The following is a 72089-nucleotide window of genomic DNA, read 5'->3' as shown; positions in this document are numbered from 1 at the left end:
TGCACTAGCAGGAGAAGCAGAACATGTAAGCTAGCTCTGACGACACTACACTCTGAATTAAATTGAAACAACAAAAAGGGGGGGTCTGCGGGGAATCGAACCCCAGACCTGAGGCGACGAGCCAACGCGCTAAACCAGTCGGGCTACGAACAAACGCTTGACAAGGAGGGGGAGTTGCTCTTTTGAGCAGACCCCTCGATGCTACCTGCAACTACGCTGACCGAAATAGAGGCGGCCACCGGCGAGCACACGGGGACTCATCGGCGGGGCTGGTCACCGGCGAGGGATGGGGGGAGCACGGGGGATCCATTCCCGAAGCTAGCGCGGGAAAAGCCCCTACTTTTTACTGCTACTAACGCGAGGGACTACCGCGGCATCTTCTGCTCGAGCTCCTACGATGCTACTCCGGCAGGGCATCTACTCGAGCTCTACACCTACGCTGACAGAGAGGGGGAGCGGAGGAGAACGGTGTGCGGCTCACCTAGCGTCTAGGCGAGGATCCCCCATAGGAGAGGAGAGAGGGCGACGAGTAGGAGCAGAGGAGCTCGCTGGAAACACAGGAAGTAGCCGAAGTCGTGGATGTCTTGGAAGGAGACGTCGTCGTCCGGTTGCTGTGGGAACGGGGTCTCCTCGGCCACCGCGTGCTTCTGGCGCTAACGAAGAGGCGGAGGAGCACGATCTGTTGACTGATGCGAAGCTCACCGGAGCCCTTCCATGGCATCGGTGTTGAAGGGCTCCCCTGACGGCGCGAGGGAGAGAGGAGGGAGGAAATGAAACGGGCTAGGGATGGAGAGGGGGACGAGCCGCTTATATGGCCTCGGGATGCGCGTTTCAAGCTGCAAGATCGAGGGAGGAGGAGATCGGCGGCTGGCCTTCGGTCGTACAGGGGTGAAGACAGCGAGAGGAAGGAGACGTTCATGGGGTGGGCTGTGCTGGCGAAAGAAGTGATGCGGCCCAGGTAAGAAGGCGGGAGCTGATACATCTTTAACGTATCTATAATTTTTGATGGTTTCATGCTATTATCTTGTCAAACTTTGGATGTTTTGCATGCCTTTTATATATTTTTTTGGGACTAACTTATTAACTCAGTGCCAAGTGCCAGTTCCTGTTTTTTCCATGTTTTTGACCCCTTTCAGAGGAGATTTTGAAACGGAGTGCAAACGGAAGAAAATCCCCGAAAAGACTTTTTCCGCAACGGAAGAAGATTGGGAAGCTTGAGAGCCAACGTAGGGGAGCCTCAGGGGCCCCACAAGCCCCCACCCCACGGCCAGGGGGGTAGGCTGCGGCCCACAGGCTTGTGGGCCTCCTGAGCGCCCCCTAACCTAGGGGTTGCGCCTATAAATTCCCTAAAAATCCCAAAAAAATGAGGAGATCATCGAAATTACTTTTCCGCCGTCGCAAGCTTCTGTCTCCGCAAGATCCCATCTGGGGCATGTTCTGGTGCCCTACCGGAGGGGGGGATTCGGATACGAAGGGCGTCTTCATCAACACCATGACCTCTCCGATGATGCGTGAGTAGTTCACTATAGACCTACGGGTCCATAGCTAGTAACTAGATGGCTTCTTCTCTCTCTTGGATCTTCAATACAAAGTTCTCCATGATCTTCATGGAGATCTATCCGATGTAAGCTTCTTTTGCGGTGTGTTTGTCGAGGTCGGATGAATTGTGGATTTATGATCAGATTATCTATGAATCTTATTTGAGTTTCTTCTGATCTCTCTTATGCATGATTTCATATCCTTGTAATTCTCTTCGAGTTGTGGGTTTTGTCTGGCCAACTAGATCTATGATTCGTGCAATGGGAGAAGTGCTTGGTTTTGGGTTCAAAACGTGCGGTGACCTCACCCAGTGACATAAGGGGTAGCGAGGCACGCATCGTGTTGTTGCCATCAAGGGTAAAAAGATGGGGTTTTCATCATTTGTTTGAGATTATCCCTCTACATCATATCATCTTGCTTAAGGCATTACTCTGTTCGTCATGAACTCAATACACTAGATGCATGCTGGATAGCGGTCGATGTGTGGAGTAATAGTAGTAGATGCAGAAAGTATCGGTCTACTTGTCTCGAACCTGATGCCTATATGTATGATCATTGCCTTAGATATCGTCATGACTTTGCGCGGTTCTATCAATTGCTCGACAGTAATTTTTTTCACCCACCGTGATATTTGCTATTATGAGAGAAGCCTCTAGTGAACACTATGGCCCCCAGGGTCTACTCCACACCATATTTTCAGGCTTACACTTTTCACTTTGTTGCACTTTCCGCCTTCAGATCTCACTTTACAAACAATCTTGAAGGGATTGACAACCCCTTTGAAGCGTTGGGTGCAAGCTTGTTTGTGTTTGCGCAAGTACTCTTGACTTGACAAGGCCCTCCTTCTAGATCGATACCTTGGTTCTCAAACTGAGGGAAATACTTACTGCTCCTGTGCTGCATCACCCTTTCCTCTTCAAGGGAAAAACCGACGCAAACCAGAGAAGTAACAAGACGAATTCCTAGCGCCAAGGAAGGACTTTTGTTGCCGTAGCAGAAGAATTTCTAGCGCCGTTGCCGGGGAGGAAGTTCAAGGCAAGGACTCATACAAGTAGGTGTCGCAAACTCATCTCTTGCATTTACTTTGTTTGCCAGTTGCCTCCCGTTTTCCACTCCCCCACTTCACAATTTTCCTTTTTCGTTTGCCTTTTCCGTTTGCCTTTTCGTTTGCCGTTTTCTCTTGCTTGCTTTCTGTTTGCTTGTGTTGCCATGTGCCTTCATTATGCTTGCATCTTCGCTTGCTGAAAATCTTGTGATATGGATCCTCATCCACTTGCTAATCTCTTTAAGAGATCAAATTATGTTGATCCAATTGCTAGTGAGTTGAGTGCACTTGACTTTCTCTGTGGAGTTTTGCTTGAGATGCGTGAATCTGAGAATCGTGATGCAGAAATACATGAAGTGATTCACGAGGGCTCCTTGAATGAAAAGATTGATTGGAATGGTTTCACTATAAATCCTATTATTGTCAATCATGCTAAAAATATGCAAAACCCTAAGCTTGGGGATGCTTGTTTTTCTATGTCCACTACTTGTTGCAATGATCATGAGTGGGGCGATGATTTTTCTTATGATCTTGAAAATTTGTTTAAGCCTCATGATGAATATGATGTTTGCAATAATATTGGAAGTGGTTTTGGAGAAGTCATGACTTTAGGTGACGATAATCCCAATATTTTTGAAGAGAGTCAACTTTGCATGCATGTGGATCATGAAAAGAATATCCTATGTGATAGTTACATTGTTGAATGCGAATATGATCCCACATGTAATTATTATGAGAGTGGAAAATATGGTGGTAGAAATTTCATATCACTAAATCACCTCTCGTTATGTTGAGATTGCTATTGTCTTTTTCTTCTTCCTTGCATATGGTAACTATTGGTTGTCTTGACAATCTGTTTTCCTATAAAATGCCTATGCATAGGAAGTATGTTAGACTTAGATGTGATTTTCACATGCTTTATGATGCTCTTGTTGTGCTTCAATTCTTGTCTTTTGTGCGAGCATCATTTAATTTTCAATGCCTAGCTAAGGGCGTTAAACAATAGCGCTTGTTGGGAGGCAACCCAATGAATTTATCTTTTTCTTTCTGTTTTTTTGCGTCCACACCATCATAATTTTGTTGTGATTGTGTTTTTTGTGTTTCTTTTTGTGTTTGAGCCAAGCAAAACCTTTATGACTAGTCTTGGTAATGGTTGTTTTAATCTGCTGGAAAAAGACAGAAACATTTTACTCACGAGATGATTTTTCATTTTTATTCAGAAATAGCTTTTGAGTTGATTATTTTTGATGCTGTTTGATATGATTTTTGCCCAGGCCGTCATAATTTTTCAGATTTTCTGAGGTACCAGAAGCATACGAAGTATACAGATTGCTACAGAGTGGTCTGTTTTTGACAGATTCTGTTTTTGTTGAGTTGGTTGCTTGTTTTGATGAAACTATGGTTAGTATCGGGGGGTACTAGCCATGGAAAAGTGAGAATACAGTAGCCCATCATCAATATAGATAGAATTCAAGTTTTCTACAGTACCAAAAGAAGTGGTAGTTTATTTTCTTGTGCTAATGTTATCACGAGTTTGTGTTTAAGTTTTGTGTTGTGAAGTTTTCATGTTTTGGGTGATGTTCTCATGGACAAACAGATAAGGAGTGGAAAGAGCTCAAGCTTGGGGATGCGCAAGGCATCCCAAGCCAAATTCAAGGACACCAAAAATCCTAAGTTTGGGGATGCCCCGGGAAGGCATCCCCTCTTTCGTCTTCAATCCATCGGTAACATTACTTGGAGCTATATTTTTATTCACCACATGATATGTGTTTTTGCTTGGAGTGTCTTGTATCGTAGGAGTTTTTTTCCTTTTGTTGTGTCACAATCATCCTTGCTGCACACCTGTTTTTTGAGAGAGAGAGAGAGACAGGCACTCATCTTGATTTTGCTAGAATGCTCATAGTGCTTCACTTATATCTTTTGAGCTAGATACTTTTGCTCTATGTGCTTCACTTATATCTTTTAGAGCACGACGGTGCGTGATTTGGTAGCTGGCTTATGCTATGAAAGTAGTCCCAAAAGTGATAGATACCCAAAGAGGATGCAAAAACCTCCATCTTCATGTGCATTGAGTAGAAAGAGAAGTTTTGATTCCGCTCAAATAGTTTTGAGACATAGATTTGGTAATATAAAGAGTTATGTTAGTAGGGTGTTGTGAATCTAGAAATACTTGTGTTGAAGTTAGTGATTCCCGTAGCATGCACCTATGGTGAACCGCTATGTTAGGAAGTCGGAGCATAATTGATCTATTGATTGTCATCCTTTGTGTTGAGGTCGGGATCGCGCGATGGTTTACACCTACCAACCCTTCCCCTCGGAATATGCGTTTAGCACTTTGTTTCGATTACTAATAAAAACTTTCGCAACAAGTATGTGAGTTCTTCATAACTAATGTGAGCCCATTGTATAGATGCACTTTGACCTTCCACCATTTCTAGCCTCTCTAGTGCAGTGCAATTCTCGCCGGTGCACAAACCCACCAAATTCCTTCCTCAAAACAGCCACCATATCTACCTACTATGGCATTCTCATAGCCATTCCGAGATATATTGCCATGCAACTCCCACCATTCTGTCTCATGACTTGTGCCGTCACTTTCATATTGCCATTGCATGATCGTAAGATAGCTAGCGAGATGTTTCAACATCATACGCCATGCTAGATCGTTGCACATCCCGGTACACTGCCGGAGGCATTTCCTATGGAGTCATCATCATTGTGATCTTTCAGCTGTGAGTAAATAATAGTGTGATGACCATCATTATTAGAGCATTGTCCCATGTGAGGTAATAAAAAAAAGAGGCCAAAGAGCCCAAAAAGAAAAAAAAGAAAATAAAAAAAGAGAGGCCTAAGAGCCCAAATGAAAAAAGAGAGAAAAAGAGAGAAGGGACAATGCTACTATCTTTTTCCACACTTGTGCTTCATGATAACACCATGTTCTTCATGATTGAAAGCTTCTTGCTTTGTCACTACCATATGCTAGTGGGAATCTTCATTATATAACTTGGCTTGTATATTCCAATGATGGGCTTCCTCAAAATTGCCCTAGGTCTTCGTGAGCAAGCAAGTTGGATGCACACCCACTAATTCTCCTTTTGAGCTTTCACGTACTTATAGCTCTAGTGCATCTCTTGTATGGCAATCCCTACTCATTCACATTGATATCTATTAATGGGCATCTCCATAGCCTATTGATACGCCGAGTCAATGTGACTATCTCCTCCCATTTTGTCTCACAACCACCAGCACACTCTATTCCACCTATAGTGCTATATCCATGGCTCGCGCTCATGTATTGCATGATAGTTATAAAAAGTTTGAGAAAGTAAGAGTGCGAAAACAATTACTTGGCCAATACCGGGGTTGTGCATGATTTACATTAGTTGTGTGAGGATGATGGAGCATAGCCAGACTATATGATTTTGTAGGCATAACTTTCTTTGGCCTTGTTATTTTGAAAGTTCATGATTACTTTGCTAGTTTGCTTGAAGTATTGTTGTTTTCATGTCAATAGCAAACTATTGTTTCGAATCTTATAGATCTAAACATGCATGTCACGTGAAAGAAGTTGCAAAGGACAACTATGCTAGGTAGCATTCCACATCAAAAATTCGTTCTTTATCACTTCCCTACTCGAGGACGGGCAGGAGTTCAGCTTGGGGATGCTTGATACGTCTCCAACGTATCTATAATTTTTGATGGTTTCATGCTATTATCTTGTCAAACTTTGGATGTTTTGCATGCCTTTTATATATTTTTTGGGACTAACTTATTAACTCAGTGCCAAGTGTCAATTCCTGTTTTCTCCATGTTTTTGACCCCTTTTAGAGGAGATTTTGAAACGGAGTCCAAACGGAAGAAAATCCCCAAAAAGATTTTTTCCGGAATGGTAGAAGATCGGGAAGCTTGAGAGCCAAGGTAGGGGAGCCTCAGGGGCCCACAAGCCCCCACCCCGCGGCCAGGGGGTAGGTCGCGGCCCACAAGCTTGTGGGGCCCCTGAGCGCCCCCTGACCTAGGGGTTGCACCTATAAATTCCCTAAAAATCCCAAAAAAATGAGGAGATCATCGAAATTACTTCTCCACTGCCACAAGCTTCTGTCTCCGCAAGATCCCATCTGGGCACGTTCTGGTGCCCTGCCGGAGGGGGGATTCGGATACGGAGAGCTTCTTCATCAACACCATGACCTCTCCGATGATGCGTGAGTAGTTCACCATAGACCTACGGGTCCATAGCTAGTAAATAGATGGCTTCTTCTCTCTCTTCGATCTTCAATACAAAGTTCTCCATGATCTTCATGGAGATCTATCCAATGTAATCTTCTTTTGCGGTGTGTTTGTCGAGATCCAATTAATTGTGGATTTATGATCAGATTTTTTATGAATCTTATTTGAGTTTCTTCTGATCTCCCTTATGCATGATTTCATATCCTTGTAATTCTCTTCGAGTTGTGGGTTTTGTCTGGCCAATTAGATCTATGATTCAGACCGTGCGGTGACCTCACCAAGTGACAGAAGGGGTAGCGAGGCACGCATCGTGTTGTTGCCATCAAGGGTAAAAAGATGGGGTTTTCATCATTGGTTTGAGATTATCCCTCTACATCATGTCATCTTGCTTAAGGCGTTACACTGTTCGTCATGAACTCAATAAACTAGATGCATCCTGGATAGCAGTCGATGTGTGGAGTAATAGTAGTAGATGCAGAAAGTATCGGTCTACTTGTCTCGGACGTGATGCCTATATGTATGATCATTGCCTTAGATATCGTCATGACTTTGCGCGGTTCTATCAATTGCTCGACAGTAATTTTTTCACCCACCGTGATATTTGCTATTATGAGAGAAGCCTCTAGTGGACACTATGGCCCCCAGGGTCTACTCCACAACATATTTTCAGCCTTACAGTTTTTACTTCGTTGCACTTTCCGCCTTCAGATCTCACTTTGCAAACAATCTTGAAGGGATTGACAACCCCTTTGAAGCGTTGGGCGCAAGCTTGTTTGTGTTTGCGAAGGTACTCTGGACTTGACGAGGCCCTCCTTCTAGATTGAGACCTTGGTTCTCAAACAAAGGGAAATACTTACTACTCCTGTGCTGCATCACCCTTTCCTCTTCAAGGGAAAAACCGACGCAAACTAGAGAAGTAAGAAGAAGAATTCCTAGCGCCAAGGAAGGACTTTTGTTGCCGTAGTAGGAGCCACTCCACCTGGGCCTCACTGAATAAAACAAAAGGTTTTCTCATTTTGAAAATAACAACCCTCAAACAAAAATGCACATAGCCACACAGGGGTTTGAAGGGAAAAATAAAAATACCTAGGGCATAAGGGAATTATGCCCTATTTAACAAAACTAAAAACCAGATGTTTGGAGTAATTAAATTATATTCAAAAACAGAATTTAATATGCTCTTTTGTTGGAAAAAAAACCCTATATGTCTTAGGTTTAAATCCCCTAGACAACACCCCTTCAGACACAAGATAAATCAACAAATGAACAACATTTTTAAAACAGGTTTTAAACAAGTTAATTCATGAGCTCAAGTAATAATGGAGAAGGGGTTTTGCAGCCTTGTTTGAAAACACCATTGTTTGGAAAACATCATCACATCAACACAACACACTAGCACTCATAATGGGTCAAGTAATAACAACATCACAATGGAATGCCATGCAGGCAAGTGAATGCCATGATGCAAGATGGAGGCACAAAACAAAGCCACATGAAATGATAACTCTTATAGCCTAGAGAACATGGTTCCAAAATAGGTAAGTTTCCAAATATGGCAAGGGTTACATCTGGGGCATTACAATTTAACTGGTCCAGTATATGTTGGCGTGTAAACGCATGTGGTGCCGAGTTCTTGATAACTTTACCTTTGATAAAGTTCTTCTTGTCTTTTCTGAACTGATGGCGAGGATCCAAGAACTGTCTATGCAAGTCGAAGAAAGAATACTTTCGACCTGCCTGCAGCCAATGAAAATGAAGAGATGCCTTGCATGTGGGGCACGAGAACCTTCCATGCACACACCAGCCAGCGAATAGCGCATACACTGGCAAGTCATGCATCGAGTACATGTACGGACATGCATTTTGAAGTTTTCTTTTCTAGCATCGTCGTATGTCTTTAACCTATTATCCCAAGCTTCTTGCAAGTCTTCCTTAAGCAGTTGCATGTACACATTCATATTCTTCCCCGGATAGTTGGGCCCTGGAATTACCAACGTGAGGAATATGTTTTTTCTTTGCATAACATGTCCGGGGGGAGATTGAGTGGAATGACAAATACAGGCCAACTACTGTATTGGGTTGTCGTCATACCAAAGGGATTCAACCCATCCATGGCAACACAAACTCGAGGATGCCTTGGATCTTCCGCTTTATCCGGATGTAATGCATCAAAGTGCTTCCATGCAAAAGCATTCGATATTTGTACCAACATCTTGTTCCCATCTGCATCTAGTTTGGTTCTTTTGCCCAATTTGTGGCATGTCCTTTATCTGGCTGTCTCTTCGACAATGAAAAGTTGTTGAAATCTTGGTATGAATGGCATATACCAAAGAACATTAACGGGGATTTTGGTCCGCCTCGTCTCACCCATACTGTTGTCTACCACAACATACGTGGAAGACTTGCAAATGGGACAATAGTTCCAGTCCGTATACTCAAGCCTAAATAAGGCACATCCTTTCTCACATGCATCTATCTTCTCATAGGGCATCTTAAGTACAAGAGTATTTGTCATACTGGTACAGGTTTGCACGCATGACATGGCCTTTGGGTAGAAAGCATCCAAATATTGTCATCATCGTGTTGTAGCATTCTCTCCCCAAGTTGAATTTGGCGTTCAGATCCATTACTTGTGCGATAGCATCGAGCTCACATAGCTCAGTGTGCTCGTGGAGAGCACGTTTCAACGACTCCAACATTTCATAGAAGGCCTTTCCATATTCGTCCATCTCATCACCCAAATCACGATCATCATCAAATTTTTGCACCATGTCTTTGATCTCGGTACCATGCTCCTCGGTGTGACAGCGAACAACCTCATCTCTGGTACGTTGGGCAGACTCACCATGAATTGTCCACACCGTATAATCAGGCGTAAAAGCCCTCTTCTATAGGTGTTTACCCATTTCATCCTATGCCATCTTTTTAAAGTTGTCGCACCCACGACAGGGCACCAAGTTTTTATCTCGCCATTTGCAAATGTGCCTTTCACAAACCCCTTGGTTTTCCTTAACCATTCTTTTGTCATCTCTTTCTGACTAGTGTGACCAATGTACATCCACGCACGATCACCCATGATGGTACTTGCGCTCACAGTAAGTTGTGTAGAATGTAATTGCGACTAGATACAAAACTAGTTAGTTTTGTTATATTTTTTATGCCACATTTTTATTTTTTACCATACAAAAGGGAAACTGGAATTCATGGATTGAATCTATATCTAATAGGCAAAGACGGGTCCTAATCCCACCCGGGTACGTGTAGATCGGGTTCGTTTCCCACGCCCTCCTCCGGATCGAACGCAAACTTTTGGCAGCACCACCAAGCTATTCTCCTAATAGACGTCTTGGAAACAAGCCGAGAGAATGTGTACCCGGAGAACAACGGGGTGGTGCTGACGAAATTTTGCCTCAGACCAATGTAGAGCACGGGAAACGAAACTCAATCTACACGTACTCGGGCTGTCCATGGATTACGTGAACAATTTGAAAGGATGACAATTATAAATATGCAAAGACATGCATATTTATAGATCCCACCTTTTCGCATGGTAGATGCCTAGGTCATGAGACTTGACATGAAAATAGAATGAAGTGACATCGGCATGACAATGGGAACGAAACAAATAGGGTATAGTCAGGGAGGACACGATAGTAGTTCTCACCACTAGACCGCTTAGGAGAGGTAGTCGCACGAGGAGGTCGTCAAACACTAAACCCTCAAAGCGATGAAACAACTGCACATTTAAATCCACACGATAAACAAGAATATTCAACCCCGATAGAAAAATCTTTCTATATATAACTACTTCTCCACTTCTATTTTCATTCTTTTCTCCTCTATTTTTTCTTATTCTCCTCTTCTTCTTCCTTTTATTTTCTTCTTATTCTTCTTCTTCTTTTCTTCTCCTCTTTTTCTTCTTCTTTCTCCTCTTCTTCTGTTTTCCCTCTTCTTCTTCACCTATTTTTGTTGTTGTTGTTGTTCTTCTTCTTCATCATCCTCCTCTTCTTTTCTTCTCTTCTTCTTCTTCTTCTTCTTCTTCTTCTTCTTCTTCTTCTTCTTCTTCTTCTTCTTCTTCTTCCTCTTCTTCCTCTTCCTTCTTTTCCTTTTTCCTATTCTTCTCCTCGTCTCCTCTTTTCTTCTTCTTCTTCTTCTTCATCTTCTTCTTCTTCTTCTTCTTCTTCTTCTTCTTCTTCTTCTTCTTCTTTTCTTCTTCTCCTCTTCTTCTTCTTCTTCTTCTTCTTCTTCTTCTTCTTCTTCTTCTTCTTGTTTTCTTCTCCTCCTCCGCCTCTTCTTCTTCTTCTTCTTCTTGTTTTCTTCTCCTCCTCCGCCTCTTCTTCTTCTTCTTCTTCTTCTTCTTCTTCTTCTTCCTCTTCTTCCTTTTTTCCTTTATCCTCTTCTTCTACTTCTTCTTCTTTTCTTCTTTTTTGCACTAACCTAATTAACCTAAACTAATAGTAACCTAAGTAACACGAACAGTAGCCTAAACTAATAGTAACCTAAACTAAGAGATGCAATGAAATGAAAAAAGAAGAAGATGAATTCACCGGAGGAGGGCTGGTGCAGGAGGGCCAGCGCAGGGAGGACGCTGCGATGGTGGAGGGGGGTAGTGGGGAGAGGGCGCGGTGGTGGGGGATGTCCGTGGGGAGGGGCGTGGTGGTGGAGGAGGGCCCGTAGGAAGGTGGAGGGGTGCCACGGAGAGGGGGTTGGCGCCGCGGGCTGAGTCCGGCGGTGGGGTGCCGCCAAAGTGGGTTTTGGGTGTGAGTGGGAGGAGGTGTGGTGGTGTGTAACGTCAAAGATGCGACACTATCCATATTTGGGACGATGCCTTAATATGGATAGAGGCACGTCTTAGCGTTTCACAAGTACATAAATCATCACAATACATTTAGGAAGAGATGAGTATATGGAATGTCTTACCCTAGACACAAATTAAGTTACAAGTCACACAACATTATTCAGGAATCTGTTTCAGCAAAAAAAAACAAAACGTAAAATAACAACACATGGCTAAGAGATATTTTAAAATACCTTGCAGATTATTAGGTGGAAGTTCAACATTTTATAAAATTGATTAGGGCAAGTAAAATCACCCCATCCATAGGATTTGAATAAAAGAGAGAGATGGTGGCATAGTCTAAAGAATTGTGGGGAGGGTTACACATACTACCACTTGGTTGCAAGCACACACTAACCACAATGACACCATTCAAAATATCACTTCAAACAAAGCCTGATGCAACTTAAGAAACGATGATATGATGCCATGATGCAAAAATGATGTGAAGCAAAATATTGTTACTCAAAACACATGATGGTATACATTGAAAGTTCACACATGGTATATATTACAAGGCGACAAGGGAATGCACTTGGGCTGTTACAACTCTCCCACACTATAAGAGGATCTCGACATGAGATCTAGGATTGAAAGAACTCAGAAAATTCGGAGCGGAGAAGGTCCTCGCGTTCCCAAGTGGCTTCTTTATTGTAATGGTGTGACCATTTCACTTTGAGGAATTTGAGAGACTTGTTGCGGGTCTTGCACTTGGTCTCTTCAAGAATTGCAACTGTATGCTCATGATAGGAAATGTTTGGTTGGAGACCAATGTCTTGGAAGTCAGCTGTGCGCTCGGGAGTCTTGAAACACCTCTAGAGTCGAGAGACGTGAAACACATCATGCACATTGGAGAAATTGGGTGGAAGATCTAGGTGATAACCAAGGCCACCACTTTTTCCAACAATCTTTAAAGGACCCACAAACCATGGAGCAAGATTTCCTTTGATGCCAAAGTGTTGAGTTCTCTTCATTGGAGACACTCTGAGATAGACAATATCATTGATCTAAAAAGTCATGTCACAATGCTTGCTATCATAATAGCTCTTCTGTAGGGATTGAGATGCTTTGAGATTATCCTAAATGACGCGGCACAATCTTCTACTTTAGTGATCATGTCATTCCCAAGAATTTGATGCTCACCAGTTTGAGACCAATTGAGCGGGGTACAACACTTACTGCCATAGAAAATCTTGAGGTTCCTTGCGTGAACTTGCTTGATAACTGTTGTTCTATGAGAACTCAACAAACGGGGGGCAATCTTCCCACTTCATGCCAAAATAAATCACACAAGCTCTGAGCATATCTTCAATAATTTGATTGACTCTCTCCAATTGACCACTAGTCTCAGGGTGGAAGGCAGTACTGAAACGAACCTTGGTGCCCATTGCAGTCTGAAAGGAATCACATAACTTGGAAGTGAAGATGCTTCCACGATCTGAAGAAATGAGGACAGGAACACCGTGCAAATAAACTATCCTTGAAGTGTACATCTCTGCGAGCTGAGTTGCCGAGATATTTTCTTTGGTCGAAAGGAACTGGGCAACTTTAGTCAACTTGTCGATGACCACAAAGATGGCATCGTTGCCCCTCTTGGACTTAGGAAACCCATTTAAGAAATCCATCTCCACATGACCAAATTTGCACTCAGGAATAGGCAAAGAATGAAGAAGACCTGCTGGACGTTGATGTTCCGCCTTCACGTCGCGACACACATCACACTCGTTCACAAACTAAGCAATCTCACGTTTCATGCAAGTCCACCAGAAGGTTTTCTTTAGATCCTGATACATCTTAGAGCTGCCTGGATGTATCGAGAGGAGAGAGTTGTGGGCTTCATCCATGATAACTTTCATGGGCTCTCCTTTCGGAACCACAAGGCAGTCCTCAAAGAACAAAGTATATTTGTCATCAACACGGAAGCACTTATACTTTGGAATGCTCTTTGCCAATCCTATCTTCACTTTCTTCACCATAACATCAAGAAGTTGAGCTTGGCAGACTTGGTCTTCCAAGGTAGGACAAATCTGGAGGTTGGCAAGAAACCCATGAGGAACTACTTGAAGGTTGAGCTTCCTGAAAGACTCACAAAGATCAGACTAGAATGGCTTGAGGATGAGACTATTGCAGTAAGCCTTTCTACTCAACTTGTTTAATAAATGCTTGGATTATAATCTTGGATCATCCTCACCCAACTTGTTTGACAAAGATTGAGATTCGGTTGAGTGAAGATATATTTCAAAACCTTGTGATCTGTGTAGACATCAACCTTTCTTCCCAGCAAGAGGTCTCTCCAAGTCACCAAAGCATGGAAAACTGCCTCCAACTCAAGATCGTGAGTGGGGTAGTTTTTCTCACTAGGCTTCAACTGCATAGAGGTATAATATACCACATTCTTCTCTTGCAGCAGAACAACACCAAGACCTTGCAGAGATGCATCAAAGAAAACTTGGAAGGGCTTGGAATCATCAGGGAGTCAGAACCGAAGCTGAGGTGAGCTTCTCCTTTAGTGTATTTAACGACAAATCACACTCTCAAGTCTAGACATATTTTACGCTCTTATGAATAAGGTTGGACAGAGACTTAGCAATCTCCAGGAAGTGTTCAACGAATCTTTTGCAATAGCTTGCAAGCCCGAGAAAGCTTCGAAGCTGCTACACGTTTTGAGGAGGTTCCCATTGAACAATGGCTTGAACCTTTTCATGATCCACTTCGATGCCCTCGGTAGAGATGATGTGCCCAAGGTACACCACTTTATTGAGTCAAAACTCACATTTTGAGAAGACACCATAGAACTTATACTCTCTTAGCTTATCAAGCACAAGCCTGAGATGTTCTGCATGTTCTTCCTTAGTCTCTGAGAAGACTAGAATGTCATCAAAATACACCAAGACAAACTCATTCTTGAAGGGAGAGAACACATAATTCATCAGACGAGAGGAAGTCGGAGGAGCATTGGCAAGACCAAAAGACATCATTGTCTACTCATGAGAGCCAAAGCTTGTCCTGAAAGCAGTCTTGGGAATATCTTCTTCACGAGTGTGGATCTGATGATAGCCCATCCGAAGATCAAGCTTAGAGAAAATCTTGGCCCCTTTCAATTGCTCAAACAATTCATTGATGTTGGGAAGTGGACACTTGTTTCTGATTGTCTTCTTCTTCAATGAACGATAATCGACACAAAGGCGGTTCGTGGCATCTTTCTTCTTGACCAAAAGAACACCACAACCGCAAGGAGAAGAACTTGGTCTGATCTGACCCACACGTTCTTGTTCATCTAGCTGTTTCTTCAACTCTTTTAGCTCTTCAGGACCAACATTATAAGGACGCTTGCAAACCGATTCAGTTCCAGGCTGAAGTTAAATCACAAACTCTACTGCCCGGTGCAGAGACATTCCTATAATTCTTTTGTAAAGACATCTTCATACACACAAACAACAAACACTTGAGAAATGGCTGAGATTTCAGCCTTCTCATTCAGAGACAACACACGAATCGTGTCATCGCGAGTAGCGAAAATGATCACGTCTTCTGAAGGATGAGTCAATTTTACTTCTTTGGCTTCACGATCAGTGAATTCCTTGTTCATCGCCAGAAAATCCATGCCAAGAATAAGATCAATATCAGAATTGCTAAGAATAATTGGACAGGCTACAAAGGAATAACTGTCCATCTTGACAGAAACATCCGGAACGATACAATTTTAATTCATCATCAGACCAGGGGAAGGAAGAGATAATGATCTAGGCAAGGCTTGTTAATCGAACTCATGCTTGATGAAAAATAGACGAGGCATGAAACAATGTGATGCACCTGAATCGAACAAAACTCTTGCTCGAATATAATTAACCAATAGATTACCCATTATCACATCTAAGGAGTCCTCTGCTTCAGCTGCAATGATCATGTTCACTCTTGCTGACTTGGGATTATGCTTCACCATTGCATTGCCTGCGGGCTTTATTGGAGGAGGAGGCGAAAGACGCCGCTGGCTGGTACACTTGTTGGAGTAGTGGCCCTTCTGACCACACTTGTGACAAGTCACCTCTAACAGAAGACGGAAGTGAGCTGGAGGAGCTCCTGACTTAGGCAGCTAAGACTTCTACTAGAAACCTGGGTTGGGTAGGTGGGAAGATCCACGACCACCAGACTGCTTGAACTGTTGAGGCTGACAAAGTAGAGGAGGAATCCAGAACTTGTGCTGCTTTGGAACAATTTGAGCTGAGGACAAAGAGGAATGAGAGTCCCTGAAGCGCTTCCTTGAGTTCTCGACCCTGAGAAAAGCTGACTCGGCCCTGAGAGCTAAGTTATTGAACTGATCAAACTCAGGAGGGTCATGTAGAGTAAGAGAAACTGCAAAACTTCCTCGGCATAACGAGCAAGGTTCTCGAAGTCAATGTTGTAATGATAAACAAATGAGCTTCCTCGCTTCAGACTCCTGAACTAGTCACACATGCCCTCAACATAGATTGCCGGAATATGATGGGCTCTGAAATCACAACAGAAGTCATCCCAACTAATCATACGGTCACCTATGGAATCCTTAAGCTGCTGCCACCACTCAGTTGCCTAACCCTTCGGCTATAAAGTAGCAAATCTGACAAAGTCCTGAGGCCTGACATTGCTGCACTCAAACTACTTACTCATGTCACGTAGCCAATCATATTCATCAAACGGCTCTTCACTACAAGTGAAATACTTGGGTTTATTTGCTAGGAATTGATTGAGAGATGCAAATTGTTGCTGGTTGTTTAAATTCCCTTGCCGTTCTTGGTTCCTCCCTTGCATCATTTGAAGCAGCATCTCAGTGTTTGCATTGGTCGCAGCCATCAAAGCTTGCCATGCCTCTTGAGGAGGAGGAGGGGTTGGTGGACGGTCAGCCTGCTCTCCATCATGACCTGGATTCTCGCAAGTTGTTGGAGCCATCCTGGGGACGGACAACAACATTACACCACAGATGAAAGATGAAGCTAGTAAGCTGAATAAAAGGCTTGAAATATTGCAACATAAAATCTTAGAAATTTGCATTCGAACTAGAGTTAGTAAGAATGCTTCCTCAAAATTAGTGACAACAACATATGATTTGAAAGCCACTTGCAATTGTCAAGTTTGAGCTAGAATTGCTCGAAACAAATGTATATCCCAACATACATCCGATGAAATAATTTCCTAGGTGACTAATGGAATTCGCACATGAGAACTTTCAAAAAATAATTTGGTTAAACTATCAAGTTGCGGATCCGGGGATGTACTCAATCTAATCAGCTAGACCTTTCCCGCAACTATCAACACACATCCAAGAAGTTCCGAAAATTCATCTAACTCAGACCTTCGAACACACAATGATACCAAAGTCGGTAAATCATTCGCGCTATCTCCACTAGTACTGTGGAAAAGTCATGGCACTATTTGCCACCAAGAAAAGTATATATGTGTTTCGATGTCCGCGTCGTGAGATACTAAGAAATCTGAATGATAATGATGTGCTCAAGAATCCCGTGGATCTCAACTAACTGGATGAAATCAAGCAAGACAAGAGGCACCAAGTCAGAACTCCGTCACATCGGGTTTCATATAGATTCCAAAATATCCGCGTGATCCTAAAAAAATTGAGCGAGAAGAGCATTATAATTAAAATTCCTAAGTCATGAACCTCACGAGAGCAGGGAAAAGGTGTAAAAAGAATCCAACTCTCTGATATAACTAGAGTCAAAATAGTTTTTCACTAGACTCGGCTCGGCCAAGTTCGATCAATCAAAGGCTCCTATGGTTGTATTTCTCCGATTACCATCTTGTAACGTCCAAGATGCGGCACTATCCATATTTGGGGACGAGGCCTTTATATGTATAGAGGCGCATCTTAGCATTTTGCAAGTACAAAAATCATCGCAATACATTTAGGAAGAGATGAGTATATGGATTGGCTTACACCCGCCATAAATTAAGTTACAAGTCACACAACATTATTTGGGAATCTGTTTTAGCAAAAAAAGGGTAAAATAACAACAAATGGCTAAGATTTACTTTCAAATACCTTGGAGATTATTTGGTGGAAGTGTAACATTTTATTAAATTGATTAGGGCAAGTAAAATCACCACATCCATAGGATTTGAATAAAAGAGCAAGATGGGGTATTAGTATAAAGAATTTGTGTGCGGGGGGGGGGGGGGTGGTGGTGGTGGTTACACATACTAGCACTTGGTTGCAAGCACACACTCACCACAATCACACCATTCAACATATCACTTCACACAAAGCACAGTGCAAATTATGAAACGATGATATGATGCGATGATGCAAAAATAATATGAAGCAAAATATTATTACTCAAAACACATCATGGCATACATTCAAGGTTCACACATGAGATATATTACAAGGTGGCAAGGAAATGCACTTGGGCTGTTACATGGTAGGGGGAGAGAGAGGTGGGGATAGGGGGAGAGATGGGGTGGGGTTGGGGACACGACCTTTATGTTGCCATCCCCTTTGTCGTCTGCTAGCAGACGACAAAGGGACTAAAGGCAGACGATAAAGATGTTGCGGACGACATCCATGCCGTCCAGTTCGCCCACGGTCTAGTGGGGCCCACCTGGTCTCTTTTTCGTGTGTCATTGGTATCTTTGTTGTTTGCTAGTAGACGGCAAAGAACTGACTCATGGCCAACAATATCTTTGCCATCAATTAGTTCTTTTCTGTTAGTTTTTTGGAAAATGTCTTTGCCATTAGCTCGCAGACGGCAAAGAACTGAGTGATGGCAAATTATCTCATTCTTGTAGTAGTAGGGGACGATGAAACTCATGGTGCATGGGAACGCTAATTGGGTCCAAGTGTAACCTTCAATAGGGAACAACCCTCTGGTTTGATGGTTATGAGGACAGTGTTATCCCTAGCCCACAAGGGTTTAGATCCTAGACTTGACACCGATGAATGTATTTTCCTGAATTTAGTTTAGGATTTCCGGCGACGTGCATTTAGCGGGAGGAGACGTTTCCGTCAACTACAAAGGCATTTGTGGTGACTCCATCATTCTCAAGATGGTATGCTGGCTCGGTCTTTGAGAGGTTCACATGGAGATAGGTTGTGCATGCATGCATCCATAGTGAAGAGTGTATATGCGTATATATGAAGGTTTGTGTCTATACCGTGTTACAAATGTTCAACCTTCAATGAAAAACCCTATCAAATTTATTTTAGCTCCTAAAAATATAACCATGTCTCAAACAAGGCCTATGTGTACATCATTTTTCCAGTTCAGCAATCGGTTTTGTGCACAATATGCAATTGATACATATATTTCATAAACATGTGTGCCAAATTAACGTAGATTCTTGACCGATAAAAGATTTAATCTTCTCCTCGGCTACGACCTAGAAGTCGAATGCGAGCGCCTTGTGGCGAGTAATATCGTGGAGGTATGTCCTTGGTGTAGGCGATTCATAGTCGTCTATTTCATGTAGCTCTGTCGTGTTTGCCCTCTCGTGCCCCATAATTTGGTGATGGGTTTTTTGGTCTCCTTGGAGGATTCTTGCAACCTGTACATTAATTTGGAAGCTTTAACACTTGGTAGCCTTACAAAATTCTTGTGAAATTTTTCATAACACAACTTTTTTGTTGGGTTATTTTCCTCACACAACTAAAAGCTTCAAGTAGAAATTAATACATGACTATGCCTACATAATAAAGGTCCTTCATTTCATAAGGCCTATGCACATTTGTAGGCCCATAACTATATTTGAGATGGAGGAAAAAGATTTCCTCATTCCTTAACTAAGCAGAAGATAATTGTAAAAAAACTAGGCAAAAAACATCACAACCTACCGAACATCACACACAAGATACCACAAACACACCTCTACAGAGAGAGCTTGTAGATATAACACATTGACATAATCTTCATCACCTCTCCTTAGACATGCATCATCATCGTCCCTTCTCCCTAAGAATGAACTCTTACTTCATCACTCATGAACATCGACCTAACCTGCTCCAAAGAGGTTATGTGGAGCCACATGAAGATCATGCCAAGGCCCAACACCCACAACGAGGATAACACAACTTTGATTTTGAAGGAGGGCCATGTAGGACAACTATGCAAGGATCGCGTCGTGAATGACCACCGAACGGACCAACTATTGCATGTAATCATCGCCACCAGGACCTCGTCGTCGCAACAACAAACAACCTGGCACGGGCAAATCCCATGGACCCGCCAAAGAAGAGCATACTACGCAACAATTATCGTGCCTCCGTAATAGCTCACAACCATTATCATTGCCACAGAAGATGTATTGCCATCGCCATCGTATTCATCGGTCCCGCTGGGCAATGCCAAAATCCAAAGACAAAGCCCCTAATAAGGGATATGATTCCAAAGTGCCTCCAACGTCCAATTTAATGTATGTTGGGTTACCCGAGATGCTGGGAAATTTGGGGCTAAGAATATGGACTCGATGATTCCAACATGAAGAAAGCTAATTGGGAGTGAAATCATCGTCGCCTCTAGCCACGGTCGAAGACAAGACTTTCTTCTTGGCCAACCTCCTCATCCTGCACACTATCCATCACCAAGCGCTCTAATGACTGTTGGGGCATAGTTTATGCCTAAGTAATTTTGGTGATTGATGACAGTACCGCAAAGGACTAACCATGTGTGTTAAGATTTCAGATAACACACGTCAACGGCACAAGACGACTCGCCCCCCTCTTTCGTGGAACAGAAGCACGGCGTTCTCTACGATTCTCTTTATTTGATTCATAGGAAAGCCGTACTATTAAGAGGGGAACCGTAGTGGAAAGATTTGGCTGGAATCAATCTTGCACACGCACACTTCACCTCTTTTCCCCCTTGCCGGCAACTTTGGAGTGGCTCCCGCCTTGGTGTTTATTTCTTCTTTGCAAATGGTCCCCCAGCGGTAGTACCGCTGGGCCTAGCGGTAGTACTGCTAGCCCTAGCGGTAGTACCGCTGGAGTGCTAGTGGTAGTACCGCCAACGGTAGTACCGCTAGCTCGCGGTAGTACCGCCCCTGGTCAGCGGTAGTACCGCTCCAGGAGCTTAGTACCGCCTACCTAGCGGTTGTACGTGGACGGACCTTTTTGCGAAGAACTTCTTGGCGGTGGTAGTGCTTATGCACTACCAGGGGCCCAGCGGTAGTACCGCTGGAGTGCCAGCGGTAGTACCGCTACAGCCACCGGTAGTACCGCTGCATCCAGCGGTAGTACCGGTAGGCACGGGCTGTGAGTGGGAAAACGGTTGGATTCCCCCCCCCCACTATATAAAGGGCTCTTCTAGCTGTGGAACCCTATCTCTTACCCTCCCAAGCTCCATTGTTGCTCCCTAAGCTCAAAAGTGCCCGATCTCTCTCCCTAGCCAATCAAACTTGTTGATTCTTTAGGGATTGGTTGAGAAGGCCTAGATCCACACTTCCACCAAGAGAAAAGTTGATTCCCCCAACAATCCCTTGCGGATCTTGTTACTCTTGGGTGTTTGAGCATCCTAGACGGTTGAGGTCACCTCGAAGCCACATTCCATTGTGGTGAAGCTTCGTGGTCGTGTTGGGAGCCTCCAAGCTTTGTGTGGAGTTTGCCCCAACCTTGTTTGTAAAGGTTCGGTCGTCGCCTTCAAGGGCACCTATAGTGGAATCACGGTACCTTGCATCGTGCGAGGGCGTGAGGAGAATACGGTGGCCTTAGTGGCTTATTGGGGAGCATTGTGCCTCCACACCACTCCAACGGAGACGTACTTCCTGTCAAAGGGAAGGAACTTCGGTAACACATCCTCGTCTTCATCGGTTCCACTTGTGGTTATCTCTAACCTTTACTTTGTGTATGCTTATGTTGTTGTCTTGTTCTTACTTGTCTTAGTAGTTCTCGTTGTTAGCTTCATTACGGTTCGACCCATTGTTGTTATATTTGTGAACCCGTATGTTGTTTACCCTAACTTGCTAAGACTAATTAAAAAGTGGTCGTTGCCTATTCACCCCCCCCCCTCTAGTCAACCATATCGATCCTTTCAATTTGTATCAGAGCCACGTCTCTTTATTAAGGGTTTCACCACCCGAAGAGTATGGAAGGCGAAGAGGGAATTAACCATGGGCAACCCGAGGCCATGGACTTGACTTTGGTCACAAGAGACGACTTGAATACGGCTATGGACGCCCTCAAGACGTCCTTGACGAACGAAGTCAAGACCATGCTTAAAGAGTTAATTGAGGGATTTAAAAGTCCACCCGAACCGGCGTTAGTGGTTAAACCCACCATCACTGATTCAGAGGCCAATTCCTCTAAGGAAGAGGCTAAAGGTATGCGACCTTCCTCATCTCACGAAAAGGATGGGACTGGAACATATGCCTCAGTTCCACCCCCATGGTCTATGGAGGATCTGTTCCCACACCGCGTCTTAATCCTGTTGGTCCTCCTCCTACGCTTGTGAAAGGTGACTTTGCTAACTGGGTATTTTCTATTAAGTCTCATTTGAATCACAATTCAACAAACTTGTGGAGAGTCATCGAGCAAGGATATTATCCCCATGATCCAAGCAACCTCACTCCAAGAGAAGATGCAGACAATCAATACAATCACTCCGCCTTGTTTATTCTCCAGTCTGCAGTGCCACCTGAAGATCTTCCTCACTTGCGTCCTTTAACTTTGGCCAAGGATTGTTGGGAGCATATTATCGTGTTGTACAAGGGAAGCTCAAGCATTCAACGATCCAACTATGAAGTGATCCTTGATAAGGCCAATGAGTTTGTGATGAAGGAAGACGAGGACCCTCGTGATCTCTATCGGAGGGTGACTGCTATTGCTGTGGCACTCAAGGATCATGGGAGCAAGGATGGGTCAAGCGCAAGTTTCTCAAAGCCATCATGCCTTTCAACAAAGCCATGTCATCTGTCATTCATCAGCGGCCAGACTTCCACTCCATGTCTTCCAGTGAGGTGTTGGATGAATTCATTGCAATGTCAATCATGAACGAAACAGCCGACAATGCACTTGCTCATGTTCGCTCAAAGACAACTTCACCCAACCTTGCACTAAAAGCAAAAGCAATGTTTGAAGAAGAAGAAGAGGATGAGGAAGAGGAGAGCTGCCCTGAAGACACAAAGTATGCCTATCATGAGCACATGGCTCTTGCGTCAAGGCAATTCTGGGGCAACAAGAGGAACTCAAGACCCACCTTCACCAAGAACAACTCGAGTGGATTCAAACCCAAGCAATGAGTGAGGACATGTTATAACTGTGGTAACGTGAGCCACTTCCTGGCCGAATGTCCCTATGAGAAAAGGGAAGACAACGGGGGAAAGCTCATTCGCAAAGACAAAACCAAATCATTTCCAATCAAGAACAACTTTGTGAAGAAACCCCACCCAAAAGGGATGGTGGCCCTTGAAGAGTACCCTTCCGATGATGATGATGATGATGATGATGCAGTGGCAACGGCAACTGTTGCTATTGCCACTACCTCTCCCCAGAAAGTGTCTCTCTTCAACGCCCCCAACGAGAACCACATCACCAAGTGCCTCATGGCAAAAGGTATCAATCAGGTAACTCCCATCATTAAGACCAACATCGCTACTGCTCCTTCATTGCTAAATTGTGTTGATGATAGTGATGTTGGGGAACTTAATGAGCATGATCTTGACAAGTTTTTGTGCACTATTAAGGGAGAATCCAAGAAGCACTTTGTTGCTCTCTTGGAACAACTGGGTGAGGCCACTGACCTCATTGAGTCTCATGAGGAGACCATCTCCGAGCTTCAGGGACACAGTCGTGACTATGCCGATGAAATTGCTGAATTATCTATTGCTCTAGAAAAGGAGCGCACTCTTCGTTTGGCTCTTGAGGAGTCATATAACGATGACTGCACTAAAATGCAAAAGAAACTAGATCATGATGTCGTTCTTACTCGTATGCTTAAGTCTGAAAAGTATTCTCTTGGGGTTGGCCATGACAGACTCAAAGTGGAGTTTGACACACTTGACAAGGCCCACAAGGTCTTGAAAGGTGTTCATTTCTCTCTGAAAGAGTCTCATGATCAACTCCAAGCAAAGCTTACCAAGGAGATCTCTACTTGTCCTCCCTTTGTGTTAATTGATAATGCTTGTGCACCTAATCCCTGTTGTGAGCATGTACATCTTGTGGAGGAAAATGCCAAGTTAAAGGAGAAACTTGAGAAGGGCCTTGTGGCATGCATACAAGGTGAGAAGAGCCTGAACGATATCTTGAGCACTCAAAAAGGTGTTGTAGGAAAGGAGGGACTTGGACTTACCTCCAAGTCAAAAGGTAAAAGGAGGAACAGGAACAAACGATCTCCTACCCTCATGGACGTCTTTGTCAAAGAGGGTGAGGGGACTCAGAAGGTGAACAGGAACAAGGTGGACTATGGAAACCACAAGAAGGGAAAAACCATTCCTACTAACACAGCCGACAAACTCAATTCTTCTTATGTCTTATGTCGTGCTAGTGATGGGCATGTTTATGCCAGATTTGTTGGTTCCTACGATGAGTACATTGAATGGGCTATCTGGGTTCCTAAGACCCTTGTCTCTAACATGAAAGGACCCATTAAAAAAAGGGTACCTAAAACCAAGCCTTGATCTATTGCAGGAGTTTGCTTCCAGTGGGGTGTCATGGTTGCTCGATAGTGGAGCAACAAATCATATGGCCGGAAGCAAGGACTTAGTGGTGGATGTGCATCCTTCTCCATCTATGCCCACCCATGTCCAATTCGCTGATGCATCCTCGTCAAAGGTATTGGGATTTGGTAAGGTGGTCGTCTCTCAAGATTTATCTATTGAGAAGGTCATGCTTGTTGAGTCACTTGCCTACATTTACTTTTGGTTCGTCAACTTGCAATTATGGGTTTTTCCACATTCTTTAATCTTGATACTGTGGTCCTCCTGTGGAGCAAGACTCTTAAAGTAGCCCATGTTGGATATGTCGAAAATGGTCTTTATGTGGTGAACTTCTCAAAGCGACCCACTAAGACCGCGACGTGTTTAATGGCTAAAGTTGATGTGGGCTGGCTTTGGCATCGTCGTTTAGCTCATGTCAATATGAGATCTTTGCAAAGTCTTCTAACACGGGACCATATTCGTGGACTAACAAATGTGAGTTTTGCTAAAGATCGTGTTTGCAGTGCCTGCATTAAAGGAAAGATTCATGAAACTGCTCATCGTCCAACGACTCTCATCTACACTAAGAGGCCATTGGATCTCCTCCATATGGATCTGTTTGGCCCTCCATCATTTGATAGTCTTGGAGGCAGAAAGTACTGCTTGGTGATTGTTGACGATTACTCAAGATACACCTGGGTATATTTCTTCAAAAGGAAGAGTGAAACTCAACAAACTGTCATCAACTTTGCTAATGAAGTTCAACGTCAACATGAAGCAAAGATCTTGATGATTAGAAGTGACAACGGCACCGAGTTCAAGAACTACACCTTGGATGAGTTTCTAGGTGATGAGGGAAGAGAACATCAATATTCAGCACCATATACCCCTCAACAAAATGGCGTGGCAGAAAGGAAGAACCGGACCTTGATAGACGCTGCAAGAACAATGATTGCGGAATTCAAATCTCCATATAACTTTTGGGCAGAGGCCATCAACATAGCTCTATATCCGCAAAGGCTTGAACAAGACTCCTTATGAGATTCTAATTGGAAACAAACCCAATCTCAAGTACTTCCGGGTATTCGGTTGTAAGTGTTTCATTCTCAAGAAAGGTGCACGTTTAGCTAAATTTGATTCTAGAGCACATGAGGGCATCTTTGTTGGTTATGCTACAAACTCTCATGCTTACCGTGTCCTCAACAAGTCCACCGGACTCATTGAGGAGACGTGTAACGTGGAGTTTGATGAAAATAATGGCTCCCAAGTGGAGTAAAGTGGTCTTTGTGATGTAGGTGATGAAATTCCTCCCCAAGCCATAAGAAGAATGGGGATTGGTCAAATACTCCCCATTGAGGAACCCCTTGTGGCTGAAGGAGAAGGAAAATGCTCTACTCAAATGGATCCATCACCTCCACAAGCCCCACACGCTTCCGATGAACAAAGAGAAGACTCACAACAAAATGAACAAGCTCATGGTCAAGATAAATTGCCCAACAATGATGATGTGTGCCATTGTGTTCAAGTTCTCACCCAAGGCTCCGAACCTACTCAGGATCAAGATCAAGTGCAACCGCGAGATCCAGACCAAGTAGAAGCACAAGATCAAGATCAAGAGCAACCACAAATACAAGAACAAACAAGTGAACCTGCTCAAGTCGAAAGTCAAGATGATCAGGATACTGTCTCACAATTCCCTTCTGCAGCACCAACAGCTGGTGCCAAGGGAGGCTCAAGACGCAAGGGCAAGCAAAGTAAACAAGTCGATGCTCCCCTGTTATTCAATGAAGAACTCTTGGAGCATCGAGCAGCCAAGATTGCGAACAAGCTGAGAGTCAAGTCACATCTTATGAAGAATGTACTTGGCAGTTTAAAAAGGGGAGTATCCACCCGTCAACAGATTTGGAATTATTGTGAGCATCACACGTTTGTTTCGTATTGTGAACCTCAATAGGTACAAGAAGCGCTCGATGATGAGGATTGGCTTATGGCCATGCATGAAGAACTTAACAACTTCGAGTGCAATCAAGTCTGGGATGTAGTGCCAAGGCCAACAGAGGAACATAATGTCATCAGGACCAAATGGATATTCAAGAACAAGAAAGATGCCAATGCGATTGTGATTCGAAACAAGCCAAGATTGGTGGCTCAAGGCTACTCCCAAGTCGAGGGTATCGACTACGGTGAAACCTTTGCCCCTGTTGCTCGTCTAGAATCTATTCACATGTTGCTTGCATTCGCTTCTCATCATAACTTCAAATTACAACAAATGGATGTGAAAAGTTCCTTTCTTAATGGTCCTTTAAATGAGTTGGTCTATGTCAAACAACCCCCGGGATTCGAACATCCCAAGCTCCCCAATCATGTGTACAAACTTAATAAGGCACTCTATGGCCTTAAACAAGCCCCACGTGCGTGGTATGAATATCTTACTGAGTTGTTACAAGATCATGGATTTGAAATTGGGAAGATAGATCCCATTCTTTTTACTAAAAGGGTTAAAGGGGATTTGTTCATATGCCAACTATATGTTGATGATATTATCTTTGGCTCTCTTAACATTTCCTTCAATGAAGAATTTGCCGCACTAATGACTGAGAAATTTGAGATGTCCATGATGGGAGAGTTGAAGTTCTTCCTCGGGTTCGAGATTAAACAAGGCCTAGAAGGGACCTTCATCAAACAAGCCAAGTACACACAAGACATGCTCAAACGGTTCGAGCTTGAAGATGTCAAACCGGTCAAGTTCCCCATGCCAACAAGATGCAAGCTTGACAGTGATCCCAATGGTAAAGCACTGGATCAAAAGGTATATCGCTCCATGATTGGATCCCTCCTTTACCTTTGTGCATCTAGACCAGATATTATGTTGAGTGTAGGGATATGTGCACGGTTTCAATACGCACCAAAAGAAAGTCATTATATGGCTGTTAAGCGAATCTTTCGATATTTGGCTCATACCCCAAACTTTGGCCTATGGTATCCCAAAGGAGCAAACTTCAACCTTGTTGGCTATTCTGACTCAGATTGGGCAGGAGATTGTGTGGAGAGGAAGTCAACTTCTGGAGGATGCCAATTCCTTGGTCGCTCACTGGTAAGTTGGTCTTCAAAGAAGCAGAATTGCGTCTCTCTATCATCCACCGAAGCTGAGTATGTGGCAGCTGCAAGTTGTTGTGCACAATTGCTATGGATGAGGCAAACTTTAAAGGATTACGGTGTCACTTGTGACAAAGTGCCTCTTCTATGTGACAATCAAAGTGCCATCAAGATTTCCCTCAACCCAGTGCAACATAGCAAAACCAAGCATATTGACATTCGCCATCACTTCATTCGTGAACATATCAACCTAGGTGATATTGAGGTTCACTTCATCCACACTGAAGAGCAACTTGCACATATTTTCACTAAGCCCCTAGATGAAGCAAGGTTCCGGGAGTTAAGGCATGAGCTAAATATCATTGATTCAAGTAATGTGGATTGAAGCTAGGCACGTTGCACCTTACTATGCATTCTATCTTGTTCTAGATGTAGGCATGGACATAGGGGGAGTGTTGTTCTCTCAATGAACTTTTCCTCCCCCCATTATGCATAAATCAATCTAGTCTTTCACTTTAGCCATTGTCAAATGGCACTTGTGCTTCAAAGACGAGCGTTGGTCATGAACCCAAGGATAATTCTTCGCGGTGTCATACCTTTGTCTCAAACATAGGTGGCCTCGGCCACCGCCCCCCCCCCACCTTTCTCTCATATAGAAGAAAGGATATAAAATGACAAGTCAGTATATCTTGCTGGTGCTATCTTCTTTTTCACTAACTTTTCATTTGCCCACGTTCTTCTCTTCTCCTAGGTCCTGTTGTGACATTTGCAGCGGTACTACCGCCAGGGGTAGCGGTACTACCGCCAGGACCCCGGCGGTACTACCGCCAGGGGTAGCGGTACTACCGCCAGGACCCCAATCTACCATGACCTAACTAGGACATATTTAGGGCTGTCTCAGGGGGAGCGGTACTACCACCAGGGGGAGCGGTACTACCGCCAGGACCCCAGCGGTACTACCGCTGCAGCCAGCGGTACTACCGCCAGGTAGCGGTACTAACGCCAAGACCACAACGATACTACCGCTGGCCCGTACCCCTTGGGCTATATAAAGGAGGGGGAGCCTGTTTCTCCTGCCTCTTTCTTCTTCCTCGAACTCCCCCTATTTGGATCTCTATCCGTGGAGCTCCTTCTCTCCGTTGAGTTGGGGTTTGCTCCACTTCTCCTTCCTCCTCCAAGTGCCATGAACCCCGGTAAAGCTCCTCCCCATCTTCTCTTGGTTGATGTTCTTGTTCTAGGGTTAGGAGCATTGGTGGTTTGGATCCATGTCTTTGATATCGTGCTTTGTTCTTGGATGGCATGAAGGAGTTATTCGAGGGGAGTATAGGTCCTATGAATCTTTTCTTTTATATTGCCATGCCCTAGGATTTACATGTTTTAGATCAAGCACTTGGACTATGTTTGGATTAGATCTAAAACTTGCACTCTCTTGACTAGGCATGTCCTTCTTTAGCTGGTACTTGTGATCCTCATGTGGTTAGGACTGTGGTGGAGTTCTTAGTGATTATACACAGCCCATAGCCCTCGGAAAATCCATGTAGCCATCTCTATGGGTTCTCTTCATATTCAGATCTGAAAAATCAAACCCCTAGCGGTACTACCGCCAGGGGTAGCGGTACCGGTACAACCGCTAGGACCCCAGCGGTACTACCGCCAGGGCAGCAGTACTAGCGCCAGGACCCCAGCAGTACTATCGCCAGGGGTAGCGGTACTACCGCTCTGACCCCAGCGGTACTACCACCAGGAGGATTCTTTGTGTATTCTTTTCATTTGCTTGGCAATGTGTGTTTACTTTTCTGCCTTTTCTTTTCATTGCCTTGACTCCTTTTGTCGCTCCTTTTCAGTGTGTGTTTTGTGTCACAGGTGGTGTTCGCCGCTCGAACCCCCCACGGGACACACAGTCCAAGCATTATCGCAATCGAGAGGCTCTAGAGGGCTCCGCCATTTCACGTCTGCAACCCAAAAAGCAGGCCTTCAAGAAGACCGCTCACAAGGACAAGGGGATCAATGTTCGCACCATGCCCCCTAAGGATTTTCTGCGGTTCCACAACCAAAACCACTATCTCCAAGAGAGGGCTGTGATCAAGAATGTCGAGCATGTTTGGGCAAAGGATCACTGCAGGCTCTATCGTGATATCATCAACCATTTCAAGAAGAGTTTTGTTCCCGTTCAGTGGATTGACCTGGCTCACCTTCAGCGGAACATGGACTACTTTGGTGACGCTCTCTCTCTGATTGACAAGCTGGGCATTAAGGAGATCATCTCCTTCAAGACAGACTTTGATCCCAATGTTGTTGCCCACTTCTATGTCACGGTTCACTTCTTGCCTGATGACGAGCGCTCCCTGGTGTGGATGACTCGGACTCAGAAGATGACTGGTTCCTGGCGTGAATTCATGGCATTCCTCAAGGTTGATTTTCAGGGAGCTGACACTCCACTTGGGTCGCGTCCTCATGCTGCTGCTCCCACTGATAGGGCCTCCGCCAAGGACAGATTGCACCAACTCTATGTGAAGAAAGGTGTGCTCCCCAGGCATCTGGACATCATGCATCGGATCTTCCGCAACACCCTCTTCCCTCGCATTGGCAACTTCGACGAGGTACACGGCTCTCTGGCTGAGATGTTACTGCTTTGTGAGGAGGCTATGACTAAGGAGTCTGCCCCTCTTGATATTTCTGATGTGATGTTCACTGAGCTCTGGAACTGCATCATGATGCGCAAGGTTCCCATCTACGGGCCCTACTTGTTTGCTTATATCCGTCAGAAGTGGCAAGACACCTATCCGCAAGAGGAGTTATACATTCAGGCTGACTACTTTGTTCTCGATCCTGTCAAGCTTCGCGTCAAGGACAAATGGGCCAACCCATCAACTTCATCTCAGCAAGGGCCAGTATCAGACGCACCTGGCTCAGAAGGAGAACCGTCAGGGGCACAAGCGTGTCCTGAGGACACTTGATGTTGACATCTCCAGCGGATCAGAGAACGACGTCACTCCAGAGGCTGCTTGGATGCGGGCTCAAGGTTACCAGTGGTCTGGCGCTGAGGAGGAAGAGGACAATGAAGAGGAGCAGGACGATCCGGATGCTATGGACGAGTCTGGCGATGATGAGGATGAGGAGTAACCACCTGTGGCGTTAGGTCTGCCCCTTTTTGGTGTCTTGTGCCAAAGGGGGAGAGAGTCTAGGAGCTGGATTTGCTTTGAGAGTTGAACTTTGCTTAGCTTTGCTTATCTTTCGTGTTTTGCTTCGAACTTGGTTTGCTTCTATTTTTCTATCTTTCGTGAGACATGAACTTGTGTGAGATTTATTTCCATCATATGTTGTGAGTCATATGCTCCTTATTTTCATATATCTCTATCTTTTTGTTCTCATATTATTCTCTGTGCAAATTCGGTATTGTCATCAATCCACCAAAAAGGGGGAGATTGTTGGGGCATAGTTTATGCCTAAGTAATTTTGGTGATTGATGACAGTACCGCAAAGGACTAACCGCGTGTGTTAAGATTTCACATAACAGACGTCAACGACACAAGACGACTCGCCCCCCTCTTTCGTGGAACAGAAGCACGGTGTTCTCTACGATTCTCTTTATTTGAGTCATAGGAAAGCCGTACTATTAAGAGGGGAACCGTAGTGGAAAGGTTTGGGTGTAATCAATCTTGCACGCGCACACTTCACCTCTTTTCCCCCTTGCAGGCAACTTTGGAGTGGCTCCCTCCTTGGTGTTTATTTCTTCTTTGCAAATGGTCCCCCAGCGGTAGTACCGCTGGGCCTAGCGGTAGTACCGCCGGCCCTAGCGGTAGTACCGCTGGAGTGTTAGTGGTAGTACCGCCAGCGGTAGTACCACCCCTGGTCAGCGGTAGTACCGCTCCAGGAGCTTAGTACCGCCTGCCTAGCGGTTGTACGTGGACGGACCTTTTTGCGAAGACTTTCTTGGTGGTGGTAGTGCTTATGCACTACCAGGGGCCCAGCGGTAGTACCGCTGCAGCCGGCAGTAGTACCGCTGGAGTGCCAGCGATAGTACCGCTGCATCCAGCGGTAGTACCGCTAGGCACGGGCTGTGAGTGGGAAAACGGTTGGATTCCCCCCCCCCACTATATAAAGGGTTCTTCTAGCTGTGGAACCCTATCTCTTACCCTCCCAAGCTCTATTGTTGCTCCCTAAGCTCAAAAGTGCCCGATCTCTCTCCCTAGCCAATCAAACTTGTTGATTCTTTAGGGATTGGTTGAGAAGGCCTAGATCCACACTTCCACCAAGAGAAAAGTTGATTCCCCCACCAATCCCTTGCGGATCTTGTTACTCTTGGGTGTTTGAGCATCCTAGATGGTTGAGGTCACCTCGAAGCCACATTCCATTGTGGTGAAGCTTCGTGGTCGTGTTGGGAGCCTCCAAGCTTTGTGTGGAGTTTTCCCCAACCTTGTTTGTAAAGGTTCGGTCGCCGCCTTCAAGGGCACCTATAGTGGAATCACGGTACCTTGCATCGTGCGAGGGCGTGAGGAGAATACGGTGGCCTTAGTGGCTTATTGGGGAGCATTGTGCCTCCACACCGCTCCAACGGAGACGTACTTCCTGTCAAAGGGAAGGAACTTCGGTAACACATCCTCGTCTTCATCGGTTCCACTTGTGGTTATCTCTAACCTTTACTTTGTGTATGCTTATGTTGTTGTCTTGTTCTTACTTGTCTTAGTAGTTCTCGTTGTTAGCTTCATTACGGTTCGACCCATTGTTGTTATATTTGTGAACCCGTATGTTGTTTACCCTAACTTGCTAAGACTAATTAAAAAGTGTTCGTTGCCTATTCACCCCCCCCCCCTCTAGTCAACCATATCGATCATTTCAATGACCCCCTTTGAGATCCGACTGAATCTAGCCTGTGGAAACCACCTAATCATCAAGTCTCCTCGCTAGCCACATGCACAACCATGAGACGTCAGAGCGAACCCACGAGCGTTGCATGCCCAAACTGGCCAGAACCGTGAGATCCGATGAGAACCACCCGTGTTGCCTGCCGAATAGGATAACCCCACCCACTATGGGGCCATCAATCTGCTGAAGGACTAATCATAGGATCCCGAAATCGGAGACTCCTAGCCATCACAGACACACCACTCCTTAGCCGACCTTCCCCATGGAAGAGAAAGGTCACCTTCACCACGCCCAAGACTACCGCCTCGATGCAACCGCCACTACTAACCGACCACATGTCGATGATTAGCCACCACGAACAGGACCTATGAGGGGCCTAGCAGCAATGAAGGGTGAATGCACGTCATCACCAGGTTGGACTTTGCTGGAGGTGAGCACATGCGGCCGTGAGGAGGAGTGGGAAGGGGTGCATGAAGCCGAGCAAACATGGTAACCACTCGAGTCACCCCGCGGGTTGATATGTCTCTGTGTATCTATAATTTTGACTGTTTCATGCCAATATTCTACAACTTTCATATACTTTTGGCAACATTTTATATTATTTTTGGAACTAACTTACTTATCTAGTGCCCAGTATGAGTTCCTGTTTTTTGTGAGTGTTTTGTTTCGCAAAAATCCATATCAAACAAAGTCCAAACGCGATAAACATTTACGGAGATTTTTTTGGAATATATGTGAATTTTGGGAAGAAGAATCAACGCAACATGGTGCCTGAGGGAGGCGCAAGCTAACACGGCGCAACCCAGGGGGTGGTTGCGCCCTGATAGCTTGTGCCTCCCCCGTAAGTCATTTGGGGCCCTACTTTCGTGTCAAGAAAGATAATTTCCCTATAAAAATTCCCTCAAAATTCCAGCCCGATCATAATTCTAGATCTCCGAATATCTAAGAAACGGTGAAGGGCCAGAAAACAGCAGCAAAAACATGAGATAAACAGAGAGAAAGGTCCAATATCAGAGGGGCTCTTGCCCTCCGGTAGCCATGGCGGCCATGGACGAGAGGGTAAACTCTCCTCCCATCTAGCAGGAAGACCAAAGAAGAAAAAGAAGGAGGGGGCTCTCTCCCCCTCTCCCCCGATGGGGTCGGAGCACCGCGAGGGCAGCCATCATGACGGAGATCTACACCAACAACTTCGCCACTGTCACCACCAACTCTCTCCTCGTCTATGCATCGGTGTAAAACATCTCTTTCTTGTTGTAATCTCTACTTAAACATGGTGCTCAATGCTATATATTATTATCCAATGATGTGTGGATATCCTATGGTATTTGAATAGATTTCTTTTGTCCTATGGGTTGATTGATGATAGTGATTGGTTTCAGTTGTATGTTTTATATTGGTGTTGTCTTATGGTTTAATATGTTCATGATTCTCTTATAGTGGGTGGCTAGAGTGACAGAAGCTTACACCCGAGTAAGGTGGTTGTTTTTGTATGAGAGTAAAGAGGACTTGATGTTTAATGCCATGGTTGAGTTTACCTTAATAATTTCTAGTAGTTGCAGATTCTTGTTAAAGGTCCAATCATAAGTTTATGTAAACCAAGTAAGAAAAATATGTTATTGTATGCCTCTCCCTCATATAAAACTCCAATAACGATTACCGATATAGTTACCAATTGTCTAGAGACAAATCTTTCTCTTGCACTACAAAATGATTTCTACAAAACAACTAACTAATTAGTCGTGTCTAAATAGTCCCTAACTTTTATTTACTCTCTCGTTATTTTCTTACAAAACTAACTATTACTCCTACTAAGTAGTTCTAGTTTCCTTCCCGTAAAGTAGTTTTTACTTGTTCTAGGTAAAGTAAGCATTGGCATATGTAGAGTTATATCAGTGGTCAATAGAACTTGGGAGAATATTAATTCTACCTTTATCTGGTTGGTTCAACACTCTTACTTATCGAAAAAGGCTACAAACGATCCCCTGCACTTGTGGTTTATCAGGGGTGAGCGACACAATGGTTTTGTGCGTGTGTATGTGTGTGTGGTAGATATATAATTTGAACATCGTAATACATACTGTATACTATAAATATACCAATAAACACTATGAGTCATGTATTTTTGGGATTTTTTACGTTACATCATACTGCACAATATGACATGTAAGTTTTAGTTGATCAAAACATTAATATTGGCTCTCTGAGAGTTGGGTTTAAGAACATACTGATAATTTTAATCCTAATGAATCGAATTACTAAATTGACACATATCGCCTTCCCCACGCCGCCTTTTTGCCTTCACTAGACAGCCGCTTGCTCACATGCCGCACGCCCTCGCCTGTGTCAAGCCCAAGGACGGTCATAGTACACCAACGTTGTTGCTAGAAAACTAGCAGTCCTTGGCGGCCTCGGCTCCACGGTCATGGACATTAGCAACTCTGCAAGTTCTTCATCAATCCAATGTGTCACATGCGTGAGTTTTCCTGTGCGCGCATGTGTCTTCCAGCGGAATACACCCATGATGCATTTGGTAGCATGCAGGAGGCCCAACAAGGCCCACACGATGCACAACTCATGTGCTTAGTAGGCTGGGTTGCTCCAGAATGTTGGCATGCACGATGTTTTAACCACTCCCATGTCAGGTTGAGAACATACGGCCGACTTGTTCGTTCTTTCTGAACCAAGCTCGAGCGACACAACAGAGTGCACATGGGTGGCTCGAATGACGCAACCTAGTGCAAGCGTGGTATGTGGTGCAGGTGTCCGCTGCTGGCATGTGTTTGCATGTATGCTGATGATGTTTCTTGTGCGTGTATGAATGTGTATGTTTATGTTGCGTGTGCATGCACAACCATGACTCAGGACCAGGGTGGTGGATCTCGGCAACATATCCACCAACATTATCGTCATTCTCATCCATGCCGTCATCTATTTCTGCATCCTCATCGTCGATGTCATGGGTGTGCATGTATACACCGCCTAGCTACCTCGGATGTTGTGGTCGTAGACGGACAACTCCTACCGCGAGCGCTAGAAGAAATAAGAAGAAGGAAGGAAAAAGAACATGAAGGGAGACTTTTATCTCGGGTCCATTCGTTTGAGTTAAATTTGAGAAATCGGTTAAGTCCAACCACTGTTAAAGAAGTAAAATTATAAGGACTTGAATATAAGGGTATGTTTCCTTGTGTAAATTATAAGGACTAATTAGTAAAAATGTATTATGTCCACCTAAAAGTCAAGGGGGGCTTGGAATAGGATCTTGAGATTCTCTCTTCTTAGTAAATAGGCATACAAATTATTCACTAAGAATGGAGTGTGACAATCATTGCTAGTAAGTACGTGCGTTCGAAAGCCATTTATCAAGTTTATTGAAAACCCAGTAATTCACATTTTTGGTATCGCGTCATGAAGGTCAATGAGTTATTTTTCCAATTTGGCTCTTTTTCGGTTAGGGATAGTTCTCATGTGAGATTCTAGGAGGACACCTGGTTGGGTGCGACACCACTAATGGTGCCATACCTTAGCCTGTACCGGGTTGTTAGACAAAAGTTCATCATAATTGCACAAGTTTTGGGGAAAAAAACCTTGATATTTCTTTCAAAGGGACCTCTTAGTGCTTCGCCTTGATGCATGGAGTGAATTACACACCTGTGTGGAGGTCATTCATTTGTCAAACGAATGTGACGAGTTTAAGTGGAACTTGCATTAAAACATCAGGTTTTATGTAAAGTCCTTGTATGATGCACTTACTCACTGTGATGTTCCAACTGGAACAGAAAATAGAAGCTCGAAACACCTCTTCGTGTAAATATATTCCTCTGGTTTTGACATAAAGGGGTGATTTTAACTAGAGATAACCTGGCACATCGCAATTGGCAGGATAGCAAAATATGTGACTTCTACAAACATGACAAATCTATTTAACACTTATTCATCTAGTGTAAATTTGATTGTGGAGTGTGAACCATAGTCCAAGTAGCTTGAAATCTTTACCCCACATAATGAATGTAACATATTCGGTAACTGGTTATAGGGCATTGATACACAATTTTCTAAACATGTGCTTGTGGGCGTGGCTGATTTATGTTGAGCATTGTGGCTTATCAGAAATGCTATGGTTTTTTAATAATAAATATAAATGTGTTTCATCTCATGTGCGGATTATACATGCATGTGTGAGATGCGTCTGTAGCTAGTATGTTGCGTAGAGGCCGAAGGACAAAGGCCTTTTTATGATAGTGTCTACCCGGTGGAGTATACTGTCACGGAGATTTTCTCCCTCCCCCTCCATGGATAGTGGTGTAATTTCTGGATTGGTTCTAGCCCATCTTAGGCTGGACTAATTTATGATTGTTGTAAATTTATTTTTTATTTCAGATTTTCTGGTGTGCCATGGTATGTACAAGCTGGGCATTTCTTTCAGTGGCATTGCACCATCTTTTCAGATCATTGAATGAAATGATCTTTATCGAAAAGTGAGATGCTCTTCGAATATGAGAGATGATTTTTAGGACCATGCGATTTCCATTCGTTCCACGTGCGGATCTGGGCCACTTTTGTGTTCAACTTTTGTGTTAGATCTTAACTTGTCCAGGCTCACGTTAACCTATCTGCTTATAAGCGAACCCTAGGCCTGCATGGACTACCTTTTTTATTTCACACTAGATGGGCTGGCACACGTCTCTAGACAAAGGCGGAGCTTGAGAAAACAACATGGAGGGGCAACGGGCTTGAGAGGGGGCAAACATAATTAATTTTAGCTGATTTTAGTGAAAACTAAGCCTAATAAAAACGTAGTTAGAATTGATTTTTTCAGATGGTGGGGGCATGGCCTAGGTTGTTGAAATCTATGATGGGCCTTAGGCCCATAAGACAATTTCAGAAATCTTCAAGGGCCCATGTAGGTGGTGGCATGACAAGGTGGTGATGGGCAGTTTAGTCGAAGAAGTTGGACCTCTTTATAAGGGTCTCTCTTCTACATGCTATTGGAGAGTGAGAAGAGAAGAGGCCCTCGCGCACTCCTCCTCCGCCGCCCGCCTCGCCACGTTGTGCCTCGTCACGATGCGACGCGACGCGGGTTGTGGGAATGAGCCGAGCCGAGCTCATACCTACGCGCTTATTTTTGCCGGTCAGGAACGAAGAATACATAATCGATGCGTCATGATCTGAGACATCAGATCGTGGGTTGTTATAGACTCAGACGTGGGTTTAGCCCACGTCTCTCCACCTGGCCGCCTATATAAGCAGGGCCAATGCCAACCCTAGCCGTCACGAGATCGGATCGCCTCTGCCTAACACGCTCGTTCCTTTGCTGCTGTTGCCGCCGCCGACTCCGTCTCATTCACCGCATACACATTCGACGGGAGAGCAAGACTCCAAAATCCCGCCTCTCCGGATCCTGTACGGGACAGGGGCGATTAGGTTTTTGGGGAGAGATCACGCGACTGCTCGCCTCCATCCATCTGCTTCGTCTACGTCCGCGTCGCCCTCGTCATCGCCATGTCTTCACCAAATGAAGCCGACCGTCTCTCCCGCGAGAAGGCCGAAGCCGAGAAGAAGGCGGCAGAGGTGCTGCTGCCTCCATCGCTGCTCCTATGCCCAAGTGGCCAATATGAGTGTATAACTCGTTTATCCCGCTCCTGTTTATTTTAGCCCTAGTAGTACTAGCTATATGCTTAGATAGTTTTGCTATATGCATAATATTTGCTAGTCTGCTCCGTGATCAGTATGTCATGAACTAGTCCATCCCATGTTAGTAATTATTTCGTGGATTTACCTATTTGTAAAATTGCCTATTTACTCAACAATCCAAAAACCTAATGTGTGTAGGAATTTTTCAAGTAATGGTTTTGCTGCTGCACTGAAATCGGATAAGTTTACCGGTCCTTATTTCAAGCGTTGGCAAACGAGAACCACCTTATGGCTAACGGCTATGAACGTGTTCTGGGTAGCCGGTGTCACTCCTACGGAACGATCACTCTTGAACAGGAGAAGGCGTTCGTGGAGGCCACCGTCCTATTCCTTGAAGCGGTTATAAGCGTGATTGGAGATAAGCTGGGTGATGCATATTTACATATGCATGTTGCCAAAGAGCTATGGGGGCACTCGAATCTAAATTCGGGGCCACTAACGCTGGGAGCGAGATGTATGTTATATAGCAGTTCCGTGATTACAAAATGTTTGAAAACCGTTCTGTACTGAAACAAGCTCATGAGATAATATGCATTGCTAAAGAACTTGAGGTTCTAAAGTGCGATTTACCAGGCAAATTTGTTGCGGGGTGTATAATCGCTAAATTCCCTAATTCCTGGAGGAAATTTGCTACCACTCTGAAACATCACAGGCGTGAATTGTCAATAGAGGATATCATCGTCCATCTGAGTATTGAGGAGAACTCGGGAGCAAAGGACTCGCACGAAAAAATGGTCGAAGGTCCTTCTGCTGTCAACATGGTACATCGTCAGAGGAACTTCAATTCCCACAAGCCCAAGGGGAAGAATTCTGTCCAATAGAATACCGACTTTGAGAAGAAGGATAAGAAGACCTTTAATAAGAACAAGAAGAAAGATGGCTTCTTCAAGTACAAGAAGCCAGGGCAAGACTCCAAGTCTGCCAATATGATTGTGAGCAACAATGAAAGTGGTGCATCTGGGTATGGTAATTTGTTTAGTGTATTTTCGGTTTGTCAACCTTCCGATTGGTGGGTAGACACAGGTGCAAATATTCATCTGTGTGCTGACATATCATTGTTCTCTTCTTACCAGGTCACAGGCCGAGGGTCCGTACTGATGAGGAATGGCGCGGGTGCTTCTGTTCTTGGTGTTGGCACGGTCGGTCTGAAGTTTACTTCGGGAAGGATCGTGCAGCTGAAGAACGTGCAGCATGTCCCCGCCATCAAGAAGAATCTCGGTAGTGGCTCCCTTATGTGTAGAGATGGGTTTAAGTTGGTCTTCGAGTCTAATAAAGTAGTTGTTACGAAATGTGGACTTTTTGTTGGAAAAGGTTATGAATGAGGAGGTCTATTCCGCCTTTCCCTTGCAGATTTTTGTAATAAAGTCGTGAACAATATTCATTCGAGTGTTAATGAATCTGAAGTTTGGCATTCACGTCTTTGTCACATAAGTTTCGATGTTATGTCGCTTCTAGCAAAACTGAATTTAATCCCGAGTTTCACTTTAGCCAAAGGTTCTAAGTGTCATTCGTGTGTGCAAGCAAAGTAACCTTGCAAGCCTCACAAGGCTGCAGAGGAGAGGCACTTGGCGCCATTAGAACTCATACATTCTGATCTTTGTGAGATGAATGGTGTGTTGACTACAGGTGAAAATAAATATTTCATGACATCGATAGATGATTCCACTAGATATTGCTATGTGTATCTGTTAAATACTAAAGATGAGGCTCTACACTACTTTAAGATCTATAAGGCAGAAGTTGAGAATCAACTTGAAAATAAAATTAAACGAGTCTGTTCTAATCGTGGTGGAGAGTACTTCTCAAACGAATTTGATTCTTTTTGTGTGGAACACGACATCATTCATGAGAGGACGCCTCCCTATTCACGCCAGTCAAACGGGGTTGCCGAGCGGAAAAACCGTACTCTAACTGATTTGGTTAACGCCATGTTAGATACATCGGGTTTATCCAAGACATGGTGGGGGAGGCTTCATTGACTGCGTGTCATGTCTTGAATAAGGTTTCTACAAAATATAATGAGGTCACTCCCAATGAGGAGTGGTCAAAGAGAAGGACGACGCTCTCATACTTACGTACTTGGGGCTGCTTGGCGAAAGTAAATGTACCGATCCCCAAAAAGCGTAAGCTTGGACCAAAGACCATGGACTGTGTTAATTTTGGTTACGCTAACAATAGCGTTGGCTATAGATTTTTAGTAGTGAAATCTGAGGTACCTGACGTGAAAGTCGGTACAATTATGGAGTCGAGGGATGCTACATTCTTTGAGGACATTTTTCCCATGAGAGATATGCAAAGCACTTCTAGACGGTAACCTGAGGAAACTCCTGAGCCTGCCATTCCTATGGAAAATTATGAACAAACACATGATGAAAATCCTGAGGAGGATGATGAGGAAACCCTTGGTAGGGGCAAGAGACAAAAGACTGCAAAGACCTTTGGTGATGATTTCTTCGTATACCTCGTGGATAATAATCCCACTTCTATTTCAGAAGCGTATGCGTCTCTAGATGCTGATTACTAGAAAGTTGCGGTTCGTAGTGAGATGGATTCGATCATGGCTAATGGGACATGGGAAATTACTGATCGTCCCTATGGTTGCAAACCATTGGGATGCAAGTGGGTGTTCAAAAGGAAGCTTAGGCCCGATGGTACGATTGAAAATTACAAGGCTAGGCTTCTGGCCAACGGCTATGCCCAGAAAGAAGAAGAAGATTTCTTTGATACTTATTCACCTATGGCTAGACTGACCACCATTCGAGTACTACTCTCATTGGCGGCCTCACATAGTCTTCTCGTTCATCAAATGAACGTTAAGACGACTTTCCTGAATGGAGAGCTAACGAGAAAATCTATATACAACAGCCAGATGGTGTGGCTTTGTGATAGATGGTCAGGAAGGAAAGGTGTGTAAGTTGCTGAAATCTTTATATTGTCTGAGACAAGCACCTATGCAATGGCATGAGAAGTTTAATACAACTCTCACATCTGTTGGCTTTGTTGTTAATGAAGCTGACAAATGTGTATACTATCGCCATGGTGGGGGCGAAGGAGTTATATTGTGCTTGTATGTTGATGACATACTGATATTTTGAACCAACCTCAAAGTGATTGAGGAGGTTAAGTCTTTTCTGTCTCAAAACTTTGAGATGAAGGACCTTGGGGTGGCTCATGTTATCTTGAACATCAAGCTTTTGAGAGATGATGAGGGTGGGATTACACTTCTGCAATCCCACTATGTTGAGAAGATTTTGAGTCGCTTTGGATATTCAGACTGGAAAATTTCTCAAACACCATGTGGTCCTAGTGTGCTGATTCGAAAGTTAAAAGGCACACCTATAGACTAATTGAGATTATCTCAAATTATTGGTTCACGTATGTATCTAGCTAGCGCAACGGGGCCTGACATCGCGTTTGTTGTGAGAAAATTTAGCTGGTTTGTTGCCAATCCGGGCGATGTTCATTGGCGTGCTGTTGAAAGAATTATGCGCTACTTGAAAGGTACTATCAACCACGGACTTCACTATATGGGATACCCATCGGTACTTGAAGGGTATAGTGATGCGAATTGGATCTCTGATGCTAATGAGATGAACGCCACTACGGGGTATATGTTTACTCTTGGAGGTGGTGCTGTTTCCTGGAAGTCTTGCAAGCAAACGATCTTTACGAGATCGACAATGGAAGCAGAATCAACAGCATTAGACACATCTAGTGTCAAAGCAGAATTTTTTCGAGATCTTTTGATGGACTTGCCTGTGATTGAGAAGTCGGTTCCGGCTATCCCTATGAACTGCGATAATAAGACAATAATTGTCAAAGTGAAGAGTTCAAAGGACAATATGAAGTACAATAAACATATAAGAACGAGATTAAAGTCTGCCAGACGTTTGAGAAACTCTGGAGTGATAGCGTTGGATTACATCCAAACGGCTAAGGATCTCGCAGATCCCTTTACTAAAGGGCTATCACGTGTTGTGATAGATAGTGCATTGAGGGAGATGGGTATGAGACCCACATGAGTTGCCATGGCAGTAACCCAACCTATATGATTGGAGATCCCGTGAAGTAGGGCATGTGAAAACAATCATGTGGTGAACTGGGGACAATAACTTTACTAACCCACTCCGTTGGAGATGCAATACTCTCGGATACTGTATGGTAGGATGACTATTGTCTTAATGTGTTCTAAAGCTTATGTGTAAGCAAGATGCTGTCCTACAGAGCGATCTTTGGAGGAAGACACCTATATGAGCCCGACTGCTGGTCACATTCTATGAGATTGGGGTGATCTTTAGTAAACACATGAATAGGCTAGGAGTGTGACTAATATGCTCCGCCCGAGGGGTCAACCTTCGATAGCCTAGTACTAGTAAGATTTGTGGTGAAGCTTCTTGACGCCAAACTAAGAATTCAAGGCATAGTCCATTGTTCAGTTGTAAATGGGTGTAGCTGCGTGCTCTAGGTGAAGCTCAACCTTAACAGGTCTTCACTGAAATGCTGCTATGTCAAAACAGTGATTCGACCGAAGGAACACAATGTGCCCTTGAGATCTGGTGGGGGATTGTTGAAATCTGTGATGGGCCTTAGGCCCATAAGACAATTTCAGAAATCTTCAAGGGCCCATGTAGGTGGTGGCATGACAAGGTGGTGGTGTGAAGTTTAGTCCCACCCCGCTAGTGGAGAAGAAGTTGGACCTTTTTATAAGGGTCTCTCTTCTACATCCTATTGGAGAGTGAGAAGAGAAGAGGCCCTCATGCACTCCTCCTCCGCCGCCCGCCACGCCACGCCATGCCTCGTCACGACGCGACGCGGGTTGCGGGAATGAGCCGAGCCGAGCTCATACCTACGCGCTTATTTTTGTCGGTCAGGAACGGAGAATACATAATGGATGTGTCAGGATCTGAGACGTCGGATCGTGGGCTGTTATCGACTCGGACGTGGGTTTAGCCCACGTCTCTCTACCCGGCCGCCTATATAATAAGCAGGGCTAACGCCAACCCTAGCCATCACGAGATCAGATCACCTCTGCCTCATGCGCTCGTTCCTTTGCTGCCGCCGCCGCCGGTGACTTCGTCCCATTCACCGCATACACGGTCGACGGGAGAGCAGGCCTCCGAAACCCCGCCTCTCCGGATCCTGTATGGGAGAGGGGTGATTAGGTTTTTGGGGAGCGATCACGCGACTGCTCGCCTCCATCCGTCTGCTTCGTCTACGTTCGCGTCGCCCTCGTCATCGCCATGTCTTCACCAACCGAAGCCAACTGTCTCGTCCGCGAGAAGGCCGAAGCCGAGAAGAAGGCGACAGAGGATGTTGTCGCCGCCACCGCTGCTGCATCGGCCAAGTGGTCGATCGGAGGGTATAACTCGTTTATCCCGCTCCTGTTTATTTTAGCCCTAGTAGTACTAGCTATATGCGTAGGTGTTTTGCTATATGCGTAGTATTTGCTAGTCTGCTCCTTGATCAGTATGTCATGAATCTAGTCCATGTCATGTTAGTAATTATTTCGTGCATTAACCTATTCGAAAAATTATCTATTTACTCAACACAGGTTGGCCCCACCAAGCTTCCCCACTCTCTCTATGTAGATACCTATCACACCTACGCACAGAAATGGCAATTTATCATGGATAGCAACTACAAAAGAATTATTTCAAAGTCTTTGATAAGCGTATGTGTTCTAAAAGTGTCTAGATTTTTCAAAAACTGAATAGCAGTATGTTACGTGAGAGGAATCTAGCGTGTACCCATAATACTTTCAATAGAATATTAAGTAGAAAATTAGTACTGATATTTTGGAAAAAGAGGTGTACACACATCAACATGAAAAAATCTAGATATTATTAGCTCTGCTATATGTCTGATCAGCAGGTCATCAATCATGTACAGGAAAATTGTAAGTTTCATGGGAATAAAATAAAAGAAAAAAAGAGTTGCAGATATAACTATGAAAAATTATTTATGCACAAATTATCTTGAACGTACTTTCAATTGCATAGCATTTCCTTGCCTACTTCATTCATGTGTTGGAGACAAAGCTCCAAGCAATAAGCAATAGTGAACAGTGCTTGTGCATGGGAGACGACATTTAATTGGTCAATGCAACATGACCATTTTATTAGCTATGGTGTAGCACCAAATTGGATTACTTAGCACATGTAGGGCTTCTAACCCTCACTAAACTGTCCCGCCATCGTCCTAAACAGTTCCCGCCATGCAATGCTTTACCCACGATGCGCAGTGTATTGAAATGAGTGGTTTTGAGCGTGGGTTCGGGTGAACCATGGTCCCACACAACATTTTCGAATACACTACCCGAATTCTCCTCTAGTATTATGATATCTGGGTCACTGAATCACATAAATAAGTGAGTCAGATTTACTTGTTGTACACGCTAAAATTTTATGATACATAACTCATTAAGAGTAATCAGTTTCTATAGAGTTTTATACAGGCCATTAGTCAAATGACATATGTGGACCTTACTTATAAATCGGAAGAAAAGAAGGGCTAGAACAAGAAATACCTGGCTCATCCGTGGCCTTTGGGACGGCGAGGCGTGTATGCAGAGTTGGGCGGCGTGCGTGACGCGGCGGAGCTGCTCCTCGTCGTATCGACCTCCTAGAGCGGGATCGACCATCTTCAAGACCTCGTCCTTGCTGCTGAGGAACGACCGCACCTACAAAACATGAGATTCATCAATGGTGATGAAAGCTGTTGGATGCACGCCCATGATGCTTTGAACGCTGAAACAAGCGGACCCATGCAACGAGGCTGAAGTTTTTGCCGTCAATGGCGCGCCTGCCGGTGAGGAGCTCGAGCAGCACGACGCCGAAGGCGAACACGTCAGTCTTCTCGTTGAAGATCCCGTGCGTGGTGTACTCAGGCGGCACGTACCTGTACATGCATCAGCATCTCATAGGATTTAACTAATTCATTCATTCGTGTTACTTCAACTCGATCCCAACCAGTCAATTTATCGACGATGATTAAAATTGGCGTGATTGTGAATGAGACTGATAAACAGACCGACCGACCGACCGACCCAAATGTGCCTTCGAAGATAGTCACTTGGTAGTGCGTCAGCTTGTCCGGCAGCCACTTTGCTAGCCCAAAGTCACATATCTGAAGCACGCACGGGAATAACAACCAAATTAACACACACAAGATCACATAAGTACTTTCTGTATCACGCAATATCCAATGTTTGCATTACCAGTGGCTCGTAGTCGTCTTGGAGCAGGATGTTGGCGGGCTTGACGTCCCGGTGCACGATCCTCCTGGCGCACCGCTCGTGGAGGTACTCCAGCCCGCTGGCTGCGCCCAGGGCCACCTTGTACCTCGCTTCCCACGGCATGGCACCCTCCTCGCCGTCGCCAGCCCCGCCGTGGAGCCTTCGGGAGAGGCATCCCAGGCGGGAGAAGGGGAACACCAGGTGCTCGCCGCCCTCCAGGCCCACGCCCACCAGCCTCGCCACATTCGGGTGGCGTACGTTCACCGCGTGCCCAAGCTCCGACAGGAAGCTCTCCATGCGGTCATTCTCCGTCGCAGACAGCTTCTTCACGGCGACCAGCTGCCCGTCCGGCAGGAGGCCGCGGTACACCTTGGCGTGCCCACCCCTGCCCACCACGTTCTCCTTGCTGAAGTTGCGGGTGGCCTTCCTGAGCTCCGATAGCGAGAAGGTCCGGAAGGATAGCCTCAACGCACACAGGTCGTGCTGTTCCACGTTCACCTGCCCCGCCGACGGCCACCGCCACTTGCCGCTGCTGCGGATGCTCAAGCTCCGGAGCTTCGACGACATGGTTGACGGGATGACGGTGGAGAGGCGGCGTTTGGTCCTTGATCTCCACGCCTCCATGACGCCCTTCCACGCGGCTGGAGGCCCGTCGTTCTGCGACGACGCGGGCGTGGACGGCACCGTGTACGCGGCGACAGCGCCCGTCGTCGTACTCGTTGTCGACGACGATCCCATCGTGCAGCTGGTGCCGTCCGTCATTGCGGCAGCATCAACGTCGCTCGACGTCGTGTATCCCTCGAGGACGCTTCTCGGGGAGACCAGATCGTCGCCGCTCTCTCGCGATGGCTTGTCGTTGTCGACACCACCGCAGCCGTTCTTACTGGGCATGCACACGGCCGCAGCTGCTGAATCGTCGAGAGGTCAAATCCATGGCGTGTGAGAAAGGAAAGTAGAACCAATCAATCAAATCCATTCCTACATTTGTACGAAGAATCATTTCGCGGCTCCGTCGCCATGGAATCTTTGGCTCTTTTAGTACTTGCTTTGTCTAATTCGTCGAGGCGCAACTCCTTGGTCCATCCATCGTCAAGCAGATTTTGCAACTCGTCGGCATGAAAAAATATGGTTTCTTCCTTTTTTTAGTCCCTAGCTCTTTGGCGTTTCTTGCAAACCATGGCGATCTTATTTTGGAGCGTGGCGGTGGCGGGCAGAGCAAGGGAGCTGCCGGGGTATTTTGGCGCGAAATCTGCGGTAGGCCCCTCCTTCAACTTTGATCAAACGTGCCCAAAGCACGCACGTTTTTTTTTACAAAACACTTTTGGAAACAACTCGAGCAGGATTAAGGTCGCGCATAAGTCTTTTGCCTTGTTTAAAATCTCTACTCTTAGGCCCTATTTGGAACCACCCAAATTATATAATCCAGTTTTTATAATCTATTATGTCTCCAAACAGGACAACTTATGGTGTAGATTATGAAAACTAGATGGATAGATTATTAAAAACTCATAATCTACTCTATACTAGCTAAAATCAGATTATGGATTGATAATGATCCATTACCCTTGTATTGTTGGAGATAATTACATTCCTATCACCGTCACCCTTCTTTTAAAAAAAACAAAGGACAGACATGTTATTATGCAATGTAAAACCTGGATTACAGTTTATATAATCTGGCCTCCAAACATGTCCACCTGGATTATTTTTATAAACCAGATTATATAATATATCTTCATAATCTAGATTATCATAATCTATTATGGTTTCAAACAGGGCCTTAATTAAGGAGTTGGTAGCCTACGTTTACAGATTTTTTTTCATCTCTCTTCCAATCTTTTTTTGGTTTTCTTTGTCTTTCCTCCCACTTTTTTCTCAGGCTGATTTTTCCACCCTCCCACAAAGTGATTCCCATTAATACCCCGTGTGGTTTTTATAACCCGCAATATCTTAGTGATTTTTTTATTTGTGCTAATTCAATTCTTGGGTAATTAAGGGTCCACAAATAGCATCATAATTTCCTTGCCTTCTTATGTGAGATTATCTTCCTAAAACCTTTAGGAATTAATCAACGTAAAAAAATATGTTTCTAGATCTTTTTGTGGTTTTGACAAGTAATTTAGTCGTCATCGGTCACTATAATTTTGTAATAATCAATTAACATAACCTCACTTTTATTCTCGTGTGAAGCCTGACTCCATCAAATTTTCTCTCCTTCCATGGTTTTTATTCGTCTCTCCTCCCACCTTCGTCTGGTTTTTTTCATCTCTCCTCCCACCTTTCCTCCACACTGTTTTTACCCCTCCCACTAAAAACCAAAGTGATTCCCTCTAATACCCCGCTGATTTTTATATCCCGCAATATTCTCGTGCTTTTTTGGTAGGTGCTAATTCAATGCTTGGGCAATTAAGGATTCAAAAATCGCATCATAATTTTCTTAGCTTCTTATGTGAGATCACATTCCTAAACCCTTTGGAAATCAATCAAAAAAATTCTTTCCTTTTCCTAGACCTTTTTGTGGTTTTGACAAGTAATTCACTAGTTGGCAATTGATACTTGTGATTTGCGTTGGGTTTCCTGTCAACAGGAACGGGTTATCGCACCGCATTGTGGATAAGTATTTCCCTCAGTTATGAAACCAAGGTTTATCGAATCAATAGGAATAACAACCACAACTGTGTTTAGCGGCTGAACACAAAAGGACAAACAACTTGCACCCAACGCGGGCAAGAGGGTTGTCAATCCTCTTGCTCTTGTTATTTGCACTTGAGTGAGGTGTGTAGATAATTGTAAATAGCAAGACAAAATAAAAACAAGTAAATGACAGAAAGGTATTGAAGGTTTTATTAATATGTTGTGAATAGTCCCGGGGACCATAACTTTCCCTAATGGCATCTCTTATGAAAAACAGCATACGGTGGATAAAAAAATTACTGTTGGGTAATTCAAATAAAAGCGGATAGTTATGCGATATTTACGACAATGATCATGTGTATATAGGCATCACGTCCATAAACAAATAGGCCGACTCCTGCTTGCACCTATTACTATTATTTCACTCATTGAACGCTATCCAGCATGCATCTTGAGTATTAAGTAGAAAGAGTAATGCATGGAGAACAATGACATGATGTAGACAAAGTAAACTCAAGTAACATGAATAAACTACATTGTTTTATCCTTAGCAGCAGCAACACGAAGACGCATATTGTCACCTTCCGTCATTGGGGTATAGAAATTCGTCAGGTTGAACCTACTACAACGCACTTCTCTCACCGAAAAAATATCAATCTAGTTGGCCAAACTATTTCAATAGATGAGAGAGAATTACGAAGCTATCATAATCATGCACATAAGAGTCATATAAGTATGCAGAGGAGACCTGACTATTTATCTTGAATAATTTGAACATAAACCCACAATTCATCGGATCCCAACAAACACACTATGCAAAAGGAATTACATCATGTGCATCAAAGCAAAGATGCGATGATCATTGTATTGAAGATTAAAGAAAGAGATTGACATCTAGGTACTGGCCATGGACCGTAGGTCTCTCATGAACTACTCACACATCATCTTGAGGGCAACAAGGTTGATGAAGAAGCCCTCTGTGATCGATCGTTCCTCCGGCAGGGTGCTGGAACGGAGCTCCAAATGGCTACCCGTCGGAACAAAAACTTGCAGCTGCGAAAAAGTGTTTCAGGGCTCCTTCTCATGTTTTTAGGGTACAAGAAAATTTATAAGCCACAGAACGGAGTCTGGATGGCCACGAGGGAGGCACAAGCCATCAAGGCGCCCACCCAGGCCACGCCCTGTTGGTTTGTGGGGCCCTCGTGCGGCCTCCAACCTTCTTCCGACACTCCTCGTTCTTCTTTTTGTCGAGAAAAAATCACCAAAAAGTTTCAGGTCAATTGGGCTTCATTTAGTATGGAAAACCTGAAAAGTGAAAAACATACAAAAAATAGCAACTGGCACAAGGCAATTGGACAATAGGTTAGTCCTAAAAAATAATATAAATTGGTACGTAAATACCACAAAATAATTCTAAAATGATAATATATCAACATGGAACACTTAAAAATTAAAGATACGTTGAAGACATATCAGCAATCACTGTAATTTAGGAATCAATCAACATAAATTCTTTCCTTAGACCCCTCACCTTTTTTTATGTGAGACCCGAATCCATCAATTCTTCTCTCCTTCCATTGTTTGTTTTACTTGGGATAATCCTACATGGCCGCTGCCTCCAACGTCGCCTCCCTCTCCCTCGACCCAAAACCTAGAGCCGCCTCCCTCACGTGTGTGCAGCCGCATCAATGTCTGGCGGCATCGGTCGTCTGTTTCTACCGCGTTACCGACCGACGTAGTCGGTTGTTCCGTTGCTGCTGCCACCCCTTCCTTCCCCGCGATGTTGCCTGCTCTGCTCGTGTCCTGCCTTCTCGGTTATGTCCACCGCCATGGCTAACCGTCACCTCCTCGATCTGTCGTCTCCTTGACTAGCCACCCCTTCCCTAGTTGTGTTGGTGCTGATCTCCCCGCCACAACCCGCAGATGCACACCACCCCTTCCCGTCCCTCTCATCCTCCCACTAGCGGCCTCCCTCCACCATGCGAGGCAAATCAATCGATGTGGACGGTGCAGGTGGACGATATGGATGACCTTCCAGTTGCTTCTCTTTTCAAATGACAAGATGAGTAGCGATAGGACTACCGGCGTGACTTCCTGTATGTTTCCTTGAATGTGCCTTTTTTCCCCTATGCATCACTTCAATTGCTTTAACTAAACTGCCAGCGGAGAAGAAGGTGCCCTGGATTGAGAAGGTTGGTGAGCCTGCTAATAGGTAACATACTCTAGGGGTCGCAATGACCAATATTTTAAAGAACCATAGACTTCGATGCAGTGATGTTCTATACAAGATATTGATTTCCATCAAACAGTTTTATGTTTGTTCTTAATTTTATTCATGTTTTTCATGGTGTTTGCTTATAATCATGTTTATATTTTTGGTGTTTTATGTAATTTGTTTTGATAGTATAGAATCTTTTGTTTAGTGTTTCCCTCGGCAGGGTAATGGAGAAAGATGAGACTTAGCCCATGGATATTATGTAGAACTTGTTTCTTTTTCTGTTTGAAAAGAATATACATTATTGTTGGGTTATTTTTACTCTGTGAACTCATGTATGGTATTTACTATTTCTGGCTTGCTGCCATCAGCGATTATAGCGCATGGCCTACGCAGTTACCTACTTCGTTGGTTACAGTTTTATTACGTGATATTTTTTTATTATATCCTTTGTATCTTTTCTTCATGAGCATTTTCTTCAACCCAAACAAAAAACCAAGACAGTAGCATATCTATATACACATTTAGAGCATAATAAATGTTTTTATTATAACCTTTGTGTCTTGCTCACGAAGAAGGGAGGATGTAATTTGGAAAGCCTGCAGGCCGCTGACAAGGATATCCATGAAGTGGCCGAGGTATCCACGAGGAGTTGGGGTGAGCAATTGCAAACACGATGTTGGGGATATACCCCACGGTGTAACCCGGCTTGAAGTGTGACCCGCCAAGGACTTGGCGAGTCACCGGCGACTCAGCAGTGACCTGGTGAGCGACTCATATTTGATCCCATAAGGTGACTCAGGTGAATGATGAAGGCCGGTTAAGAGAAGCAGAGAGATTTGTCGCAGGGAGGAACTTAGGATTGTGGCGCAGAGTAGCATACACTTTGGAGAGGTGATGGCGAAGCTTCGAGGGAACTAGCCTGCGTGAGGCCCTGACGTCGCCGGCCGGCACCGCATGGAGCTCGCGGCCCCGCCGCCCCCGGCGGCTTCCCCCTGCCTCCCTCGGCCGTCGCGTCGATGGGCTGACTGGATGGAGGACTCGGATGAAGACGACGAACCTACCTCTTTGTCGGGTGGGGAAGGCCGGGTGGAGCTGCCGGTGTCGCTTGCTCCCTCGCAGCTCGGCCAGTTCATGGAGGCCGCGACCCCGGCTCGCCGGAGGCAGGGTAGGGCTCCCAGGCGACTTGCTCCGGCGCTCCGGCGCGGGCAGGATGCCCTGCGGGTTCCCCATCGGCCGAAACCGGTTCCTCCTCCCCGTCCCTCGGGGGCCCACGCTGGCGAGCTGCCCGGATTATCCTCCGCGACGGCTGCTGGCTGTGGTGCCCGTGCGGGATTGCCAGGCGCTGGGGCCCGGCCATCTTCCTCGGCGGCGGCGGGAGGAGCCCGAGCGCTCTGCCCTCGCCTGTGCCCTACACTACTGAAATTCAGAAATTTGCCGTTTGCCAAAGCGGACGGCAAAGGGTGCAACCACGGATGGCAAAGGCTTTGCCGTCGGTCAGCGGATAGCAAAGTAGACGGTAAAAAAAAATCCGGTGAAGAGGTTCTTTGCCGTCAGCTTTCCCAAAGCGGACGGCAAAGAATCTTTGCCATGAGGGGGCAGACGGCAAATTAACTGGGACGGCGAAGGGTGCAACGTCCCCGTTAAGTGTTAACGGCAGGTCTCCTCCCTTTGCCGTCTGCCTCCCCTCCTTTGCCATGTGGGGGCAGACGGCAAAGAGGGGAGAGAGAGGGGGCAGATTCCCCCCTTTGCCGTCTGCCTCCACCCCTTTGCCATGTGGGGGCAGACGGCAAAGAGGGGAGAGAGAGGGGGCAGATTCCCCTCTTTGCCGTCTGCCTCCCCCCCTTTGCCATGTGGGGGCAGACGACAAAGAGGGGAGAGAGAGGGGGCAGATTCCCCCCTTTGCCGTCTGCCTCCCCCTCTTTGCCATGTGGGGCAGACGGCAAAGAGGGGAACCAACCCCTTATTTATTTATTTTTTGTTATATCCAGCATTTTTAACAATAATCAGGATATATATATGTATATTTGACATAAATAAATTTCGTTCCGTACTCATAACCATATTAAAATAACCTCTTATATCCAGCTTTCAAGTTGCATCCACGTGCATACAAAGTTTCATATATTACACCCGTTTCATCCACGTGCATACAAAGTTTCATATATTCATATACTACAATAGTTTCAATACAACCCATGGTACAAGAAATCATCTTCAAGCATTCCATCAATATTTTCCAAGCTTTCCGTGAAGTGAAGGTAATCTGCAAAATGACAAATAAGAAAGTTAGAAGAATAATACTAGATGAAGTATTGTATATATAAGTTATTTCGGAGAGAAATTAGCTAAGTATAGACCATTTAGGAGCTAAATAAGCTAATTATGTCATTTAGGTGGAACCCTAGCTAACTATAGGTCGTTTCGGAGCTAACTTGGGTAAAATAGGTCATTCCGGAGCAAACTATGCTTATTAAGCCATTTTTGATCTAGCTAGGCTAATTATAGGCCATTTAATACCTAAGTTAGGGGGAATAGGTCATGTTGCAGCTACGTAAGCCTTATTATGTCATTTAGAAGAGAACTTAGCTAAGTATTGTTCATTTTTTATTAAATAGACCATTTAGGAGCTAACTAAGCTAATTATGTCATTTAGATGGATAATTAGCCAATTTAGGCTTTGTTGGATGAGTCTAAGCTACGTAGAATAAGAGAAAGAGAAGAAGAAGTAAAAGAAGGAGGAGGAGGAGGAGGAGGAGGAGAAGGAGAAGGAAGACGAGAAGAAGAAGAAAAGAAGAAGGAGAAGGAGAAGGAGGAGAAGGAGGAGAAGAAGGAGAAGGAGGCTCCTTCTCCTCCTTCTCCTCCTTCTCCTCCTTCTTCTTATCCTCCTCCATCTCCTTCTTCTTCTTCTTCCTTCCTTTCATTTTTCCTCTTTCTTCTCCTCTCGTCCCCTTCTTCGGGCTAAATTGGCTAAGAATGCCTTTTTGGAGCTAATTATGTCATTTAGAGGATAATTAGCTAAGTATAGGTCATTTTTTTATTAAATAGACCATTTAGGAGCTAACTAAGCTAATTATGTCATTTAGATGGATAATTAGCCAATTTAGGCTTTGTTGGATGAGTCTAAGCTACGTAGAATAAGAGAAAGAGAAGAAGAAGTAAAAGAAGGAGGAGGAGGAGGAGGAGGAGAAGGAGAAGGAAGAGGAGAAGAAGAAGAAAATAAGGAGAAGGAGAAGGAGGAAGAAGGAGGAAGAAGGAGGAAACTCCTTCTCCTTCTTCTCCTCCTTCTCCTCCTTCTTCTTATCCTCCTCCCTCTCCTCCTTCTTCTTCTCCTCTTCTTCTTCTTCCTTCCTTTCATTTTTCCTCTTTCTTCTCCTCTCGTCCCCTTCTTCAGGCTAAATTGGCTAAGAATGCCTTTTTGAAGCTAATTATGTCATTTCCAGGATAATTAGCTAAGTATAGGTCATTTTTTTTATTAAATAGACCATTTTGGAGCTAACTAAGCTAATTATGTCATTTAGATGGATAATTAGCCAATTTAGGCTTTGTTGGATGAGTCTAAGCTACGTAGAAGAAGAGAAAGAGAAGAAGAAGTAAAAGTAGGAGGAGGAGGAGGAGGAGAAGGAGAAGGAAGTGGAGAAGAAGAAGAAAAGAAGAAGGAGAGGAAGAAGGAGGAAGAAGAAGGAGAAGGAGGAGCTCCTTCTCCTTCTTCTCCTCCTTCTCCTCCTTCTTCTTATCCTCCTCCCTCTCCTTCTTATTATTCTCCTCTTCTTCTTCTTCCTTCCTTTCATTTTTCCTCTTTCTTCTCCTCTCGTCCCCTTCTTCGGGCTAAATTGGCTAAGAATGCCTTTTTGGAGCTAATTATGTCATTTCGAGGATAGTTAGCTAAGTATAGGTCATTTTTTATTAAATAGACCATTTTGGATCTAACTAAGCTAATTATGTCATTTAGATGGATAATTAGCCAATTTAGGCTTTGTTGGATGAGTCTAAGCTACGTAGAAGAATAGAAAGAGAAGAGGAAGTAAAAGAAGGAGGAGGAGGAGGAGGAGGAGAAGGAGAAGGAAGAGGAGAAGAAGAAGAAAAGAAGAAGGAGAAGGAGAAGGAGGAAGAAGGAGGAAGAAGAAGGAGAAGGAGGAGCTCCTTCTCCTTCTTCTCCTCCTTCTCCTCCTTCTCCTCCTTCTTCTTATCCTCCTCCATCTCCTTCTTCTTCTTCTTCCTTCCTTTCATTTTTCCTCTTTCTTCTCCTCTCGTCCCCTTCTTCGGACTAAATTGGCTAAGAATGCCTTTTTGGAGCTAATTATGTCATTTCGAGGATAATTAGCTAAGTATAGGTCATTTTTTATTAAATAGACCATTTAGGAGCTAACTAAGCTAATTATGTCATTTAGATGGATAATTAGCCAATTTAGGCTTTGTTGGATGAGTCTAAGATACGTAGAAGAAGAGAAAGAGAAGAAGAAGTAAAAGAAGGAGGAGGAGGAGGAGGAGGAGGAGAAGGAGAAGGAAGAGGAGAAGAAGAAGAAAAGAAGAAGGAGAAGGAGAAGGAGGAAGAAGGAGAAAGAAGAAGGAGAAGGAGGAGCTCCTTCTCCTTGTTCTCCTCCTTCTCCTCCTTCTTCTTATCCTCCTCCCTCTCCTTCTTCTTCTCCTCTTCTTCTTCTTCCTTCCTTTCATTTTTCCTCTTTCTTCTCCTCTCGTCCCCTTCTTCGGGCTAAATTGGCTAAGAATGCCCTTTTGGAGCTAATTATGTCATTTCGAGGATAAGTAGCTAAGTATAGGTCATTTTTTATTAAATAGACCATTTAGGAGCTAACTAAGATAATTATGTCATTTAGATGGATAATTAGCCAATTTAGGCTTTGTTGGATGAGTCTAAGCTACGTAGAAGAAGAGAAAGAGAAGAAGAAGTAAAAGAAGGAGGAGGAGGGCCTCGTCAGGGATAGAGGCGCATCTCGTCGTGTCGCAAGAATGGATATCGTTACAAGTACATGTACTTAAAAGAAGAGATATATAGAATTGGCTTACACTCGCCACAAGCTACGTCAGAGTCACATCAGTACATTACATATCATCAAGAGTAAGAGCAAGGTCCGACTACGGACGAAAAACAAACGACAAAAGAAGTACGACGTCCATCCTTGCTATCCCAGGCTGCCGGCCTGGAACCCATCCTAGATCGATGAAGAAGAAGAAGAAGAAGCAACTCCAAATGAACAATCAACGCGCTCGCGTCAAGTAACCTTTACCTGTACCTGCAACTGTTGTTGTAGTAATCTGTGAGCCACAGGGGACTCAGCAATCTCATTTCCAAAGGTATCAAGACTAGCAAAGCTTAATGGGTGAGGTATGGTTAAGTGGTGAGGTTGCAGCAGCGGCTAAACATATATTTGGTGGCTAACTTATGAGTACAAGAAGTAAGAGGGGGAAGATCTATGCATAGCGGATGTGAACTACAGATGATCAAATGAATGATCCTGAACACCTACCTACGTCAGACATAACCCCACCGTGTCCTTGATCGGAGAAGGAAATCACGAAAGAGACAGTCACGGTTACGCACACAGTTGGCAAGTTTTAATTAATTAACTTCGAGGTATCTAGAACCAGTGTTAAACAAAGTTTCCACGTTGCCACATAACCACGGGCACGGCTTTCCGAAAGATTTAACCCTGCAGGGGTGCTCCAACTAGTCCATCACAAATTACCACAAGCCGCATAGAAATCCTCAATCACGAAGCTCGCGATCTCGTCGGATTCCCTAGTGGAAAACCTCAACTCTGAGATTACCCAAAGCATCACCGGAATCCCGATGCACAAGATATCTCGTCAAAGGTAAAAGTAATCCAGCAAGGCCGCCCGGCGTGTCGACGATCCCGATAGGAGCCGCGTATCTCGTTCTCAGGACACGACGGATGGAGCTAGCTACGGGTGCCAAACCTCGAGTTTCCCCGTGGTGGCCCCGCAGGCCGACAGTTTGGGACCAACACCATTAGCACCGGCCCCCCTGTTTATGTAAAATTACTCCTCGGGTTCATGACGCCCTATGCATTTCAATGTTAACAGACTTATTATGTTGGGCAAATGTAGAACCAATGTTGGGCCTTGCCGGACCAGCTTTAATCTAAAACGAATTATCAAGGGGGTCCCCATAACAACCCCGATCGTGTTAGGAGCGCTCGTTTATGGAACATAACACCGGTAGCCGAAACTAAGGGGGCAAAGATGGAACAAAACACCAGGCTAGAAAGGCCGAGCCTTCCACCTTTTACCAAGTATATAGGTGCATTAAATTAAATAGCATTAAATATGGTGATATAACAAGGAACCCATGCTTTCATATGGAAGCATCTGCACCTGGAACTAGCGACGCTATCAACAGGGTTAAGCAAGCGGTAACATAGCCAATCAGTGGTTTGCTAGGTCGTACAGGTTGAAGGTGATCATGGCATTATTGAGAGGCTAATATTTAACATGTGGTAGGCAACGAGACATAATCGATAGAAACGGTAAAACTAGCATGTCAATGATAGTAATGGTATCTGGGGAAATGATCATCTTGCCTGAGATCCCGCTTGGAAGAAGAACAACTCGGTGAAGCAGACGAACCAACGTAGTCGAACGGGTCTTCACATTCCGACACGCTTGCGGAACTCTATCGACACGGAGCAAACCGAAAACAACATCAACACAGATATTCACCACACGATGCACAACATGATGCACAACCTGATATGATGCATGATCAGTTCAATGATGCAAGGGATGGCATGGCAATTCACCTCACGCAAACACTACACATTAAGTGAAGCTCGATATGCAACTGGTTACATATCGACGAAACTCCACGATTAATTATTTAATCCACTCCCGATTATTTACACGGCAATGTTAAATTGTTGTTATCATGGCAAGGGGTGAAGCGGTGATCCTACATGGCATCCTAGATGGTATAACTCGCGGAACATAGAACGAAGCTACGACACAAGAACATGCAACACTAGATGTATATGCCATGAATGCGTCATGCATGCGAGTTACAACATCACGGCAAGAGAAAGAAGCAGGTGTCGCCACAGCGAGCGAAAGGGAAACTATGGCGGCAAGACGGAAACGATGCCACAACAATGTTCCTATCCCGATACTCAACGAGATATCGGTGCCACTATCTGGAAGCGTGCGCGGGAACGGTAAATAAGATGGGGTGATCCCGGTTACCAGGTTCCCATGTGTCGGGGGCACGACGAAAAGGAGACAACGTGCAACGGGCATACATACTGTGCAAACATACAATACAACTCATACATCATAATCGTTCGTTACACGACACGTCTCAACGTTATACCTTTGACGCGTGCGAATCGGAGCGGTTCGGTTCGGAGTGGACGTCGTGGGCGTAGAGGAAGTCGTGGAAGTAGTCGTACACGGTCTCGTCGACGGTAGTCGTTCGCTCGGCGTCGTGGTTCTCGGGTCTTTGGCGTCGGTAGTCGAACTCGTTTCCGAAGATGGTCGGGATCGTCGTTGTGCACGGTGATCTTGTCGGCTCCACGGCGGAGGGGAACGGTGCACGCGGCGACGCAAGCGGTAACACAACAAAGGCGAGCATAGGCCACTGCTACTAGCGGCAGCAACTAGCATCGCCTCTAGCATCTAACGGCAAGATATGGCACAAGCTAGCAACATCTTCTAGCATGCAAGCAACCTACATCTACTAGCAACTAGCACTAGCAGCTAGCAACCTACAACAACTAAGCAACAGCTCACAGCACAAGCTAGCAACAGCTACAGGCAAAGCAAGGCACGACAAGCAGCAATCGGCAGTAGGAGCGGCAGCTTAGCAATGCAACAGCAGGGCAGCTCGGCAGGCAAGCAACACAAAATAGCAACAGCAAGGCGATGAGCAGCAACCTAGCAACTACAAGCCGACAGCAACACATGGCACGCAAGCAGCTATTGTGACAGCAACATCACTCGCATCATCAGGCAGCAGCAAGCTGCACAGGCAAGCTGCTAGCATCAGCAGGGGAATCAGCATGCAACGGGTAGGGAGGTCAAGACCTTGGCCATGGCGACGAGCTCGGCAGCAGCATGCAGAAACAACACGCGACAACAGCGGCTATCGGCAGCAGCATAGCAGCGGCTACAGCAGTAATGCACGCAAGCTTAGCAGCAGCTGAAGCAACAGCCAACAAACGGGAGCAGCAGCAGACGGCAGCAAGCGAGCTCGGCATGGGGGTGAGCACGGCGGGCTCGACAACCGGAGGAGGAGGTCGGGCACCGGCGGCTCGAGGCGAGGTGGTCCTCCTGGTCACTGCCGGGAATGGCGACAGCACGCGGCAGGGACTGTGCCTGGCGACGGGGCACAACAACACGGCGGGCGTGGGGTAGAGCACACGGGCATGGAGGTCCCGGCGAGCAAGTGTAGGGCAAGCTGGCGAGGGAGAACGGTGAGGCGGCCATGGCATGGTGCCGCTGGCGGGGCCTCGGGTTCCTGGAGCTGTAGGCGGCCACCGGGGAACGGTGGGGGCACGGGCGACGGGGAGGTGCGGCGCGAGGGGGAGGAAGAGAGAAGAGGGACGAGGGGGCACGGGCTCCTCTCGCTAGGGCACGGGGGGAGCTGGGCCTTGGGCCGGCTAGGCTTCCTCTCCCTCTACCTCAAAATATTCTCTCTTTTCTATTTAAATAAAATAGAAGCTTGAGAAAAAAAAGGTACGGTTGGGAAAATAGATAGAGATAAATATTCTCCTTGGAACCAGAAAAAATGTGCAAAGTTCTAAAAATGGTTGGAGGAATTTTACAGACTATAAATTCAAACAAGTTTGAATTTAATTCCAACTAGTCTGATTTTAAAACCCAACCAAACCAAATCCGAATGGCTTGCAATTTCAGAGGGTGACCCTACATAATACATATGATTTATGGGCACAATAGGAACATATATTTGGGTCAGATAATATTGGCAACCAAAAAAACGCGTAGGAGGAAGTGGCATAGAGAATTTGGGAGGTAGGGCAAAGCATTGTGCCTGAGATCAAAAATGAAGTTGGGATGACACCCGAGGATGCAATGGATTGAAATAAGTTGAGAACAGGAAAAAAATGAAGGGTCAAGGAGTGGCTAGGAGTAGAAGAAGGAGAAGAAGAAAAAAAACATGAACACAATAAGGGAAGCAATCACAGCAGAGATGATGGAGATGATGCATGATGCGTGATGAATGCAACAAACAAAATAAAACACACTGCGACAAAGAATTAAAAGGGGAATATTCTGGAGCGTCGGTGTCGGGCTGTCACAACTCTCCTACACTACAAGAGGATCTCGCCCCGAGATCCAAGAATGAAAGGGGGAGAAGATGAGAAAAGCAAAAGGTAAAACTTAGTCGCTTCTTGACAAACGAGTGAAACCAACGATCTTTGAAGGTTGCAAGGAGATGAGGAATGATATGAGATAGAAGCAAGAATTAACGGAAAATTTCGGCAGCACTTCGGTAGGAAAATGGGACAAAAAATTCGAAAAGATGGTAGAATTAGACAATATTCATAACAAACAAGTAAATAGAGCAAGGGAACACCATGATCTTGATAAAACAACAAGATTGACCCAAAGAGCAACAACACAATGCCTCGGGAACAATAGAATAGGGACTAGCTCAAACGGAAGAAGAGAATGAAGAAAAGAATGACAACTACTAACTCCAATGAACTTGGCAAGAATCCTTGCAACAAGAATTGGACGGAGTTGTTGGAAAAACAAAAACGAAAAGAATAAGATGGTAGTGGGCTTATGGAAACCTTTTCAAACTAATGAAGTGACAACCAGCCACTACAGAAACAAGGATTGATTGGGAGAAACAAGATATGGACAATTACTTACACCAAGAGGATACATTGAGAACTTGGATTAATGACAAGCACCATGATAGCAACAATCCATAGGAAAAGGTTTAGGTGAAATCCGAACCAAGATAGCTCGATGAAGAAATCATGGGTTGAAAATATCTCATGATCAAATAATTGGTGGGTTTAATTATCTCATACTTGAAAGGAAAACTCTTCGAGGCTCCTATACTAACAAGAATGTTATAATACCACCTCAAAGGACAAAGGAATAACAATTGCACATATAAATGGAAGAGCAAGGATACTTGAGGTTCTCCAATAAGAATCTTGAAGAACACTTGAGAATGAATCACATCCTTGAAGAACCACCAGGAAGGACCTCCGTATACCAATGAATGATGCAAAGATATGAAGGTAGAACAGAATAAGATTATGGCCTTGCCAAGATTTAGATGAAGCCTCACAAAGAGATACTTGAGAAAACTTGGAACTTTGGAAAAGAAAAGATAAGAACACTTGAGAAAAAGGAATTGACATAATGAACCACTCCGGAAGAAGAACTCAGATTACTATGAACAAGAATAAGAATTGTGTTATGCTCATCATTCATCAAGTTTAATTGATGACAAGCAACGGATTTAGCATACCACTTATTCTTCTTGAAATGATCTTGAAGAGACAGAGAGATAAGCATCACTTGAAGCATAATTGAAGAAAGCACCGGTAAGAATTCACAATTGAATGGGAACACCACGAATTAATGGAGATACATGAGAATGAAGAGATCATGACCCATCTGAGATAAAACTAGAACAAGGCACCGGATAAACGAGAGACGAATGAAGAGACAACAATTAGGAAGATTTGAGGATGAAAGCTGAAAGCTGAGAACGAAGAATCTTCTAAAATGATGGCCTTCGGAGGAACGAGAAATAGAACAACTCAGAAATGCACCGGATAGGAAGAAAGGGATTACTCATGATTGGAACAATTCAAGATGATGGCACAAGCTGAAAATATAAATCTTCAAGAGAATGAACCACGATTCGAGAGAAACACTCCTTCGAATTGCAAGCTAAGAATGATGACGAGAACAACACCAAGAATTACTGAGACACTCCGGAATAGAGAAAAAAAATGAAAGGTTGTGCCAAATATGAGAACTAATACAAATAGATCTTGAAGAAAGGATATGACTGATGAAAATCATACTTACGTCTTGAAAAGAATTAATGATCTCCGGAAAAAGATTAAAAGAGACAGGAAAGATCCTGGGAAAAACCTGTGGGTTATGGGCCCACTCAAAGAAATCATCGTTGAAACAATAGATTAGAAAGAGAGATTGCATCGGTATAAAGAAAAGTAGATGAGGATAGCACCTCGAAATAATTGAAAGAATTGAAAAACAAGAATTTATGAAATATCTTTAACACTCCGGATAGACTAGAGAGAAATGAATAACAAGATAGGCTGATAAGAATCTCCAACATAGGAAAGAATTACAAGGACGAAAAGGATATGATGAACACGGACAACTGAATTCAATTCACCGGAAAAGATGACAAGAATGAATAAATATGAACACGAAGCTCTTGAGAATCTTCACAATGAATCACCGGATAAGAGAGAAAAGAACAAGCAGCGGAAGCACAATGAAAAGAAAACTCCTGGATAAAAATTGAATCACTGAGAAAAAGGGCTGGAGGGTGGAAAAAAAAAGACGACTTGGGCTAGATGAGATGAACTCCGGAATAAAATGAGAGGATGATCTTGCAAAATAGGAGAGGATGGAATTACTGAAGAGGAGCACACCGCTTGAAAAAGAATTAACATGACGGCTCCGGTTGACAACAATTGAAAGGAGAATTGATTTGAGCAAAAGAATTAGCATTCACATAAAAATATGAGAACACCTCTTAGGAAAGATCTAAAATCACCACTTAACATCGAAGCAACTTGAATTACCATATTCCAACAAAACAAAGGATGAGGCTTATGAAACAAGCCAGAACAAACTCATGAAAAAGATTTCGTCCGATATTTTCGTGGACAGGATCGCACGGGCTCGATTTTACAGTAGCCATCAAGTGCAAGATAGTGCACCCGACATACGAAGCGTCCCCGAGTCGTAGAAAGCTACAAGGACTCTTTAAGACACAACGTGTACCGCTGTAAGTCGACCGTGAACAAACGAATCCACTAGATGTCGAACCCCAACCTAACATCAAGAATTTGTTGGAAGATTGTCCTATAAGCAACTACTTGAATTCCCACCTATGAATTCCTGAAATATCTGGTCATGCAATCTGGTACTCGGATACAAGGAGTAATATCACACAACTCCTATACTAACCCGTCACCTGTATCACATCCGTCAACACACGACCAGAATCTCGGACCTTCATCTACAACAGACCCTCGTGATCACAATGATACAAAGTATGGCAGTACCCCCGAACAATCTGCACCAGTACTGGGGACATCGGGGTTATCTCGCCACTACTAGTATTGAAGCAATTACGAACATCCTTCGTTCTGAGATATTAAGAAATCTGAATGATAATGATGTGCTCAAGAATCCCCTGGAGCTCAACTCCCCTGAGACTTAAAGCAGATAGGAGGCACCAAGACAGAACTCCGTCACATCGGCATTATATAGATCTCAAAAATACCCGCGTGATCCTAATTTTTTTTTGAGTGAGAAGAGGAGTAGAATTAAATTATTACGTCAAGATTCCTCAATAGAGCATAGAAGAGGAGAAAAAAGAATCCTACTCTCCGATATATAACTAGACTCGAAACAGTTTTTCACTAGACTCGACTCGGCCAAGTTCGATCAATCAAGGGGGCTTCTAGGTCGGTACGGCTCTGATACCAACTTGTCATGCCCAAGATGCGACCCTATCCTTAATTTGGCACGAGGGCCTCGTCAGGGATAGAAGCGCATCTCGTCGTGTCGCAAGAATGGATACCGTTACAAGTACATGTACTAAAAAGAAGAGATATATAGAATTGGCTTACACTCGCCACAAGCTACATCAGAGTCACATCAGTACATTACATATCATCAAGAGTAAGAGCAGGGTCCGACTACGGACGAAAAACAAACGACAAAAGAAGTACGACGTCCATCCTTGCTATCCCAGGCTGCCGGCCTGGAACCCATCCTAGATCGATGAAGAAGAAGAAGAAGAAGCAACTCCAAATGAACAATCAACGCGCTTGTGTCAAGTAACCTTTACCTGTAGCTGCAACTGGTGTTGTAGTAATCTGTGAGCCACAGGGAACTCAGCAATCTCATTTCCAAAGGTATCAATACTAGCAAAGCTTAATGGGTGAGGTATGGTTAAGTGGTGAGGTTGGAGCAGCGGCTAAGCATATATTTGGTGGCTAACTTACGAGTACAAGAAGTAAGAGGGGGAAGATCTATGCATAGCGGACGTGAACTACAGATGATCAAATGAATGATCCTGAACACCTACCTACGTCAGACATAACCCCACCGTGTCCTCGATCGGAGAAGGAACTCACGAAAGAGACAGTCACGGTTACGCACACAGTTGGCAAGTTTTAATTAATTAACTTCGAGTTATCTAGAACCAGTGTTAAACAAAGTTGCCACGTTGCCACATAACCGCGGGATGGCTTTCCGAAAGATTTAACCCTGCAGGGGTGCTCCAAATAGTCCATCACAAATTACCACAAGCCGCATAGAAACCCTCAATCACGAAGCTCGCGATCTCGTCGGATTCCCTAGTGGAAAACCTCAACTCTGAGATTACCCAAAGCATCACCGGAATCCCGATGCACAAGATATCTCGTCAAAGGTAAAACTAATCCAGCAAGGCTGCCCGGCGTGTCGACAATCCCGATAGGAGCCGCGTATCTCGTTCTCAGGACACGACAGATGGAACTAGCTACGGGTGCCAAACCTTGAGTTTCCCCGTGGTGGCCCCGCAGGCAGACAGTTTGGGACCAACACCATCAGCACTGGCCCCCCTATTTATGTAAAATTACTCCTCGGGTTCATGACGCCCTATGCATTTCAATGTTAACAGAATTATTATGTTGGGCAAATGTGGAACCAATGTTGGGCCTTGCCGGACCAGCTTTAATCTAAAACGAATTATCAAGGGGGTCCCCATAACAACCCCGATCGTGTTAGGAGCGCTCATTTATGGAACATAACATCGGTAGCCGAAACTAAGGGGGCAAAGGTGGAATGAAACACCAGGCTAGAAAGGCCGTGCCTTCCACCTTTTACCAAGTATATAGGTGCATTAAATTAAATAGCATTAAATATGGTGATATAACAAGGAACCCATGCTTTCACATGGAAGCATCTGCACCTGCAACTAGTGACGCTATCAACAGGGTTAAGCAAGCGGTAACATAGACAATCAGTGGTTTGCTAGGTCGTACAGGTTGAAGGTTATCATGTTATTATTGAGAGGCTAATATTTAACAGGTGGTAGGCAACGAGACATAATCGATCGAAACGGTAAAACTAGCATGGCAGTGATAGTAATGGTATCTGGGGAAATGATCAACTTGCCTGAGATCCCGCTTGGAAGAAGAACAACTCGGTGAAGCAGACGAACCAACGTAGTCGAACGGGTCCTCACATTCCGACACGCTTGCGGAACTCCATCGACACGGAGCAAACCGAAAACAACATCAACACATATATTCACCACACGATGCACAACATGATGCACAACCTAATATGATGCATGATCAGTTCAATGATGCAAGGGATGACATGGCAATTCACCTCACACAAACACTACACATTAAGTGAAGCTCGATATGCAACTGGTTACATATCGACGAAACTCCACGATTAATTATTTAATTCACTCCCGATTATTTACACGGCAATGTTAAATTGTTGTTATCATGGCAAGGGGTGAAGCGGTGATCCTACATGGCATCCTAGACGGTGTAACTCGCGGAACATAGAACGAAGCTACGGCACAAGAACATGCAACACAAGATGTATATGCCATGAATGCGTCATGCATGCGAGTTACAACATCACGGCAAGAAGAGAAAGAAGCAGGTGTCGCCACGGCGAGCGAAAGGGAAACTATGGCGGCAAGACGGAAACGATGCCACAACAATGTTCCTATCCCGATACTCAACGAGATATCGGTGCCACTATCTGGAAGCGTGCGCGGGAACGGTAAATAAGATGGGGTGATCCCGGTTACCGGGTTCCCATGTGTCGGGGGCACGACGAAAAGGAGACAACGTGCAACGGGCATACATACGGCGCAAACATACAATACAACTCATACATCATAATCGTTCGTTACACGACACGTCTAAACGTTATACCTTTGACGCGTGCGAATCGGAGCGGTTTGGTTCGGAGCGGACGTCATGGTCGTAGAGGAAGTCGTGGAAGTAGTCGTACACGGTCTCGTCAACGGTAGTCATTCGCTCGGCGTCGTCGTTCTTGGGTCTTCGTCGTCGGTAGTCGAACTCGTTTCCGAAGGTGGTCGGGATCGCCGTTGTGCACGGTGATTTTGTCGGCTCCACGGCGGAGGAGAACGGTGCACGCGGCGACGCAAGCGGCAACACAACAAAGGCGAGCAGAGGCCACTGCTACTAGCGGCAGCAACTAGCATCGCCTCTAGCATCTAACGGCAAGCTATGGCACAAGCTAGCAACATCTTCTAGCATGCAAGCAACCTACATCTACTAGCAATTAGCACTAGCAGCTAGCAACCTACAACAACTAAGCAACAGCTCACAGCACAAGCTAGCAAGAGCTACAGGCAAAGCAAGGCACGTCAAGCAGCAATCGGCAGTAGGAGCGGCAGCTTAGCAATGCAACAGCAGGGCAGCTCGGCAGGCAAGCAACACAAAACAGCAACAGCAAGGCGATGAGCAGCAACCTAGCAACTACAAGCCGACAACAACACATGGCACGCAAGCAGCTATCATGACAGCAACAGCACTCGCATCATCTGGCAGCTGCTAGCATCAGCAGGGGAATCAGCATGCAACGGGCAGGGAAGTCAAGACCTTGGCCATGGCGACGAGCTCGGCAGCAGCACGCAGAAACAACACGCGGCAACAGCGGCTATCGACAGCAGCATAGCAGTGGCTACAGCAGTAATGCACGCAAGCTTAGCAGCAGCTCAAGCAACAACCAACAAACGGAGCAGCAGCAGACGGCAGCAAGCGAGTTCGGCATGGGGGCGAGCACGGCGGGCTCTACAACCGGAGGAGGAGGTCGGGCACCGACGGCTCGAGGCGAGGGGGTCCTCCTGGTCACTGCCGGGAATGGTGACAGCACGCGGGAGGGACTGTGGCCGGCGATGGGGCACAGCAACACGGCGGGCGCGGGGCAGAGCACACGGGCATGGAGGTGCCGGCGAGCAGGTGCAGGGCAAGCTGGCGAGGGAGAACGGTGAGGCGGCCATGGCATGGCGGCGCTGGCGGGGCCTCGGGTTCCTGGAGCTGGAGGCGGCGACCGGGGAACGGCGGGGCACGGGCAACGGGGAGGTGCGGCGCGAGGGGGAGGAAGAGAGAAGAGGGACGAGGGGGCACGGGCTCCTCTCGATAGGGCACGGGGGGAGCTCACTACAAGAAATATGCTCATATGTGATGTTTTTTAAAATGTCGTTGGCGAATTCGTCATAAATCTATGACGATTTCATCCGAGATCATCGTAAACCGTTTGAGGGGATCAAATCTACATATAAATTACGACGATGTGAATCAAAACGTCGTAACCGCATAAGATGAGATTGTCATAACTTTTACGACGATTGTAAAAATGTCGTAACATGTTCTAACTATGTTGACATGTCACACGTGGGTCCATTCTATCCCACCTGATCCTAGTTTGTGAAGCAACCTACAATTCTATCATTCCGAAAATTCTCGAAAAATTCTCATAAATACTTTGGACTATATATTTCTCAAATATGTGAAAACCCTCCCTTCCATAGTTCAAAAATAATTCAAAAATATTCATTTTCCTATTCTGTTCAGAATAGCACTTTGTGTAGGAAGTGCTATTTCTATTTCTTTGATTACCCTCATATTGTTTGGGCACTCTTTCCTATCCAAATCATTGCCTCATGAAAACTTTCGTAACGATTTCCCTAGTAAATCTTTCTCGGCAAATTTCCAAAGTTTGTGTTCAACTAACACCTCTGTGAAGGAAGTACTAGATAATAATATCCTGATGAGTTGAATTTTTTCCACATCATCTATGTGCCCAAAACATAGCTCTCCATAAAATTTTAGCCACATCTAACAATCCACATGAGCTCATCATCCAATCTTTGTTTCTAGTAATATTTTCATTTTGTGAAGCAACTAGACTTTATATTGCTTTATAGTTGATGAAAATTTACCACGGGATGACACTGACCATATAACCTCACTCCACCAAATTTTAACTCATTTAATTCAGCCAGTTTCCCTCAATATTTTTTCCAATATTCTGTTCAGTAGAGAGCATTGTGAAGGAATTATAATTTTTCTTTATCCAAATTTTATGAAATGTTTACAGTACCTTAATGTGCCCAAATTATCATCCTCCTCCAAATTTCAGCTCAATCCAATCATCTATGTGAACCCAGTTTCAATTACCATTTTCTGTCCCGATAGGAGCCGCGTATCTCGTTCTCAGGACACAACAGATGGAACTAGCTACGGGTGCCAAACCTCGAGTTTCCCCGTGGTGACCCCGCAGGCAGATAGTTTGGGACCAACACCACCAGCACTGGCCCCCCTATTTATGTAAAATTACTCCTCGGGTTCATGACGCCCTATGCATTTCAATGTTAACAGAATTATTATGTTGGGCAAATGTAGAACCAATGTTGGGCCTTGCCGGACCAGCTTTAATCTAAAACGAATTATCAAGGGGGTCCCCATAACAACCCCGATCGTGTTAGGAGCGCTCATTTATGGAACATAACATCGGTAGCCGAAACTAAGGGGGCAAAGGTGGAATGAAACACCAGGCTAGAAAGGCCGTGCCTTCCACCTTTTACCAAGTATATAGGTGCATTAAATTAAATAGCATTAAATATGGTGATATAACAAGGAACCCATGCTTTCACATGGAAGCATCTGCACCTGCAACTAGTGACGCTATCAACAGGGTTAAGCAAGCGGTAACATAGACAATCAGTGGTTTGCTAGGTCGTACAGGTTGAAGGTTATCATGTTATTATTGAGAGGCTAATATTTAACAGGTGGTAGGCAACGAGACATAATCGATCGAAACGGTAAAACTAGCATGGCAGTGATAGTAATGGTATCTGGGGAAATGATCATCTTGCCTGAGATCCCGCTTGGAAGAAGAACAACTCGGTGAAGCAGACGAACCAACGTAGTCGAACGGGTCCTCACATTCCGACACGCTTGCGGAACTCTATCGACACGGAGCAAACCGAAAACAACATCAACACATATATTCACCACACGATGCACAACATGATGCACAACCTAATATGATGCATGATCAGTTCAATGATGCAAGGGATGACATGGCAATTCACCTCACACAAACACTACACATTAAGTGAAGCTCGATATGCAACTGGTTACATATCGACGAAACTCCATGATTAATTATTTAATTCACTCCCGATTATTTACACGGCAATGTTAAATTGTTGTTATCATGGCAAGGGGTGAAGCGGTGATCCTACATGGCATCCTAGACGGTATAACTCGCGGAACATAGAACGAAGCTACGGCACAAGAACATGCAACACAAGATGTATATGCCATGAATGCGTCATGCATGCGAGTTACAACATCACGACAAGAAGAGAAAGAAGCAGGTGTCGCCACGGCGAGCGAAAGGGAAACTATGGCGGCAAGACGGAAACGATGCCACAACAACGTTCCTATCCCGATACTCAACGAGATATCGGTGCCACTATCTGGAAGCGTGCGCGGGAAGGGTAAATAAGATGGGGTGATCCCGGTTACCGGGTTCCCATGTGTCGGGGGCACGACGAAAAGGAGACAACGTGCAACGGGCATACATACGGCGCAAACATACAATACAACTCATACATCATAATCGTTCGTTACACGACACGTCTAAACGTTATACCTTTGACGCGTGCGAATTGGAGCGGTTTGGTTCGGAGCGGACGTCATGGTCGTAGAGGAAGTCGTGGAAGTAGTCGTACACGGTCTCGTCGACGGTAGTCATTCGCTCGGCGTCGTGGTTCTCGGGTCTTCGGCGTCGGTAGTCGAACTCGTTTCCGAAGGTGGTCGGGATCGCCGTTGTGCACGGTGATTTTGTCGGCTCCATGGCGGAGGGGAACGGTGCACGCGGCGACGCAAGCGGCAACACAACAAAGGCGAGCAGAGGCCACTGCTACTAGCGGCAGCAACTAGCATCGCCTCTAGCATCTAACGGCAAGCTATGGCACAAGCTAGCAACATCTTCTAGCATGCAAGCAACCTACATCTACTAGCAACTAGCACTAGCAGCTAGCAACCTACAGCAACTAAGCAACAGCTCACAGCACAAGCTAGCAAGAGCTACAGGCAAAGCAAGGCACGTCAAGCAGCAATCGGCAGTAGGAGCGGCAGCTTAGCAATGCAACAGCAGGGCAGCTCGGCAGGCAAGCAACACAAAACAGCAACAGCAAGGCGATGAGCAGCAACCTAGCAACTACAAGCCGACAACAACACATGGCACGCAAGCAGCTATCGTGACAGCAACAGCACTCGCATCATCTGGCAGCTGCTAGCATCAGCACGGGAATCAGCATGCAACGGGCAGGGAAGTCAAGACCTTGGCCATGGCGACGAGCTCGGCAGCAGCACGCAGAAACAACACGCGGCAACAGCGGCTATCGGCAGCAGCATAGCAGTGGCTACAGCAGTAATGCACGCAAGCTTAGCAGCAGCTCAAGCAACAGCCAACAAACGGAGCAGCAGCAGACGGCAGCAAGCGAGTTCGGCATGGGGGCGAGCACGGCGGGCTCTACAACCAGAGGAGGAGGTCGGGCACCGACGGCTCGAGGCGAGGGGGTCCTCCTGGTCACTGCCGGGAATGGTGACAGCACGCGGGAGGGACTGTGGCCGGCGATGGGGCACAGCAACACGGCGGGCGCGGGGCAGAGCACACGGGCATGGAGGTGCCGGCGAGCAGGTGCAGGGCAAGCCGGCGAGGGAGAACGGTGAGGCGGCCATGGCATGGCGGCGCTGGCGGGGCCTCGGGTTCCTGGAGCTGGAGGCGGCGACCGGGGAACGGCGGGGGCACGGGCAACGGGGAGGTGCGGCGCGAGGGGGAGGAAGAGAGAAGAGGGACGAGGGGGCACGGGCTCCTCTCGATAGGGCACGGGGGGAGCTCACTACAAGAAATATGCTCATATGTGATGTTTTTTAAAATGTCGTTGGTGAATTCGTCATAAATCTATGACGATTTCATCCGAGATCATCGTAAACCGTTTGAGGGGATCAAATCTACATATAAATTACGACGATGTGAGTCAAAACGTCGTAACCGCATAAGATGAGATTGTCATAACTTTTACGACGATTGTAAAAATGTCGTAACATGTTCTAACTATGTTGACATGTCACTCGTGGGTCCATTCTATCCCACCTGATCCTAGTTTGTGAAGCAACCTACTATTCTATCATTCCGAAAATTCTCGAAAAATTCTCATAAATACTTTGGACTATATATTTCTCAAATATGTGAAAACCCTCCCTTCCATAGTTCAAAAATAATTCAAAAATATTCATTTTCCTATTCTGTTCAGAATAGCACTTTGTGTAGGAAGTGCTATTTCTATTTCTTTGATTACCCTCATATTGTTTGGGCACTCTTTCCTATCCAAATCATTGCCTCATGAAAACTTTCGTAACGATTTGCCTAGTAAATCTTTCTCGGCAAATTTCCAAAGTTTGTGTTCAACTAACACCTCTGTGAAGGAAGTACTAGATAATAATATCCTGATGAGTTGAATTTTTTCCACATCATCTATGTGCCCAAAACATAGCTCTCCATAAAATTTTAGCCACATCTAACAATCCACATGAGCTCATCATCCAATCTTTGTTTCTAGTAATATTTTCATTTTGTGAAGCAACTAGACTTTATATTGCTTTATAGTTGATGAAAAGTTACCATGGGATGACACTGACCATATAACCTCACTCCACCAAATTTTAACTCATTTAATTCAGCCAGTTTCCCTCAATATTTTTTCCAATATTCTGTTCAGTAGAGAGCATTGTGAAGGAATTATAATTTTTCTTTATCCAAATTTTATGAAATGTTTACAGTACCTTAATGTGCCCAAATTATCATCCTCCTCCAAATTTCAGCTCAATCCAATCATCTATGTGAACCCAGTTTCAATTACCATTTTCTGTCCAGATTGGCACATTGTAAAGGAAGTGTCACTTTTGCATGTCCAAATGTTATAATTTTTATACAGTGCCTTCATACGCCCAAATTAACATCATACACCAAATTTCAGCTGAATCCATTCATTCATTTGATCCCATCTTCAACATTCATAGTTCTGCACAATGTGTTAGTTTGCAAAGCAAGTGCCACCTAGATTCATCCATTTGAGCTAAAAATTTGCCAAGAGAGTCTCGTTAGTAGATGATCATACTCAGCCAGAATTTAGTCCCATTGTCTATGTGAATTACCCGCACCGCTAATCAAACACTTGGCTGCTAATTTATGTTTGAGCTTAGTTCAGTCTCCTCGTGAGATTCTTCTATTGTATTCTTATTGCTAACACCTACCGAGGGATTGTCCAACCCACCAGACATGCCTATTCCACCTAGAACGCGTGGCAACGCAACGGTCAGGCGGTGACCATGCGGCGGGCATGCAAGTTCACGTGATTTGGAGTTGGGGCCCTCGACCACCATCCAAACCTCGACGTCAAGGCACCACACCATGTATTTCTAATTAAATAGATACTTATATACCTATAAATGATTTTTGGGAAAAATAAAGAGCAAACTATAATGCAGCTGCAGTTCAAATTCAACCCGCTTCCAGCTGAATCGACATAAATTTGTCTTTTTCACGAGAGGTGGATAAAAGATTTTAACACCCAACCATTTTGTCAATTGTACATTAAATATGGACTAGTATTTTCTAAAAATAATTTGGTCCAATTTTGAAACAAATATATGGTAGGTCCTTCACAAAAAAACTCATTTTGGTCACTTGAAAAATGGAAAATGAATTTTTCATACAAGGAAAATGAAAACTTCCTTAATCAACA

The 72089-nt window shown here is 44.8% G+C and overlaps 1 protein-coding gene across 1 annotated transcript; it reads right to left on the bottom strand.

Moving 5' to 3' along the window:
* Positions 1 to 18763: 18763 nt before the first annotated feature.
* Positions 18764 to 46288, bottom strand: LOC123446310 (receptor-like cytosolic serine/threonine-protein kinase RBK2). The gene is made up of 6 exons (XM_045122978.1): positions 46130 to 46288; positions 45130 to 46052; positions 44959 to 45038; positions 44675 to 44810; positions 44440 to 44592; positions 18764 to 19181 (listed from the first exon to the last, which is right to left on the bottom strand). The coding sequence occupies exons 1-6, from the start codon at positions 46164 to 46166 to the stop codon at positions 19017 to 19019; spliced, it is 1494 nt and encodes a 497-aa protein (XP_044978913.1). The 5' UTR covers positions 46167 to 46288; the 3' UTR covers positions 18764 to 19016.
* Between the last annotated feature and the right edge of the window lie 25801 nt (positions 46289 to 72089).

The sequence above is a fragment of the Hordeum vulgare genome, chromosome 4H (genome assembly GCF_904849725.1).
Source record: "Hordeum vulgare subsp. vulgare chromosome 4H, MorexV3_pseudomolecules_assembly, whole genome shotgun sequence".
Classification (NCBI taxonomy): domain Eukaryota; kingdom Viridiplantae; phylum Streptophyta; class Magnoliopsida; order Poales; family Poaceae; genus Hordeum; species Hordeum vulgare.
This window is presented reverse-complemented; position numbering and strand designations above follow the sequence as displayed.

What these genes read in the sequence shown, in the direction of transcription:
- LOC123446310 (XM_045122978.1), bottom strand. Translation starts at nt 46,166, where the DNA reads ATGGCGACGGAGCCGCGAAATGATTCTTCGTACAAAT. An exon ending in AAATGATTCTTCGTACAAAT is followed by an intron (nt 46,053 to 46,129) that starts GTAGGAATGGAT and finishes ACGATTCAGCAG; the next exon opens with CTGCGGCCGTGTGCATGCCC. An exon ending in ACTTCAGCCTCGTTGCATGG is followed by an intron (nt 44,593 to 44,674) that starts GTCCGCTTGTTT and finishes CATGTTTTGTAG; the next exon opens with GTGCGGTCGTTCCTCAGCAG.